Source organism: Euprymna scolopes, chromosome 46, assembly GCF_053919585.1.
Source record: "Euprymna scolopes isolate OS-2025 chromosome 46, ASM5391958v1, whole genome shotgun sequence".
Classification (NCBI taxonomy): Eukaryota; Metazoa; Mollusca; class Cephalopoda; order Sepiida; family Sepiolidae; genus Euprymna; species Euprymna scolopes.
The window spans coordinates 69,102,754-69,174,842 of NC_136527.1; the positions used below are offsets into that span (position 1 = coordinate 69,102,754).

The 72,089-nt window shown below is 29.6% G+C and overlaps 2 long non-coding RNA genes across 2 annotated transcripts; both read left to right on the top strand.

Moving 5' to 3' along the window:
* The first annotated feature begins 23,148 nt into the window (after nucleotides 1–23,148).
* On the top strand, nucleotides 23,149–36,149 carry LOC145270528 (uncharacterized). The gene is made up of 2 exons (XR_013865422.1): nucleotides 23,149–23,233; nucleotides 30,509–36,149. It is a non-coding gene; the product is annotated as an uncharacterized LOC145270528 (long non-coding RNA).
* Nucleotides 36,150–39,062: 2,913 nt separating this feature from the next.
* LOC145270526 (uncharacterized) lies at nucleotides 39,063–45,815 on the top strand. The gene is made up of 2 exons (XR_013865421.1): nucleotides 39,063–40,124; nucleotides 44,689–45,815. It is a non-coding gene; the product is annotated as an uncharacterized LOC145270526 (long non-coding RNA).
* The last annotated feature ends 26,274 nt before the right edge of the window (nucleotides 45,816–72,089 follow it).

Here is a 72,089-nt window from a genome sequence, read left to right on the forward strand (position 1 = left end):
AAAAAAATACATACTTCCAGGGCCACGATAGCTTCCGATTGCAGGAAAGGATCTTACGGTTAAGCACATCCTTCATTTCGAGGACGCAAACTAGGGCTACCACAAATCATGTGGAGAGGATGTGGAAGGAGGCAAAATAATAAAATAAAAGAATGTGGAATCAAACATATAGTAGAAAGTTACCTCCTCCTCATCCTCCTTCTTCTTCATTCTCTAACAACATTTCTCAGCCTTACTTTGCCGTCGTCAGCTGCTTTACTTCAATCGGTTGAAAATACTATCATTAAAGAAATAGACTATTCTCAGAAAACAACGGCACATTGCTGCAAAATGTATACGCGTACCCCGCAATAACTGACAACCGCTATATATATATATATATATATATATATATATATATATATATATATGTATATATACTAGCAAAAGTACCCGTCGTTGACTGGGTTTAAAAACAGTATGATAGGTTATGAAAAGGAAGGGTTGTAAAGAGATAGCTTCGAATTTGGGGGTATCAAAACCAACGAAAAATATGAATAAAGTAAAAATAAAATAGATGAACTCCATAATTTATTATACCATACCTGTTCACACTTAAAGACTGGAACACTTATCATTATATTCTGTGGATCTATATTAAAAATCTTGTTAAACTTTGTGACATATTTCCATTCTATGGAGGTAAGGTGCGAACGAGCACCCCATAATTTTATTATACCATACTAGCAGGACCCGTGGAAATTCCACGGTAGTTAAAATCTTTTAAAACACATCAGTAAGAAATTCCTTATTGTTATATTACAAAAATTAATGTATGGAAGCAAGTAGAACAAACAAAGAACTTTAGTTTAAACTTTTATTGAAGGTCAATGCGATCGTAACTGATGCTGCTGATATTGTCAGGAAGTGCTGGTGATGATTGAGGCGGTGACAGGGACGTCGATCAGCTGCTTGGAGTGAGAATAGTGGTCAGTCAGCAGGTTCTGGGGAGTTAAACTGGGAATTTTAAAAAACTGTGTGACATTGTTGACATCGATTTTGTGAAAGTTCTGATGACCCCAAGTTGTTTAATATTTCAGAACATTTTGGATTACACGTGTGAGTAATGAATAGGTCACAGAAAACTGCCATTGCATCTTGATAAAGCTGTTGTAGATTCCTAGGGCTTCCTGTAAATGTAGATGGTAGAATAACTGGTACACCAGAATAACCATCTTCATTCTTTGCTAAATGATCCATTAAGCCAGAATATTCAGCAGCTCTCAATAAACTTTGATAGCACTATTGTAAGAATCATGCTGAAAGCCATTCTTAATATGGGGAAGGGGGTTAACTATTCTGAAACTACACTTAACAATGTAAAAAAATAAGGGAAAATATATGTATGAACAATAAATATTTCTTCAGTTAAATAAAATATTCTGTAAATTTTTTAATAAGGAATAAATATTTATTTAAACCATAATTATTGAAACAAAGTATTTTACTGCATAAAAAAACGGTTATGGGGAGAAGGGTTAACTATTTTGGGGTGCCCGGAAAACTCGTCCCGGGAAAACTCGTCTCGGGAAAACTCGACCCTGGAAAACTCAACCCCGGAAAACTTGACCCCGGAAAACTCGTCCGCTTTCGCTAGGTAGGAAAACTGGTCCCTTATTGAATAAATATCAATTGAAAACACATTTTATGATCATTCTTGAAGGAGATATTGTTTTTTTAAAATATACTATAGCACCCCATAATATTAAAAAACATATTTTTACTTGTTTAATGTTTTTTTTGTTTTTGTTTTTGTTTTTTTTTTAAATAAAATCGCTTTTCTAAGTGTCCGTTTTCTACCTAACTGGCTAAGTTCTTAGTGGTTTCACTTATTTTAAAGCGTTTATTATGTTCATACAAAGTTAATTACACATTTTTTTTTTGTTCTTATTTTAACGATGTTTTTTGGAGTCATAAAAACAATAATAAAAAGCAAAACCAAAAAATAAAAAAAACGGAGCGATTCGATTCTTCGTTACTTTTTGTTTTGGATTTTAATTATGATAGTTTTTTTTGTTTTTTTTTTAATGTTTTTGTTTTCTCTCCTACCAAATACTTACGTTATTTATTTACGTTATTTAAAATTATGATTTTATCAAGTATCAACATTTATTGTCGTCCTGTCAAATTTTGCAAAAATTAACTAATAAATTAAAAGCGAAATATTTTTTGGCGCGAGAGATGCCATGTGCTAACAATCTCTCGTTAACTCATTTTTAATTTTTTTAATTTTTACTTCAAAATTCTAAAATCAATCATTAAGAGAAAAAGTAATCACTAAATAAATTTATTAATCAATTTTATTGAAAACTCCGCTATCGTTTATCAAGAATCTTTTTAATTTCATTTTTTGTTGGTTGTTTTTCGGAGGGAGATATAGTTTTTATACCCCCCCCCCTAAATTATATTTTTAAAAAATAATAAAGTTTATTATTTTTTTTTTAAAACCAAATCTCCCTCAGTAATTTATTTAATTTTCTATTGTTTAGCGATTACCAAGAAGATGTGATATACCGGACATTATTTCTCGATCTCACGTAACACTCGACATGTTTTTGTTTGTTTTCTGTGGGTTTTTTTTTTCTTTACCGAATAAACGATTCCAAATAAATTAAACAACAAACAACGGTCGCGAGGTAGAAAAATCGATTTTACCCTTTTATAAACAACAGTAAATAAGTAAATTCTTTTTATATTAATATTAAAAAAAAATATGCGGTCTCGTTTATGAACATAATAAACGCTTTAAATAAGTGAAGCCACTAAGAACTTAGCCAGTTAGATAGAAAACGGACGCTTAGAAAAGCGATTTTATTTTTTTAAAAAAAAAAAAACCTTAAACAAGTAAAAATATTTGTAAAAAATATTATGGGGGGTGGGGGCTATAGTCTATTTTAAAAAACAATATCTCCTTCAAGAACGATCATAAAATGTGTTTTCAATCGATATTTATTCAATAAGGGACCAGTTTTCCTAAATTCTTATTTTGGACCTTCACCTAAATAGCGATTTAATGAAAAAAAAATTAATGGTCTTGTATCTTTTTTTAATAATTTGTTTTAAAATAAGGAAAAAAAAATCTTTGATACCGCTATTGTAAGAATCATGCTGAAAGCCATTCTTAATATGGTTTAATATGGTTTTAACTATTCTGAAACTTCACCTAACAATGTAATAAAAATAATGGAAAAATTCTTTAGTCAAATAAAATATACTGAAAATCTTTAAATAGGAAATAAATATTTGGGTTTGTATTACTGTACACATAGATTCGAAAAAGTTGTCAAAAAACAAATATATAACAAATAAATGTTATCAAAGGCAAGATAAGTTACTTTTCTACCAAACTGGATATATTTTTTGTGTTTTTATTCGATGTAACATGTTTATTCAGCTCGAAAAACATACAGTGTTTACCGATGTATTCGAAAATTCAAGATGGCGTCTCCACACCCTCTTTAACACCGTAAGTTTGGAAAAAGGTGTTATAAATAAAAAAAAAACTATGCAAAATACTATTAAAAACCCGCCGAATATATGTCAACCTATATCACAGTAACATGTATTGAGCGAGTTTTTAACAGTATTTTATCCGGTTTTTTATTTATAACATCTTTTCCCAAACTTACCGTGTTAAAGAGAGAATCAGACTCCAGCTTGAATGTTCCAATACATCGGTAAACACTGTATGGTTTTCGAGCTGAATAAACATGTTACATTGAATAAAAACACGAAAGATATATATCCAGTTTAGTAGAAAAGTAATTATCTTGCCTTTGATAACATTTATTTGTTATATATTTGTTTTTTGACAACTTTTTCGAATCTATGTGTACAGTAATACAAACCCAAATATCTATTTAAATAAATTTAATCGTAAGTAATGAAACAAATATTTAAAAAAATTGTTGTGTTCATTTTTTATAGTATTTAAATATGTATGCCCTGTCGGTGGGCATTAGAAGATGATGACTGCCTGTAAAAGAAGCAAAATAAAACGAACAAAAAATAAGTAATAACTATGTAAACAACGTGAAGCTGTATAAATGTTACAAAATTACTCGATTCAGCATTAAATAACACGAAAAAGGATTGATATGCCGTAAAACAAAAACAAAACAGAACAAGACATAAAATATGTTTTGACTCTGTGTTACTCAGTGTATTTGCCAATGGTGACTGGTGATTTATTCTTGACTTTTGTAACATTTATTTCTGAACATATTTTTTGTTTTTATGTAAGGCTCACTCCAAAAGTAAATAAAAATAATAAAAAAGATAAAATGGCACAATATAAAAAAAAACGAACTCGTAGCGTTAAATGTAAAAAATATATTTATTAATGAATAAAAAAAACATAAGCGTTCCAGAAGACATCGTTAAAAATGTAAGTAAAATAATATACTATATTTAAACTGATAAAGATTGAACAATAAAGGTAGATAATTCACATTAATTTATGTTTGCGATGATGATGACGCGTTTCATTAATTAATGTTTGCAATGATGATGACGTGACACCGCACGTACAAGCAAATTAATATATAGATTTCTTCAAACTGAAACATAATTATCAAAGTATACTTACGCAGACAGATATGAAACGTCTTTATTAAAGTTTGTGCCTATTTCCATTCTATGGAGGCCAGGCGCGAACGCAAACCGCACAATTTTATTATACCATCCCTATTTATGTTAAAACATACTTATCAAAGTATTCTTATGTATATCTATATCAAAAACACTTGTAAACGTATTTTTTTTTTAAATTTAACTTGATTTCCATATTTTGTGGACCATGTGCGAACGCAGACCCCACAATTTTAATGAACCCCAATTCTGCCAGATCAAACATACCCATTCCTGTGTCTCGATACATCTACCATTTTATGCAATCAGTTTTTTTTAATTTTTAATCGGCTTTATATTATATATATATATATATATAATGATTTAAAATTATATATATATATATATATATATATATATATATAATGATTTAAAATTATATATATATATAATGATTTAAAATTATATATATATATAATGATTTAAAATTATATATATATAATGATTTAAAATTATATATATATATAATGATTTAAAATTATATATATATATATATAATGATTTAAAATTATATATATATATATAATGATTTAAAATTATATATATATATAATGATTTAAAATTATATATATATATAATGATTTAAAATTATATATATATATAATGATTTAAAATTATATATATATATAATGATTTAAAATTATATATATATATAATGATTTAAAATTATATATATATATAATGATTTAAAATTATATATATATATAATGATTTAAAATTATATATATATATAATGATTTAAAATTATATATATATATAATGATTTAAAATTATATATATATAATGATTTAAAATTATATATATATAATGATTTAAAATTATATATATATAATGATTTAAAATTATATATAATATAATGATTTAAAATTATATATATATATAATATAATGATTTAAAATTATATATATATATAATATAATGATTTAAAATTATATATATATATATAATATAATGATTTAAAATTATATATATATATATAATATAATGATTTAAAATTATATATATATATATAATATAATGATTTAAAATTATATATATATATATAATATAATGATTTAAAATTATATATATATATATAATATAATGATTTAAAATTATATATATATATATAATATAATGATTTAAAATTATATATATATATATAATATAATGATTTAAAATTATATATATATATATATATAATATAATGATTTAAAATTATATATATATATATAATATAATGATTTAAAATTATATATATATATATAATATAATGATTTAAAATTATATATATATATAATATAATGATTTAAAATTATATATATATATAATATAATGATTTAAAATTATATATATATAATATAATGATTTAGAATTATATATATATATATAATATAATGATTTAAAATTATATATATATATATAATATAATGATTTAAAATCAAATATAATATAAAGATATAACATTAGGAATTATGTGCTGCAAAATAAAATGCACAATCAAAAATTGTTTCACATAAGCTGCAATCGTCGGCTGCCGAAATTTTAAAAAAAAAAGTTATTACTCTTCTCCCTCAATAAAAGAAAACAATTGTCTAAAAAGATAATAAAACAGTAAAATGTTTGTAATTTAGGTTTCTGTTTTCCTTTCTGTATTTTGTATCTTTTATTTTTTTAATATACATACGTTCGCTTGTTATAGTACGTCGGTTAGTTTTTCTTTACTCGCTTGTTAAATTCCGGTGTTTTCCGTTTTTTGCCGTGGGCGACTAATGGAAAACGGATGTTAAAGTGCACAAGTACCAGTAATATTGTATACAGACATCTATATAAAGGATCTAAACAAAAATATGGTATACGGAATCTATATAAAGGCTCTAAACAAAACGGATTTTTTTAACATATTACATCAACACAAATAACTATCCAAATGCACACGACAGCATCAAAACCTGTTTCTTTCCGTGTCTACCTCAACGGCATAATCCGCAAGCCATCCCAACCAAAAAATCTTAATCTAATTCAAAGCATAAACATCACAGCCGACGTGTCTCCAGCATACACATGAACACAAATAATTGACCTACGTACTGTAAGAGTACAATCCTCACTCGAATACATTCACGACTTTATCACATTCAATTTGATATGACAAGTGAATATAATCCCCAGTCAGATGACTCTCTGCTCTAGAATATAAAAACAAACACGAATCAGAAACGAAAACGATACATTAACCCAGGGAACTACTCATGTCTACAACTACGTCCGCAGGAATAGTATATACAGCCGGTTTTTCGACAAGCAGATCAGATCAGTTAGCCCATCGAGCAGTGAAGTTACTCCCGTCAGCAGCAGCAGCAGTCAGTCAGCGTCGATTCACGTATTGCTACCGGCGATAGTAGCCAACCTCGGCAGACTCACTAGCAGTTTAAGCTACCAGCGATAGGAGTAATAGAAAGGATTAACGAAATAATAAAAATACACATAAAAGGCTTAATAGAAAAATACTGTTTTGGCGGCAGAGGCAAATTACCAGTCACTCATTATATTATGGTGAATCTGGATGTAAAATCAGTTGACAATCCTGTTGCGGACCAGGGTATAAATATCCTAGCTCGCTACAAAAGAAAATAATGAAACGAATGGAATGAACGAACAAAAACTCAATTGCTGAAAAAAATAAATATGTCATTTATTTTCTGTTGAAAACTGAAGGTTTTAGGTGTAACACGTGTTCATGTCTGCACGTGGAAAGAAGAGTGAGTAATGTGGTGGGAATGGGGATGACAGTCCAGCGTGTAGACAAAGAAAAGGATAGAGGGTTGACATCAGTAAAGCTGCACGCAATGTTGGTATTGTCCAGGTGGAAAGGTCTTCAAGCCGAGAGCGTGGACGCTAACTTGTTGTCTGTTGATGGGCCAAAGCCACAGGGGGGAAAAAAGAAAGTGAATTCAGGCCATAAGGATAGAGAACGTGTAAATCGTACGTACTGTCTGTAAACTCGGGCCTCACCTACAGTAGCAGGTGGCGTGAGGTGCGCGGGCGCGCGCGCCCCGAAAGGGGCGAATCGTTTGTTGACCACTCAGTTGATAAGCACATGCACCAATATAAACAATCAAATAAAAAATATGATAAGCACATGCACCAATATAAACAATCAAATAAAAAATATGATAAGCACATGCACCAATATAAACAATCAAATAAAAAATATGAAAAGCACATGCACCAATATAAACAATCAAATAAAAAATATGATAAGCACATGCACCAATATAAACAATCAAATAAAAATATTATAAGCACATGCACCAATATAAACCATCAAATAAAAAATATGATAAGCACATGCACCAATATAAACAATCAATTAAAAAATATGATAAGCACATGCACCAATATAAACAATCAAATAAAAAATATGATAAGCACATGCACCAATATAAACAATCAAATAAAATATATGATAAGCACATGCACTAAAATAAACAATCAAATTAAAAATATGATAAGCACATGCACCAATATAAACAATCAAATAAAAAATATAAGCACATGCACCAATATAAACAATCAAATAAAAATATGATAAGCACATGCACCAATATAAACAATCAAATAAAAAATATGATAAGCACATGCACCAATATAAACAATCAAATAAAAAATATGATAAGCACATGCACCAATATAAACAATCAAATAAAAAATATGAAAAGCACATGCACCAATATAAACAATCAAATAAAATATATGAAAACCACATGCACTAATATAAACAATCAAATAAAAAATATAAGCACATGCACCAATAAAAACAATCAAAAAAAAATATGATAAGCACATGCACTAATATAAACAATCAAATAAAAAATATAAGCACATGCACCAATATAAACAATCAAAAAAAAATATGATAAGCACATTCACTAATATAAACAATCAAATAAAAAATATAAGCACATGCACCAATATAAACAATCAAATAAAAAATATGATAAGCACATGCACTAATATAAACAATCAAATAAAAAATATAAGCACATGCACCAATATAAACAATAAAATATAAAATATGATAAGCACATGCACCAATATAAACCATCAAATAAAATATGTGATAAGCACATGCACCAATATAAACAATCAAATAAAAAATATGATAAACACATGCACCAATATAAACAATCAAATAAAAAATATGATAAGCACATGCACCAATATAAACAATCAAATAAAAATATGATTAGCACATGCACCAATATAAACAATCAAATAAAAAATATGATAAGCACATGCACCAATAAAAACAATCAAATAAAATATGTGATAAGCACATGCACCAATATAAACAATCAAATAAAAAATATGATAAGCATATGCACCAATATAAACAATCAAATAAACAATATGATAAGCACATGCACCAATATAAACAATCAAAAAAAAATATGATAAGCACATGCACCAATATAAACAATCAAATAAACAATATGATAAGCACATGCACCAATATAAACAATCAAATAAAAAATATGATAAGCACATGCACCAATATAAACAATCAAATAAACAATATGATAAGCACATGCACCAATATAAACAATCAAATAAACAATATGATAAGCACATGCACCAATATAAACAATCAAATAAAAAATATGATAAGCACATGCACCAATATAAACCATCAAATAAAATATGTGATAAGCACATGCACACATATCAACAATCAAATAAAAATATGATAAGCACATGCACCAATATAAACAATCAAATAAAAATATGATAAGCACATGCACCAATATCAACAATCAAATAAAAATATGATAAGCACATGCACCAATATAAACAATCAAATAAAAAAAGCACATGCACTAATATAAACAATAAAATAAAAATATGATAAGCACATGCACCAATATAAACAATCAAATAAAAAATATTAAAAGCACATGCACCAATATAAACAATCAAATAAAAAATATGATAAGCACATGCACCAATATAAACAATCAAATAAAAATATTATAAGCACATGCACCAATATAAACAATCAAATAAAAATATGATAAGCACATGCACCAATATAAACAATCAAATAAAATATATAAGCACATGCACCAATATAAACAATAAAATAAAAATATGATAAGCACATGCACCAATATAAACAATCAAATAAAAAATATGATTATCACATGCACCAATATAAACAATCAAATAAAAAATATGATAAGCACATGCACCAATATAAACAATCAAATAAAAAATATGATAAGCACATGCACCAATATAAACAATCAAATAAAATATATGATAAGCACATGCACTAAAATAAGCAATCAAATAAAAAATATAACCACATGCACCAATAAAAAAAATCAAATAATAAATATGATAAGCACATGCACCAATATAAACATAAAATAAAAATATGATAAGCACATGCACCAATATAAACAATCAAATAAAAAATATGATAAGCACATGCACCAATATAAACAATCAAATAAAAAATATGATAAGCACATGCACCAATATAAACAATCAAATAAAATATATGATAAGCACATGCACTAATATAAACAATCAAATAAAAAATATAAGCACATGCACCAATAAAAACAATCAAAAAAAATATGATAAGCACATGCACTAATATAAACAATCAAATAAAAAATATAAGCACATGCACCAATATAAACAATCAAAAAAAAATATGAGAAGCACATGCACTAATATAAACAATCAAAAAAAAATATAAGCACATGCACCAATATAAACAATCAAATAAAAATATGATAAGCACATGCACCAATACAAACAATCAAATAAAAATATGATAAACACATGCACCAATATAAACAATCAAATAAAATATATGATAAGCACATGCACTAATATAAACAATCAAATAAAAAATATAAGCACATGCACCAATATAAACAATAAAACATAAAATATGATAAGTACATGCACCAATATAAACCATCAAATAAAATATGTGATAAGCACATGCACCAATATAAAAAAACAAATAAAAAATATGATAAACACATGCACCAATATAAACAATCAAATAAAAAATATGATAAGCACATGCACCAATATAAACAATCAAATAAAAATATGATAAGCACATGCACCAATATAAACAATCAAATAAAAAATATGATAAGCACATGCACCAATAAAAACAATCAAATAAAATATGTGATAAGCACATGCACCAATATAAACAATCAAATAAAAAATATGATAAGCATATGCACCAATATAAACAATCAAATAAACAATATGATAAGCACATGTACCAATATAAACAATCAAATAAAAATATGATAAGCACATGCACCAATATAAACAATCAAATAAAAAATATAAGCACATGCACCAATATAAACAATCAAATAAAAAATATAAGCACATGCACCAATATAAACAATCAAATAAAAAATAAGATAAGCACATGCACTAATATAAACAATCAAATAAAAAATATGATAAGCAAGTGCACCAATATAAACAATCAAATAAAAAATATGATAAGCACATGCACCAATATAAAAAATCAAATAAAATATATGATAAGCACATGCACTAAAATAAACAATCAAATAAAATATATAACCACATGCACCAATAAAAATAATCAAATAAAAAATATGATAAGCACATGCACCAATATAAACAATCAAATAAAAATATGATAAGCACATGCACCAATATAAACAATCAAATAAACAATATGATAAGCACATGCACCAATATAAACAATCAAATAAAAAATATGATAAGCACATGCACCAATATAAACAATCAAATAAAAAATATAAGCACATGCACCAATATAAACAATCAAATAAAAAATATGATAAGCACATGCACCAATATAAACAATCAAATAAAAAATATGATAAGCACATGCACCAATATAAACAATCAAATAAAAAATATGATAAGCACATGCACCAATATAAACAATCAAATAAAAAATATGATAAGCACATGCACCAATATAAACAATCAAATAAAAAATATGATGAGCACATGCACCAATATAAACAATCAAATAAAAAATATAATCACATGCACCAATATAAACAATCAAATAATAAATATGATAAGCACATGCACCAATATAAACAATCAAATAAAAATATGATAAGCACATGCACAAAATTAAACAATCTAATAAAAAATATTATAAGCACATGCACCAATATAAACAATCAAATAAAAATATGATAAGCACATGCACCAATATAAACAATCAAATAAAAATATGATAAGCACATGCACCAATATAAATAATCAAATAAAAATATGATAAGCACATGCACCAATATAAACAATCGAATAAAAATATGATAAGCACATGCACCAATATAAACAATCAAATAAAAATATGATAAGCACATGCACTAATATAAACAATCAAATAAAAATATGATAAGCACATGCACCGATATAAACAATAAAATATAAAATATGATAAGCACATGCACCAATATAAACAATCAAATAAAAAATATGATAAGTACATGCACCAATATAAACAATCAAATAAAAGATATGATAAGCACATGCACTAAAATAAACAATCAAATAAATTATATAACCACATGCACCAATAAAAACAATCAAATAAAAAATATGATAAGCACATGCACCAATATAAACAATCAAATAAAATATGTGATAAGCACATGCACCAATATAAACAATCAAATAAAAATATGATAAGCACATGCACCAATATAAACAATCAAATAATATATATAAGCACATGCACCAATATAAACAATCAAATAAAAAATATGATAAGTACATGCACCAATACAAACAATCAAATAAAATATATGATAAGCACATGCACTAATATAAACAATCAAATAAAAAATATAAGCACATGCACCAATATAAACAATCAAATAAAAAATATGATAAGCACATGTACCAATATAAACAATCAATTAAAAATATGATAAGCACATGCACCAATATAAATAATCAAATAAAAATATGATAAGCACATGCACCAATATAAACAATCAAATAACAGATATGATAAGCACATGCACCAATATAAACAATCAAATAAAAGATATGATAAGCACATGCACCAATATAAACAATCAAATTAAAATATAAGATAACCACATGCACCAATATAAACAATCAAATAAAAAATATGATAAGCACATGCACCAATATAAACAATCAAATAAAAAATATGATAAGCACATGCACCAATATAAACAATCAAATAAAAAATATGATAAGCACATGCACCAATATAAACAATCAAATAAAAATATGATAAGCACATGCACAAATATAAACAATCTAATAAAAAATATGATAAGCACATGCACCAATATAAACAATCTAATAAAAAATATGATAAGCACATGCACCAATATAAACAATCAAATAAAAAATATGATAAGCACATGCACCAATATAAACAATCAAATAAAAATATGATAAGCACATGCACCAATATAAACAATCAAATAAATATATGATAAGCACATGCACCAATATAAACAATCTAATAAAAAATATGATAAGCACATGCACCAATATAAACAATCAAATAAAAAATATGATAAGCACATGCACCAATATAAACAATCAAATAAAAATATGATAAGCACATGCACCAATATAAACAATCAAATAAATATATGATAAGCACATGCACCAATATAAACAATCAAATAAAAAATATTATAAGCACATGCACTAATATAAACAATCAAAAAAAATATGATAAGCACATGCACCAATATAAACAATCAAATAAAAAATATGATAAACACATGCACCAATATAAACAATCAAATGAAAAATATGATAAGCACATGCACCAATATAAACAATCAAATAAAAAATATAATAAGCATATGCACTAAAATAAACAATCAAATAAAATATATGATAAGCACATGCACTAAAATAAACAATCAAATAAAATATAGGATAAACATATGCACCAATATAAACAATCAAATAAAATATATAAGCCCATGCACCAATATAAACAATCAAATAAAAAATACGATAAACACATGCACCAATAAAAACAATCAAATAAAAAATATGATAAGTACATGCACCAATATAAACAATCAAATAAAATATGATAAGCACATGCACCAATATAAACAATCAAATAAAAATATGATAAGCACATGCACCAATATAAACAATCAAATAAAAAATATGATAAGCACATGCACTAAAATAAACAATCAAATAAAATATATGATAAGCACATGCACCAATATAAACAATCAAATAAAAAATATGATAAGCACATGCACTAATATAAACAATCAAATAAAAAATATAAGCACATGCACCAATATAAACAATCAAATAAAAATATGATAAGCACATGCACCAATATAAACAATCAATTAAAAAATATGATTAGCACATGCACCAATATAAACAATCAAATAAAAAATATGAAAAGCACATGCACCTATACAAACAATCAAATAAAATATGATAAGCACATGCACCAATATAAACAATCAAATAAAAAATATGATAAGCACATGCACCAATATAAACAATCAAATAAAAAATATGATAAGCACATGCACCAATATAAACAATCAAATAAAAAATATGATAAGCACATGCACCAATATAAACAATCAAATAAAATATATAATAAGCACATGCACTAAAATAAACAATCAAATAAAATATATAACCACATGCACCAATAAAAATAATCAAATAAAAAATATGATAAGCACATGCACCAATATAAACAATCAAATAAAATATGTGATAAGCACATGCACCAATATAAACAATCAAATAAACAATATGATAAGCACATGCACCAATATAAACAATCAAATAAAAAATATGATAAGCACATGCACCAATATAAACAATCAAATAATATATAAAAGCACATGCACCAATATAAACAATCAAATAAAAAATATGATAAGTACATGCACCAATATAAACAATCAAATAAAAAATATGATAAGCACATGCACCAATATAAACAATCAATTAAAAAATATGATAAGCACATTCACCAATATAAACAATCAAATAAAAAATATGATAAGCACATGCACCAATATAAACAATCAAATAAAAAATATGATAAGCACATGCACCAATATAAACAATCAAATAAAAAATATGATAAGCACATGCACCAATATAAACAATCAAATAAAAAATATGATAAGCACATGCACCAATATAAACAATCAAATAAAAAATATGATAAGCACATGCACCAATATAAACAATCAAATTAAAATATAAGATAACCACATGCACCAATATAAACAATCAAATAAAAAATATGATAAGCACATGCACCAATATAAACAATCAAATAAAAAATATGTATAAGCACATGCACCAATATAAACAATGAAATAAAAAATATGATAAGCACATGCACCAATATAAACAATCAAATAAAAATATAATAAGCACATGCACAAATTTAAACAATCTAATAAAAAATATGATAAGCACATGCACCAATATAAACAATCAAATAAAAAATATGATAAGCACATGCACCAATATAAACAATCAAATAAAAATATGATAAGCACATGCACCAATATAAACAATCAAATAAAAATATGATAAGCACATGCACCAATATAAACAATCGAATAAAAATATGATAAGCACATGCACCAATATAAACAATCAAATAAAAATATGATAAGCACATGCACTAATATAAACAATCAAATAAAAATATGATAAGCACATGCACCAATATAAACAATCAAATAAAAAATATGATAAGCACATGCACCAATATAAACAATCAAATAAAAAATATGATAAGCACATGCACCAATATAAACAATCAAATAAAATATATGATAAGCACATGCACTAAAATAAACAATCAAATAAAATATATAACCACATGCACCAATAAAAACAATCAAATAAAAAATATGATAAGCACATGCACCAATATAAACAATCAAATAAAATATGTGATAAGCACATGCACCAATATAAACAATCAAATAAAAATATGATAAGCACATGCACCAATATAAACAATCAAATAAAAAATATGATAAGCACATGCACCAATATAAACAATCAAATAATATATATAAGCAAATGCACCAATATAAACAATCAAATAAAAAATATGATAAGTACATGCACCAATATAAACAATCAAATAAAATATATGATAAGCACATGCACTAATATAAACAATCAAATAAAAAATATAAGCACATGCACCAATATAAACAATCAAATAAAAAATATGATAAGCACATGCACCAATATAAACAATCAATTAAAAAATATGATAAGCACATGCACCAATATAAACAATCAAATAAAAATATGATAAGCACATGCACCAATATAAACAATCAAATAAAAAATATGATAAGCACATGCACCAATATAAACAATCAAATAAAAAATATGATAAGCACATGCACCAATATAAACAATCAAATAAAAAATATGATAAGCACATGCACCAATATAAACAATCAAATTAAAATATAAGATAACCACATGCACCAATATAAACAATCAAATACAAAATATGATAAGCACATGCACCAATATAAACAATCAAATAAAAAATATGATAAGCACATGCACCAATATAAACAATCAAATAAAAAATATGATAAGCACATGCACCAATATAAACAATCAAATAAAAATATGATAAGCACATGCACAAATATAAACAATCTAATAAAAAATATGATAAGCACATGCACCAATATAAACAATCTAATAAAAAATATGATAAGCACATGCACCAATATAAACAATCAAATAAAAAATATGATAAGCACATGCACCAATATAAACAATCAAATAAAAATATGATAAGCACATGCACCAATATAAACAATCAAATAAAAATATGATAAGCACATGCACCAATATAAACAATCGAATAAAAATATGATAAGCACATGCACCAATATAAACAATCAAATAAAAAATATGATAAGCACATGCACTAATATAAACAATCAAATAAAAATATGATAAGCACATGCACCAATATAAACAATCAAATAAAAAATATTATAAGCACATGCACTAATATAAACAATCAAATAAAAATATAATAAGCACATGCACCAATATAAACAATCAAATGAAAAATATGATAAGCACATGCACCAATATAAACAATCAAATAAAAAATATGATAAGCACATGCACTAAAATAAACAATCAAATAAAATATATGATAAGCACATGCACTAAAATAAACAATCAAATAAAATATGATAAACATATGCACCAATATAAACAATCAAATAAAATATATAAGCCCATGCACCAATATAAACAATCAAATAAAAAATACGATAAACACATGCACCAATAAAAACAATCAAATAAAAAATATGATAAGTACATGCACCAATATAAACAATCAAATAAAATATGATAAGCACATGCACCAATATAAACAATCAAATAAAAATATGATAAGCACATGCACCAATATAAACAATCAAATAAAAAATATGATAAGCACATGCACTAAAATAAACAATCAAATAAAATATATGATAAGCACATGCACCAATATAATCAATCAAATAAAAAATATGATAAGCACATGCACTAATATAAACAATCAAATAAAAAATATAAGCACATGCACCAATATAAACAATCAAATAAAAATATGATAAGCACATGCACCAATATAAACAATCAATTAAAAAATATGATTAGCACATGCACCAATATAAACAATCAAATAAAAAATATGATAAGCACATGCACCAATATAAACAATCAAATAAAAAATATGATAAGCACATGCACCAATATAAACAATCAAATTAAAATATAAGATAACCACATGCACCAATATAAACAATCAAATAAAAAATATTATAAGCACATGCACCAATATAAACAATCAAATAAAAAATATGATAAGCACATGCACCAATATAAACAATAAAATAAAAATATGATAAGCACATGCACCAATATAAACAATCAAATAAAAAATATGATAAGCACATGCACCAATATAAATAATCAAATAAAAAATATGATAAGCACATGCACCAATATAAATAATCAAATAAAAAATATTATAAGCACATGCACCAATATAATCAATCAAATAAAAAATATGATAAGCACATGCACCAATATAAACAATCAAATAAAAAATATTATAAGCACATGCACCAATATAAACAATCAAATAAAAAATATTATAAGCACATGCATCAATAATAACAATCTAATAAAAAATATGATAAGCACATGCACATATTTTTAAAGCATAGAAACCAGCAACCATCAGAATCGTTCATACACCCCGAAATATCTGTAACAACATTGACGAAATTTGCGACTGATATGTTTTCTATATATCACTGTACATGTTGTAATCATAGACTATACAACGAGATCTTTCGATATCCATAAACTAGACAACTGTATGTCACACCTAGTGATTAACAAGTTAAAAAATAAAACACTTTTGCCAAGTTTGGTATTCAACAAATAGTGATTAGCGACGATGGACCGGAATACCAATCATTGTAATTTGAACAATTTGCTAAGAAATTGAAATTCAAGCTTATTACAATTTCCCACAAGCAGATGAACTGGAAGAAAGAAACATCTAAACAATAAAAAGGTACTAAAAAGTCTGTCGAAATCCATTTGAACAATATCAGCATAAATATCCATTCTATTAAAAGATACGTCTCCGTCACCCGCCAAACAGTTAATGAAAAGAAATCCATTTGAACAATATCAGCATAAATATCCATTCTATTAAAAGATATGTCTCCGTCACTCGCCAAACAGTTAATGAAAAGAAATCCATTTGAACAATATCAGCATAAATATCCATTCTATTAAAAGATACGTCTCCGTCACCCGCCAAACAGTTAATGAAAAGAAATCTTAGGACAAAGTTTCCGAACATTTTGTACAACAAAATAATGAAAAGGCGTAACACTAGGTCTATCAGAATTTAGGGGGAATTTTCAACACCCCTAACACGAAACTGCAAATAAAATATTTTTTAAAAAAACTCGTAATTTCTCTTTTAAAAGTGGGTTGTTTATTTTCTTTATGGAATATACTTCCAAAATAAACTATTAAAGTTGTTAAAAAATAATAGTAATATTATTTTTTATTTTTTTAAAACAATGTTTACAAAGTGCCGGCGCGCCTTGATGCAACCATTTTTTTACGTGGTGAAATCAATTGAATTTTATGAGTTAAATATGTTTTTCAATTTTTAAACTTTAAAAATCTATAAAAAAAATTTTATTGGGTATATTTTTACGATATTTTCAGAGTCCATGTGAAATTTTATGCTCTTTCTAATCAACCAAATATATTTTAGATAAACATTTTTTTAATTCACCCCTCCATTTTTAAATGTTTATTAAAATTTGGATAATTAATGTACTCACCAAAGTTTTATATATCACAAATTGAAGATAAAATATGAATAAATAATATATTGTAAATTAAAACAAAAAATAAGTGTTTTTGGAAATTTACCTGTAACGTCCAAAGTGTAAAACTTTTTTAAGACCACGTTGATATTTTTTTTTTTAATTGGAAGCCTATGTTCTGCTTATATTGTTCAGTAAGTATTGGATGCTGACGATATTTTTTTATTTCACTCAATGTTTTATTAAATTAACTCGATAAAGAATTATTAAAATATAATAAATCAAAAAATTATGTATTTCTTTTAGAAAAGAAAAAAACCCTCGACTTTATTTTATTTTATAGGCAAAAACTTATAAGTAAAATGTTACTATTTTTAAACTAGGGGAACACATTTCTTCATGCACAAGGCTAGACGCCTAACGCGAACGTGCGGTTTTTACTGTCTTCTGTCCATCCGTAGTTCAAAACAAGGGCAAGTCGGTACTTCCGTTTTTTTTTTCGATAAGAAAGTAAAACTGTGTGAGGCATGGCCTTTTTTTCAAATAATCGTTTAAAAAATTATTTTATTAAAAATGTAAATGAAATTTAAAATATCAATATAGATAAATTCTGAACAATGAAGAATGGAACTACACATTCTATAGTATTTTTATGGATTTATTTTTTTGAATTTATATCGATATTTTATAATCGAAAAAAGTAAAATTTCGATGATTTTCTTCAAATCTTTTTTAAAGAAAACCGATTAAAAAAACAAATGTTGCATGATTTGCTATTAAACCTGTCATATTTTTTTTTAAATTTTGGTCTTTGCTCCTTTAATTGAAAAAAAAGTAAGGTTTGAATTACATTTTTCAAGTAGTTATAAGCTTGCAAAGATAGGAGGTTGAATTATTCAATTTTTTGTTACGCATTAAGATCGGGTTCTGACACTGCTAGCGTAACAGTAACACAGACAAAAATTTAATGACACTATTCGTATACGTTTCAACAGAAGAGAGAATCAGAAAGCAATGATAATCGAAAAATTGGAATAAACTCATTCGTACAAAGGGATAAAAAAAAAAATGATGTTAGCTATACATGAGTTATTTCCCTTTAACCATGTTTACTCATACTGTTCCTCGTATCGCAACCTCCCACCACGTAAGATACAATAGACGTTGGTTGACTACTATATTTCAGTTCAATAAATATTTCGTAATGTTCACACGTGTCCGTTGTTCATCATGCCAATCCACTAGTAATCTAATATTAAAAAATATAACCAGAAAAATAATAATTTCTTAAACTGAGGATATTATCATTGAATTAATTTTTTTAATATTTAAATAAAAAAATAATAATTGTCAAAAAATTGTCCATTGGTTTTTATGATAACAGTTTGTAGAAAAAAAATCAATATATGGAAGTTTTATTTGTTTTTTAAACCAGGTATGTTGGATATACATGAGTTTGTACTCATACTATTCCTCATATCGCAACCTCCCACCACGTAAGAGACAATAGACGTTGGTTGACTACTATATTTCAGTTCAATACATATTTCGTAATGTTCACACGTGTCCGTTGTTCATCATACCAATCAACTACTAATCTAATATCTTTAATTAACGGCGATCTTGTACTGTAGGCCGTCAGCACACGACGACTCGGCCCTTCGGGGAGGGGGGGACACTTAGTTATTTACACCGGTCGAAACGAAACGCAAATTCACGGTTGCCAGATTGGCTTTTTTAAGAAAACCACAAAAAATGGACGAATTATCTGTTTATTTAAGTTTTTATTTATTTATATGTTTATTTAAGTTTTTTTTATGACCTTTTAAGATTTAAAATTTTCAAATGTGTAACAAAACATTATAAAAAATATATTAAAGTTTATTTATGAAAAAAATATATTTATTAAAAGTTTTATTTATGAAATTTAGTTATGAAACAATACTGTTCTCGTATGCATAATAATATATGTTGGAAAACATGTCCTTTTCCACGACGTCTCCATAACTCTTCCATCAGATGCGAATGGAACAAGTTATCAGTCGTTGCTGATCTCCTCAGTCGTTTTTTTTTTATTTCATACCAAAACCCCTCAACAGTTTGGGTGTGGATTGAGGGGTCCGCTGGGTTAACAAAATATTACGGATGGATTACCTTATCGTGAAGGTAAATTGGTGGCAGACTATCATATGCCGCCCATCCGTCGCTTAGAATCCTCGTCCCTGGCAAAATCCAGGATCTTATTGGGATTAGGGTCTGGCTGTCCCTTTTTTCAACCTCTATCAGGTTACACTTATTACTTCCTCGCTCCACGGCCGCAAATACCCATATTCCGTTCTTCACGCGCCCTCTGGTGTATTTTCGGCGGAAGAACAGAGACTCATCAATCTCAACTTCTTTGGGAATCCGTGTTTGGTCGTCTATGCCACCAAGTAGCATTGGATTGTCGTACAGGTTTTTCTCACACACCTCACGGATGAACGACATCCAATCTACAATTGTGTGTTCAGACACCTGGACAGTGGACCTCCTCCATTATTTGGCACTGGGGCATTCCCATGCTCCACAAGAATAACAAATTTAATAATTTTCACAGTGGCTTGTGTTGCCTATAATGCCCAATGCTGCTGCAGCTTCTAATTCATTACTTCCGAGTAACTCCACGAAAGTAGCGAAGGTGGTCCACTGGTCCACCTCCTCTGCTGGATTTCTGGAACTGCCATGACATGGTCGATAATTTCGGTTTTCATGTTTTTTTTTAAGTACAACTTAAAACAAAAAATAACGTAATACTAAATAGTAAAAGTAAAAAAAAAATGTGAAATTTTCAAACAAAAAAAGTAAAAAAAATTGAAATTCTATTTAAATTTAATAAAATTTAATAAAACAAAAAAAAAACTTTCAAATAAAAAACCAAAAAAAACAACTTACGCAAAAACTTTACCGTAATAAAAAAAAAACAAAAAAATTTCAAACAAAAATTATAAACAAAATACGATTTAATTACAAACAAAAATGAGACTGTACACTAAAAAAGTATTTCTTCAGTAAATTTAAACAGCGTGTCACATTTCATTTAAAAATTTTTTTGTGGTTTTCTTAAAAAAGCCAATCTGGCAACCGTGAATTTGCGTTTCGTTTCGACCAGTGTAAATAACTAGGTGCCCCCCCCCCCTACCCGAAGGGCCGAGTCGTTGTGTGCTGACGGCCTACAGTACAAGATCGCCTAATTAACGATATTAATCATTGAATGAAGCATTGGTTTTGGGGGGTTTTTTTTTGTTTTTTTTTAATATTGTCCGTTGGTTTTTATGATAACAGGTTACAAAAAAAAGTTAAATGTAATATTATAAATGGAGGGATGAAGAACATGTAACCGTCAGTGTGAGACATTTTTCACACATTTTTTCAAATATCTATTTTTTTAATTTTCAAGATTGAGATACCGGTTCAACTCCAAAACCATATTTTTTCTACTGACAATTTGAAAATATATGGGTGGACAAAAAATCATATTAATATATAAAAATAGAACGTATAACTATTTAATCATTAATAACGAATTGCTTTAACTTTTTAATGAATAATTAACTGTAGGAATAAATCAATAAAGTAATTGCTAAAATTGACTTTTGATCAACATTTTACAAACGCTTAATTCCAAGTCAAAGTAAAAACATTGGTAAACTGTCATCATAATTTTATAAGGAGGAGGATGGACAAAACACTCATATTAAAATGGTTCGATTTTTTTTTAACATCAAAACTAAGGTGTTTTTTATAATGTAAAAAAAAGGATTATTACATTTTTAAAAAGACATAAAATTACGTTTTTTTTTTCATAATAAAAATAAAAACGAAACTTTAAATTACATTTTTTGATTCAACACAATACATAAACATAAAAAAATAAAATTACATTTTTTATTTCAAGACAATACATAATAACAAAAAATAAAAACTTTAAATTACATTAAATAAAAATAATTTTTTCCATTTTCTGCGAACTTGCTTTTCCGGTCACCATCTTAAAAGACGACTTCCACGCATCAAATTCATCTCGTTTTACTTATAATCGTTTCTTTATCGAAAGCAGATTGCAATACAAAAAAGTAAGTATTAGTTGAGTTTATTTGCTTTTTGTAGTTCTTTTTTATTACTGGGGCGCGTTCAAACCACTGTGTTTCCCTTTTGTTTTAATATAAAAATAAGTCAACATTCAATATTTGCATGTAAACGGAGAATAGTAAGGTTATAGAATTCTTTCCAATCGATTAATATTTTTGGTGATTTTAAAGCCCCCCTCCCCCCGGAGTACTTTGAAAACGACTTTGATATTAAAAACATCGCAAATTCGTGGTTTAGTTATTAATGTAAGTATGACCATAATAAAAAGGATTTTCGATCCCCATGAATAATAACAGTAAAGACTTATAAAATAACATTGGTTCATTGTAATTTTTGCAGTATTCTCAAAAAGACAGCTTCTAAACAAATATTTTTTACTCTCCATAAAACCGGTGAATTTTTTTTTCAACAAATTCCCCAAAAGACGAAAACGGAAAAATTGGAATTGCATGTTATTTCTGCATATTTTGACGTAAACAATGAAAACAACACAATTTTTAAAATTCTCTCAAAAAATAAAATAATTAATAAATTTTGTTAATTTTTTTACAGATTTATTTTAAAAGAAAAAAAAGATGAATTATAATTAAACTAATTATTAAACTAAAGGAAAATTAGATGCAAAAAAAATCTCATATTTTGCCCCCCCCCCTCTAGCGCGATTTTATCAGTATTTTTTTTTGGGGGGGGGAATTAATATCTTAGTTTTTTTACATATTAAAATATACAGAATTATTTTAAAAATTTGAACTATATATGAATTGAAAGAAAATATGCAAAAAAAAAAATCATACCCCCCCCCTTTTACAGTTTGTCTCAGTTAATTGTTTTAGGGATCGTCGGCTTAAAATATGATTCTTTTCTGGATAAAAATACTTAAAGTAATATAATAATATAAAAATAATAAAGTAATTAAAAGGAATTAACAATAAAACATTATATAAAATAAAAAATTATTACTTAAGAATTTAAATGAAAAACGTTATTAGTATTATTAAATTATAACAAAATAAAAATACTTAAAATAATATAATAATATAAAAATAATAAAGTAATTAAAAGGAAATAACTATAAAACATTATATAAAATAAAAAAATATTACTTAAGAATTTAAATGAAAAACGTTTTTAGTATTATTAAATTATAACAAAATAAAAATACTTAAAATATTATATAATAATATAAAAATAATAAATTACTTAATTAAAAGGAAAAATAATAAAAGATTGTATAAAATAAAATTATTACTTAAGAATTTAAATGAAAAATGTTTTTTTAGCGTCTCTGGAAATTTTCAAAAAGATGGAAAAAAAAGTATTCTTGTCTGTTCTTTCTCGAACCTTTTCTAGTTATAACTATAAACAGCGAATTCCGCAAATTGTAATCAGTTATAACCATGTTGGGATGCAAATATAGGCGATCAACCATATAGCTTTGACCAAAGAAAAAAACAAGCAAAATTCGTGTCGTCAAAATAACAGATGAACTGGATAACAAGATAGAGAGAAAAAATCCCTTTCATCAATAACTGGTGAATACAGATTTTTCTGAATTATATTTGACCAAAAGCATCTATATCTAAAAGATAATAAACATTAGTAAAACACATTTACTTCTATCAAAAGGGAAATCACTAGAAAACAAAGTTATGTCCCTTGCACTATCGATTATAAAAGCTTATTAGACATTTGTTTCTATATTTGGATTTGGATTTTCTCTTCTTTCTTTGTAATAAAAATTTGTTTTCTTTTCAAATTATCTTTTTTTTCACTCTTTTATTTTTCAATAATATGCTTATGGCGTTCCATTAACCCATAGACTAGGAACAAACCCGTAATATAATATTAATGCAGATGTGACTCAGGGTCAATATTTGGACAGTTGGTATTCCTGATATTCATAAATCACCTTCCTGATAAAAGTATCTAAGATGGGTATATTTGCTGATGTCACTATGCTCTAGAATAGACATGAGTGAAAAACAAATGCCCATATATCCAAACAATGTAAGAAACCCTAGAAAACGTCAGTGTAGTGGAATTTGGCTGCTAATTGTTGGTAGAGCTATTAAAACTAATCTTCTTTCCTTTAACAATTACAGAAAACATTGAACAAACGAATTTGATGAAATATAACACACCATCTTTTAAACTCAGTCCTAACATTCACAAACAGCATTAGTTTAAATAAATACATTAAGGACATTGCCAAGTCTTCTACAAAGAAGGTTTACTCCGTCTACTATGCTAGAAAAGTAGAACTTCTGATATCTTTACAAAGCTACAATTTGTATATGAATGGATTATTGTTGCCCCATCTGGTCTGATGTATCTATCACTAATTTCTCACATTTAGTCAGGGTTCAATAATAGTTTCAAATCTTATAAATCCTGCACTATCCACCAAGCTCCAACATAACTGTGTTGCATTTCTCTGCTTATTTTAGAAGTATTTTAATGAAAGTTTTCTGATGTAAATATCTATAACATGATGAGCAACAGAATCCCAGTCCTTTACTGCTGAGATCCCCTAGATGCCAAATTAATTTCGACTTTGTTTCTTCCCACAGACTGTAGACTTTTGAATTCTCTTCGTATTTCATGCTTTCCTGACTGATTACTAATCTTCAGAAGTTAAAATGTAATGTGAACAGACATCTCATTGCTCAACTCTCAAACTCTTCTGTTAGACATAATCCCAAATAGTAGTGCCTTCTGTTTTTGCTAAATCTTGCTTCTCTGATATCTGGAAAATTGCCTTTGTGTTACATGTGTACAAGAATTCTGATTTAAAAACCGATTCGTTCAATTATAGCCATATCAGTCTACTCTTTCTTTTCTGCTAACATCTTTAAAGCAATTATCAAACAGGAACTTGTCCGCCACCTCGTAAAGGCTAATCTTCCCTTTGATTGGCAATATGCGTTTAGGCAAGCCCTTTCTATTACAGATATTTAAGGGTCATCTCTAACAGCATATACCATGTAAATAATAAGGTAGAAGAAAGTTGAGTGGTAACCCTTGATATATCCAAAGCCTTAGATAAGGTTTGACATGAAATGCTCTAAATGAAATTTATATTAAACAGTATTATGTGAGGAATGCTCGGTATAATTACATCCTTCCACAAGAAGAGATAAATTCAGGTTGTCTATTAAGAATGTATATCAAAACTGCATAATATTAATGTGGGATTGCTTCAAGCGTTGATGATCGGAGCTTTATTAGTTTTGATATGCATAACTGACCTCTCTGATAATTTTTTGTCTGGGATGGATGTATTTTCTGATGATGCAATGCTCTATAATAGACATGATATCACCCTTCAAGGTGGAGGTTTGTAGGTCATGAAAGCCTTCTACTTTAATAGTTTCTTCCTTTGGATTGCTAGACTTGGGAAATATCTTTCTTTTTCTTGGATTACACCGACATGCAGAAGTTTATCTCGCTCATCTCCTTACATAGTCCTCTGTAAACATAATCCGAAATAGTAGCCTCTTACATTCAAGAGGCAATATGCCTTGCCTAGAGTGAAAAAAATGACAGTCACAAAATATAATGATTTTATTTTGTTTCAAGTCTTGGTGAAAATGTAATTTTTTAGGTAAACCACTTTTACTAAAGTTATATCATCAAGTACTAAAAACGGATTTAGTTTTGCTTGTTTATGCAAATAAAACATTGTTTATGTTAACAAATGTTTGTTTTAAAATATGAAATTTTATGAAAAAGTTCTTAAACTAATTGTTGGATTATTTATGTTGGATTTCTTTTCTGATTGCAAAACAATTAAACTTATGAAGTCTTAAATTATTTTCATATTTTCTTTATTAAATATGAACTTTATGTTTTTCTTAGATAAATCACAAGAAAACAAAAGAACGGCGTAATTAAAATCTTTAACTGATATATTACATTAGGTTTTTATTTTTTTATATTTTAGAAAAACAGTTTTTGTTCTGATGTAATTTATTTTTTACTTCAGCGTAGAATAAATAATTTCACTGCATTATCAAATTATTTTATTTTACGTTCAGATTTAAATTTATTAAAAGCATCATTTTTATTATTTGTGTTATTTAGATTATTTTAACTTTTTATTTCTTCATGAGAGTATTTTCAAACTTGTTCTTAAGGCATATTAATCATTTTATTTCTTAATGAAAGTTATTTTCAAACTTGTTCTTAAGGCATATTAAACATTTTATTTCTTCATGAAAGTTATTTTCAAAATAGTTCTTAAGGCATATTAAACATTTTATTTCTTATATTTATCAAAAAGGAAACCGAAAATTATATCACTATATACAGAATTAACGTCTCTGAAACGTAACGAGGATGAAATGATTACCGACTACGTTATAAGGGCAGAAACAACCGCCAATGCCTTAAAACTCTCAGGTGAAATAATAAGCGATAGCTTGTTGATATCAATGACCCTCAAGGGACTTCCAACCGATTTTAAAGCATTTACAGCTGTTATCACTCAGAAAGACAAACCCATAAATTTCAGCAAATTTAAAGTGTCATTGCGCAGTTACAAAGAGACTAATCATATGCTCATTGACAATAATAACTCCCGCAATATTATGAAGTTCAAAATTGCTTCTTGAAAGCAGACACCACCAAATTACACACCTCACCACAACGTCTCAAAAAGTAATTTTCCCAAGAAAAAGAATAAAATTATCTGCTATAATTGTGGACGACCCAACCACAAAAGTTTCCATGTCGATATAAACGCTTTAAAATGGACTCCGTAAAAAACGTTGAGAACTTTGAGAAAGAACATACATTTCTATTCACAAATATACATTTTTTGTACACACAATATGGTTTCCGTGACACACAATATGATTTCTGTTCTGCTAGATCTACAGCAGATGTGCTTACAGTTATATCTTATAGGATTAATGAATCTCTCGACAGAGGCAACCTTTCTAGGGCAATTTCTCTTGACATATCAAAGGCCTTTGATAGGGTATGGCATAAAGATTTACTTCACAAGATCTCCAGCTATGGTATAGCTGGAAATGTCTTCTCACTTATTAAATCATTTCTCTCTGATAGGTTCATAAGAGTAGTAGTTGATGGGCAAAAATCAGAAGCTCACAGTATTAATGCTGGAGTCCATCCTGGGCCCAACTCTTTTCCTGATCTACGTTAATGATCTTCCTAATCACATCATTACATCATTCGTAGACATTTTTGCTACCATCTATGGTAGCACATCTAAGACAGTACACGACCAAGTTCTCTCCAATTCTCTCTTCTCTGATCTTGATAATGTTGTACAATGGGGAGAGAAGTGGCTGGTTACTTTTAATACATCCAAAACCAATAGAATACTGTTGCCACATCTGGGCAGGAGCTGCCTTGATAGAGTTCAAAATAGACTAAGCCTCATAGGAGATGTCATTTTTTCTTCCCTGCAACCTCTATCTTACAGAAGAGATGTTGTGAGTTTGTCTCTGCTTCATCGTTATTTTCATGGAAAGTGTTTGACTGAGCTCCAATCTATGGTCCTCTTCACCAAACTTTCACAAGAAACACTCGTCTAGCTGAAAACACTATCAATAATTCCCCCCACTCTTTATCTGTGCCTAAACCTAAACGTAGATTCCATGAACAAAGCTTTTTCTTAGAACTGCACACCTGTGGAATTGTCTTCCATTTTCCTGCTTTCCAGCTGTCTATAATATGGTCGTCTTCAAGTCCAACGTAAACAAGTTTCTGTTGAGCTGCTCCACTTAAGTTAACAAATTTACCGATCTTCCATCACTATCGATTACTATATTTCCATTTTGACTGCTGTACACTCTTTAACTCTTATCCTCGAGTGGCCTTTCGGCCTTGATAAGTGGTGACGCCTATGTAAAAAAAGCTAAATTCGAAAACAAACACTTTTTGTTTTTTTTAATGCTTTTTTGCCATTTTTTCTTCTATAATTCATGCAACAGTGCTCTTAATTCATACATATTTACGATATAAGGATTATAGTAATTCGCTAGACCCAAGAATAACTGTAATTTCACTACATTGTACGGTCTAGTCATGTCTCTAATTGCTTCTGTCCTATTTGGGTTAGGTCTTCTACGTTTCCGATCAATTATTTGTCCTAAATATTCAATTTTGTTCATACCAAATTCACATTTTTTGATAGCCACTTTGAATGCGTAGTTTGCTATTCTCTCAAATCCCTCAGGAATATGAATTTTATGTTCATCAACATGCTTGCTTCATATTAAAATGTCGTCTAAGTAAGCCATTTCCAAATCTATGCCTGCTAACATGGTATCCATAATTTGTTGGAATAATTTGGGGCTACTTTCAAACCAAAGGTCAGCCGTTTTAGGGCAAATAATTCTTTATGAGTATTTATCCTCAGGTATTTTGAAAAATCTTCCTGGACTTTGACTTGCAAATATGCCTCGGATAAATCAATTTTTTCTACTTGCTTCATTAATAGTTTGTATTAATTTACTTTGTTTTTATTGTTGTTCTCATAAATATTCCATTTGCTTTTGTTGTGTTTGCAAGACCAATTGCATTGTTTTTGTGAATTCAATTATTTACTTTATATTTAACCTTTAAGCACAGAATAAACAAAATTTAATTTCTTTTTCAGTTGGTTGAATTAATTTACGTTTTTATAACTTAGTGTCCTCGTTCATTCAGACTCCATGGTTTTCTATTCCCATTCAACCATACATATGTGTTCCAAATTCAGTTTAACTTTTTTATTTTAGTTCTCAGAAAGAAATTTTTTTTTCATCTCCAAAATATTATAAGCTCATCTTTCGTTGCCAAATGATATGGCTTTCTTTATATAATCATAACTCAGGACATTCACTTAGGGTTAATACAAAGGTTTATTTAAAAAGAGTATACAAGACGAGAGTCTTACTCTGTCTTTGAACTCTCTGATTCCCGGAGAAGTATTTATACATTGTCTGCATATTATTGTAATGAGAGGAGGGCTAGGTCATTCCATTATAACATTATAAGTTTGCATGTATAATCAGGAGTCATGCTACTTTGACATACATTCTGATATTAAATTCAGGAACTTTTTAATAAAATTGATCATGATAATTCAAATATTTGCTTTTAGAATACTATACTGAAACTTATTTCTAATTTATGTTTTATGAATAACTGTGTCTATACCTTAACGTAATAAAAATACTTCTGTTTGTAAAAAACGTATAAAATTAATATATTTTCATGAAATTTATCTTTTATTTTAAATTTTGCAGAATATCAAGTACCCCGCACAAGAAAACAAATGAAAAAAAGTTAAAAGCCGGAAATAAGAGAAGCCTAGCTTGAATAATTTCTTAACTTCATATGATTAATGTAGTTAAGGGGATCATATGACTTGCATAATTATTAGTTAATATGATTAGTCTTTACACGTGTGCATATGACTAATACAGTTATGCAGCATTTAATGAATACAAAATATGAGGCATCCAAATATTTGAAAAAACACACAACTTATTAAAAATAAAATTTAGCTTTATTCGTTACAAAAGCAGTAGTGCATAATCATCTTTGAAATATTTCGACTTTTGAAATGAACTATGAATCTGATATTGAAATGAAACCGTACACTTGTATATGCGGTTAATCTTTTACAAGGAAATCACATACAATGCAACAGATGCAAACGAAATCTGAAGTAAAATCAAATTCCTGATAATCTTTATGTGGATCTTTATTTACACAGAAGCAAAATATGTTGCATCATATGCGATTATATACTGGACAGAAACTGTATTGTTGTGAATTATGTGGCTCTTGTTTTGCCAAGGAATCGGACATGATGGCACATAAGCGAACACATACTGAAGAGAAACCATATTCTTGTGAAGTATGTAGCTCTTCTTTTGCAAGGAAATCATACCTGGTGAGACATGTGCGATTACATACTGGAGAGAAACCATATTCTTGTGAAGTATGTGGCTCTTCCTTTGCCCAGAAGCCACATATGTTGCAACATATGCGAAAACATACTGGAGAGAAACCATATTCTTGTGAAGTATGTGGCTCTTCTTTTGCAAAGAAATCAAACATGGTACAACATATGCGAATACATACTGGGGAAAAACCATATTCTTGTGAAATATGTGGTTCTTCTTTTACTCAGAAGCAACAACTGTTGCCACATATGCGAACACATACCGGAGAGAAACCATATTCTTGTGAAGTATGTGGCTCTTTCTTTACACAGAAGCAACATCTGGTGCAACATATGCGAAAACATAATAGATAGAAACTATATTCTTTTTAAGTATGTGGATCTTCTTTTGCAAAGAAATATGACATGGTTAAACCTATGCGAATACATACTGGAGATAGTTGCAACCTTGGTTGAAGTGAGTGTCCCTTATTATGGAGGTCTGAACAGAGCTGAAACGGAGGAGCCGGCCAAATATCATGTATGATATGAAAAAAACTGGAATCTAAGGGAGAGATCAATCACACAAGTTTTTATAGGTACCAAACGGCTTAGGAATCTGAAGTCCTACCTAACTAATATTCCTGGTGAACCAAATGCAAAAGAGATCCAAACAATTGCACTTAAGGAAACAATGAGGATACTAAAAAGAACTCTCGGTTTGTTTCAATAAAAAGCAGGGCAATGTTGTCAACTGGTTAGGCTGCTCAATACCCAACGTTACAATTTTAACACGAAGAAAATTTAAAAGAAAGAGAAACAACATTCTTGTGAAGGATGTGGCTCTTATTTTACAGGGAAACAATATGATGCTACGTATGTGAACACATATGCGAGAGAAGCCATATTTTTATGAAGTATGAGGCTCTTGTTTAATAAAATCAGACAGAATAACATATGCGACCACATACTGGAAAGAAGCCATATTCTTATGAAGTATGAGGCTCTTGTTTAATAAAATCAGACAGAATAACATATGCGACCACATACTGGAAAGAAGCCATATTCTTATGAAGTATGAGGCTCTTGTTTAATAAAATCAGACAGAATAACATATGCGACCACATACTGGAAAGAAGCCATATTCTTATGAAGTATGAGGCTCTTTTTCAATAAAATCATACAGAATAACATATGCGATCACATACTGGAGAAAAGGAAACAGTATTCTTGTGATGAAAGGAAAGACTATATTTAAGAAATGTATAAAAGAAAAAAGAACAAATTATTTTACAAATACAGAAAATAAAAGTAGAATATATCTTCTATGCAATATGGAGAAATAATTTTAGTTTTGTGGTCAAGAAGTAAAATTCTGCAATGTAAGTAAAATTTTGTAGTCAAAAAGTACAATTCTGAAATGTGCTCGATAGAAACTAAAATGTTATAAAGTATGCTGTTATTGCAATAAAAAAAGCTTATATCTTTCATGTTGGTTTTAATGTCTGGAAACACACTGAATTGCAATTCCATAATCATGAAAGATAGCTTTAAAAATTACCTGACGTTTATAAATTGTGAACTAATACAGGAGAGATTAAAATTTTGCATAAAGGAACAATTGCAATTCTAAAATAATTCCTTAAGGTTGAATAGTTGTAAATTTTCCACAAATCAAAATTGCAGAGGGTAAAACATATTTAAGAGAAAAAGATTGCAGTTTACATACAAGGCCAGTAAAAATTTTACGATATTAATAAAAACTTGAATAATTTTTAAATAAAATACAAATGGAAAATATTAACGTATTTTCATGACAGGAAATTAACGTTTTAAAACCTTTTTGATATATCATCAGATCAATATTTACTAATAGGAAAAAATTCTAAAATTATAGAAATGAATTTTACTTCTTGACTACAAAACTAAAATTATTTCTCCCTATTGCACAGAAGACATTCTACTTTTATTTTCTGTATTTGTAAAATAATTTTCTTTGTTCTTTCATAAATTTCTATTGTTACTGAAATGAAATGCGTGCAATATTTTATTTAGTAATATTTTGGGGTCAAATTTACCCTGAAAATTTGATATTTGTCAACAAATTGCATATTTTGTCTACAGGATTGAAGAGAATAATTTATTACTATTTCAGTTTCCTTTTTTAGGAAACTATTCTGAGAGGAAATCGATTTGAAACACTGTGTAACAATATAGACAGAGCAAAAGAAAACCAAGAAAAAATGTTGCTCTTTTGCATATCGATATTCAGACGGCAAAGAGAAAAGACGAAAAAAAGGAAGAGAACGAGTTAATCATGGAACACCCATATAGAGGAGATTGGTGAAAGATTGATACGAAATTCCTCCAGTTTTGAGTTTTGCTCTGATCGGTGGATCTTAAGTGAATGTTTTTCTACAAAAGTATCAATTGTCCGTAATTGAGCACCTTCTCGTCTCACCTCGGCTCTCCACCCAAAGTGCACATTGTTGAGAGTCTGACCACTAAATTTTAGTTTGATAACTTGTAAACCGTTCAGACTGATTGGCACCTCCTCACTGAACTGTACGTTGGTGAAAGTCTGTATCCCACACTAAATTCCTAACGATTTGCCATCCTAATATTTCATATGTAGGAAGAAGTGGTAATTCAACTGACAGGACTCTTCAACATCCTGGTCCTTTGCTTGAGTGACCGCTGAGCATCAAGACCCCAACTAAGACCCAAAACAATGTAGTAGAATATTTTTAATGTTATTACAAGAGTAAATTCAGATACACTTAAAACGTACAAAAATATGCAAAATATTAACTTAACATGGGAACAAACAAAAAACAATTTATTTGATAAATTTAAATACCATTTAAAAAGGTACAAAAATATGCAAAATATTCCCATGTGGATATGAAAGTGAGACAAACCTTAGCTCTCGACGTAAGAGGGTTTGTGTCTGGGGTGCAGGGCAGTAATTGATCCGAAAGAAGAAACACTGCCATTATTGTGTGTTGATTTTATGGGAAACATGATCTCTTAGCAGAATTAGCGAAAGGTGAACTTGGCTGTGTGCAAACTTGCACTTCCCACTTTTGGGAAAAGAGAAATGCAGGTTAATCAGATCCTACTGATGAAAACATCGTCTTGATATAAAAAGAATGTCTGCTTCCCAAACCGGACTTTCTGTTTTAATTTAAAAACAAGCAAATATGTGAAACTTGTGTCTACATTTTTAATATATTAAATATATTTTACAGAAATAAGTAATACTTGATTATATTTTACATTAATCTTTTTTAATGGTTTGAAACCTTTTTCGGCTTGTAAAAATATATTACTTTAATAAATATTTCTTGATTTTTTTTGTTCACATTTTGTAGAAAAATAGGACATGTTAAAAATTTCTCCGGCAATATTTTACATTTATATTATATTTGTTAAAACTTTTTGTTTTTAAATTAAATATTATTATTATTATTTTGTTGTTGTTGTTAATAATAATAATAATAATAATAATAATAATAATATGCTGTGAATGGGACGACACCATGCAATTACAGGCCAATAACATGCTTACCAACAATGTCGAAAATTTTAACAGCACAACTGAGTGAACAGATATACTCCTCTCTATGCACTTGTGAACTACTGTCAGAAGAATAAAAAGAATGCCGAAAAGAAAAACAGGGACAAACGACATAGACCAAAATATCTTGAAAGATGTTAAAAGCAGGAAAAGAACATAACCATGGCATGGATCGATTACAAGAAATCTTTTGACAGAATCCCACAAACATGGATAATCGAATGCCTAAAAATCTACAAAATATCTGACAAAATTATGAATGTTCTTAAGAAAGCAATGAAAACATAGAGACTAGAATTGACAGCTGAAGAACAACGCGTGACTGAAATCAGAATACAGACAGGCATTTTCCAAGGAGATTCGCTATCATCATGACTGTCATGGTCATGATACCACTCAACTATGTAATAAGAAAATGTAATGCTGGTTACAAGTTTACATGCACAGAACAAAGAATAAGCCACCTCATGTATATGGATGACCTGAAGCTGTTTGTAAAATAAAAAAAAGGATCTAGAAAAGCTGATAAACACAACCAGAATATTTAGCCAGGATATTGGAATGAAATTAGGGAGGAAATATGTGCACTACTGGAGATGAAAAAGGGAAAACTAAAGACACCAGAGGTATTAAATTGCCTGACTAAAAGGAAGCAGCGGTGCTTGGAGAAGATGACACAAACATTTGGGTATCCTCGAAGCAGACACCATCAAATCTACAGAAATGAAAGAATACTTTAGAATAACAAGAAAACTGTTAGAAACAAAACTATATACTAGAAATCTAATAAAAAAAACACCTGGGTAGTATCCCTAGTAAAATACTCGGACCATTTATAGGCTGGACCAAAGAGGAACTTGGGCATCTTGATCAGAAAACTAAGAAACTTATGACGATGCACAATGCATTACGCCCAAAAGATGATACCGACCGACTCAACATAAAAGGAACTAATGGTAAGAGGACTAATAAATGTAGAAGATTGTGTAGAAAGCGCACGCACACACACATACACACACACACATACACACACTTGGAAAATTACTTGAGTCAGAACTCAGAAATACTGTGGAAAGAAGTGAGAATTACTGGACATCTGATTAGACTTGTTGCCCCCTAGGTTCCAGGGAACACCACCATTTTTTTGTCAGTGAGCAATCTCTGATGATAACCTGAATTATATTATTATTATTATTATTATTATTATCATATTATTATTATCATCATCATCATATTATTATTATTATTATTATTATTTATTATTCTATGTTTTAAATTAAAACAAGAAGTCCAGTTTGGTAAGCGGAACATTTTTACATCCAAGCAAGAATTCCGCCGTACATTGGGTCGAGTCATTTACTCTTCTGCCTCATTTTTAACTTCCTGATGTAAAAAATAAAAAAAAACATTAATTTCATTGTTTTTTTTTTAATTCAATTTTCACCCTCAAACAAGGCACAGTGCCAATTAAAAATTGGGGGCTATTATCGGGGACATACGTTGCAGGGGTATTATGAAGGGGGATGAGTAGCAAGATGTCTGTTTACATTACAATTGAACTTCGTCATGCCAATACAGTTTGGAAAGCAGAATCACGGAAGGGATTTCCAAAGTCTAGCATTTCTGGGGAAGAAACTATTGTAGTAGAATGCGTTCTCACATCTAGGGATCTCTACTGTAAAGGGGTGGGATTTGGCTGCTTGTCGGGTTTGTCAAGGGTATTCACGTCAAGAGTGTACAAGTGCTTATAGTTGACCAGAACATTCTCCATTAAAGTACTTGTAGAACAGAAACATTTCGTCGATGAGGCAGAGGCTGAAGCTTAGATGACAGTTCAGGACCTGTCAGGTTGGAGATTCTCTTTTGAACTCTGTCAAGGAGTAAGAGACAAGTAGCAGATGCACCAGCCCAAATGTGACAACAGTACTCCATATATGGGCGAATGATGGCCTTATAGAGGTACATGATACGTTAAGGCGTAAGTAGCTTTCTAGAACGGTAGAGAGCCCACCTTCTTCACAGCAGCCTTGGCAATGCTCTCAATGTATCAATTCCAGTTCATGTTCCTGTAAACGTTAGGCCGAGGAGTTTAAAGGAAGTACTTTCGGGTCATGTGTTCTTGCCCACTGCTATCGGTGATAGTGAAGGTTTCTTGTAATTATTGAAAAAACAAGCTTAATCTTGGCAGCAGTGAATGTGACCAATTTTGTCCCCATTTAACTACAGATGGGAGGTCATCCTCTAGTGTTTCTGCCATTTCCTTACATATGTGCTCATTTGTTTTCCCCTCGTACCTGTTATAGAATGTGGTTTCATCAACAAATATACCCATCGCAGAAGAAATTTTATCGGGGAGGTCATTTGTGAATATCAAGAATAATAAAGATCCGAGGATAGATACGTAAGGTACTCCTGCATTTATCTCATATTGTTTAGATGTACAACCGTCGAGGACAACATGGAATTTTCTCCTACTTAATTACATTTAATTACATTATGTATTCTTCCAGTGAAACCATATGATGTATTTTTCCTTAGAAGACCATCGTGCCATATCCTGTCAAAAACCTTAGATATATCTAGAGCTACCACTCTACCTGTTGTTAATTTATGTTTGTTGTTATAAGTAATTGACAACCAAGTTGTGGTTTTATTTAATATAGAACTTTATTGACATATTTACATAAGAAGAGAGATTGAATGTACGTGTGTAGAGGTTTACGCCATGCTGTCGAATACATATGTGTTAGGCGGTTGACATCAATATTCATACGCCATGATTTACTTGCTATGCATATGAAAGTAGTTCTATGATAACACTACACCCCCCTTACAAGAAGGAAGAAAAGTAGTACACATTGTTCAGATATTTATTGTTTAAATCTTTTTGACCTATTGATTTCACGGCCATGTCTTGTTATGTTTGGTGTGGGTTTCTTAGTGTTTATTTGGTTTGAGATGCTTGTGTTAGGGAGTCCAGATTGAGAGTGGGTTTGGTTATGATAGTAGTTCTATGATAACACTACACTACCCTCCCCCATTGTTTTGTCCAGTGAACGTCATATATGTTCAGCGATTACAGTTACAATATCTGATGTGGAACGAGCTTGCCTAAATCCATATTGATTGTTGGTCAGGAGTTTAGCAGCTAAAAGGTGATGAACTAGAGCTTGATTAATTGAGGACTCAAATATTTTCGCGAAAATCGGGAGAGGCCTAATGGGGTTATAATTTAATGGGTCAGTTCTTTCACCATAATTCTTGAAAACTGGTACCACAGAAGAGGTTTTCCAGCAGTTAGGAAAGCTAGATTCGTTAAGGCATTTGTTGTAAAGTTTTGAGAGAACTGGAGCCACCTCAGCAGAGCATTTTCTTTTTAGTAGCACAGCCGGTATGCTTTTGAGGTGTCTAGGTTTTTATGATACCATGCACCTGGGAAGGGGTGATTTTCAAGTAATTTAATGTGGCGTCTGTCCGCAAAGGAAAGTCAGGGAGGGAGTGTTATGTTAGGAGTGTCAGAATTCGCCATTAAAAGAAAGAGTGATTATGTAGACTCGCTATCTTTCGAAGCTTATAACAAAACCCTAATTTATTTTTTCAATAAAAGGAGCAAAGACCAACCTTTAACATAATAAAAGGTTTTATCGAAAAATATACAATATTTTTAAATCAGTTTTTTAAAAAAGATTTCACGAAATCCAACTTTATCTAGATATATTAAATATATATAAATTCAAAAAATCACTTACCTATATAAAATACTAATCAATGGATGCTTCCATTCTTCATTTATGAAAATTTTTCCTTATTTATATTTTATATTCCATTTATTTTTTTAGTAAAAGAATTTTTAACAACTATTTGAAAAGACCGCCATTACAAAGCATTAATGGTGTTAGCTAGCCGGTGTTTCTTCCTGTTTGGAAATACGGATGGACAAAAGGATGTAGAAATGACACATACACATAAGCCGTGAAACCTTGTGCATGAAGAAATATGTGTCACCGTAGGTAAAAACTAATCACATTTTACTTATCAGGTTTTGCCTTTATAAAAAAAAAACACCCAACAAAATTTTAATTTTTTTTTTCTTCTCTCAAAGAAATACATGAGTTTTTGATTTAATATATTTGATTCCTTCTTTATGAGTGATTTTTTTTTAATTATCTAAAAAAAAAACATTGAATGAAATAGGAAAAAATGTTGTAATTCTACGAAATTTTCTGGAAAATATAACAAAATTATAAGGTTTCACTTAAAAAAAATCAATATGGCTTAAAAAAAAAGTTTTAAACTTTGGACTTTACCGGTAAATTTTCAAATAACTGTTGTTTTTGTTTGTTTTAAATAAGCTTACTTTATTTATTGATCTTTTATCTTCAATTTGCGATATATAAATTTCAGATTAGAAAATTAATTATTTTCATTTGAATAGACATTTCAAAATGGGGTGGGATGGATTAAAAAAACCCGCTTGTCTAGAATATTATGTTGGGTTTATTAAAAAGAGCATAAAATTTCACATTGAACCTGAAAATATCGTAAAAATTGAACTATTAGAAAAATTTTGAGAGATTTTAAAATTTTTAAAATTGAAATAATTAACTCGTAAAATTCAATTGATTTCATTACGTAAAAAGTTTTGTGTTAGGGGTGTCAAAAATTCCAAAAAAAATCTGACACACATGTCACTGTGTCGGTGGTGTGCCGGGTCCAATGTGGAGTTTGAGGCAAACCGACTGGCGAGCAGGTTAGCCTTCTCGGTAGCCGTGCAAACAACCTCGTGATCGTTTGATAGTGGGGGAATCCTTGACTGCCCATTATTTACTAAACTGTTGTAGATTTTCCAAAAACCACGAATGTTTTGTTCACATTAGCATTTCCAACACAATTGATTCCTTTTTTTTTAAATTATCATTCATTGATGTTTTTTACATTAAAAACAATACTTAACATGAATTGATGCAATTTTACCTTCTGGAATGTTTTCTTTTTTTTGTTGATTTTGGGGGGTTTTTTTTGGGGGGGGGTCAATTTGACTTTCGGATAAATTGTCTTCTCACCCAAGCTCACCGCAAATCTGTTTTTTCTTTATCCTCACTCATATTAAAAGAGTTTTTTTTTACATTAAAAAAATTAGGTGCTTCTTTGTTATTGTTAAAAAATATATATAAATTTTAACAATGAAAAGTAATTTTTTTTTATTTAACAAATGAGTTAATAACAAAAAATAAAACTTGAAATAATAATAAATGAAAATAGTTTACTTTTCTGCGAACTTGCTTTTCCAGTCATCATTTGAAATATCAACTTCCATCCGTCAAACTCGTCTCGTTTAAATTAACACATCTTATAATCATTTCTTTGTTGAAATCAGATTACCAAACAGAAAGTAAGTATTACTTTAAGTTAATTGCTTTTTAGACTTCTTTTTTACAACAGTGGTGCGACGCTGCGTCAAAAGTATTATGTTTCCCTTTGGTTTTGATAATATATATATGTTGGCATGTAAACAAAGACTGATAATATTATAGATAGATGTGGACAAAATGGACAAAGAAAACGAACCCTAAGCTTCTATATATATATTTTTTAGTTTCCGTCTATATTTTTATAAATTTTAAAAAGTTAAAGACCAAAGTAAAAAAACTTGAATTTAAATTGGAAATAATATTTTAAAAAATAGCACGCAAAAATAAAGCGAATAAGGACCATCTTTTTAAACAACAAATTCCATTATAAACAAAACACAAAAAAAGATTCCATTATAAACACAACACAAACAAATTCCATTATAAACAAAATACAAACAAATTCCATTATAAACAAAACACAAAAAAAAAATTCCATTATAAACAAAACACAAAAAAATTCCATTATAAACAAAACACAAAAAAAAGATCAGTTCGTTTAAAAAAAAGAAAAATTAAAAAGAAAAAAAAAACAACCATATGTAAACAGAGTTTACTAAAACAAGTATAGAGCTGGATTTCATCAAAGTACGGATCACGGGAAGTGTAATAATTACATTTAATTGATTTAATTTTGTTGTAATAAAACCGGAAATGTTTCTTTAATTAAAATATTTTTGAATGTACACCAGAAAAAATTTCTTTATTTTTCTCTAAAAACGTTTCATATTTTACTCGGTATAAAAAGTATTGATGACGTTTACCAATGTTTCTTTTTTTTAAATAAAACGTTTGTAAAAATATTCAAAAGTTAATTTTAATGTTTCAGGCGTGTCGCTACAAATTTACACTAGTAAATATTTTTTGGGGTTTGTATTACTGTACACATAGATTCGAAAAATTTGTCAAAAAACAAATATATAACAAATAAATGTTATCAAAGGCAAGATAAGTTACTTTTCTACCTAACTGGATTTTGTGTTTTTATTCAATGTAATATGTTTATTCAGCTCGAAAAACATGCAGTGTTTACGATGTATTGGACAATTCAAAATGGCACCCAACACTCTCTTTAACATGGTAAGTTTGAGAAAAGGTGTTATAAATAATAAACTAGACAAAATATTATTTTAAAAAACACCGAATATATGTCAACTTATGTCACGGTAAAATATAATGAGCAAATTTCTAGCAGTATTTTGTCGAGTTTATTATTTATAACATCTTTTCCTGAATACTTGATTGTTAATAAATACTTGATAGTAAATAAATACTTGATAGTTAATAAATACTTGATTGTTAATAAATACTTGATAGTTAATAAATACTTGTTTGTTAATAAATACTTGATTGTTAATAAATACTTGATTGTTAATAAATACTTGATTGTTAATAAATACTTGATAGTAAATAAATACTTGATTGTTGATAAATACTTGTTTGTTAATAAATACTTGATAGTTAATAAATACTTGATTGTTAATAAATGCTTGTTTGTTAATAAATACTTGATAGTTAATAAATGCTTGATTGTTAATAAATACTTGCTAGTTAATAAATACTTGATTGTTAATAAATACTTGATTGTTAATAAATACTTGATAGTTAATAAATACTTGATAATTTATTAATACTTGCTAGTTAATAAATACTTGATAGTTAATAAATACTTGATTGTTTATTAATACTTGATAGTTAATAAATACTTTATTGTTAATAAAAAATTGATTGTTAATAAATACTTGACAGTTAATAAATACTTGATAGTTAATAAATACTTGATTGTTAATAAATACTTGATAGTTAATAAATACTTGATAGTTAATAAATACTTGATTGTTTATAAATACTTGATAGTTAATAAATACTTGATTGTTAATAAATACTTGATAGTTAATAAATACTTGATAGTTAATAAATACTTGATAGTTAATAAATACTTGATTGTTAATAAAAAATTGATTGTTAATAAATACTTGATAGTTAATAAATACTTGATAATTAATAAATACTTGATTGTTAATAAATACTTGATAGTTAATAAATACTTGATAATTTATTAATACTTGCTAGTTAATAAATACTTGATTGTTAATAAAAAATTGATTGTTAATAAATACTTGACAGTTAATAAATACTTGATAGTTAATAAATACTTGATTGTTAATAAATACTTGATAGTTAATAAATACTTGATAGTTAATAAATACTTGATTGTTAATAAATACTTGATAGTTAATAAATACTTGATTGTTAATAAATACTTGATTGTTAATAAATACTTGATAGTTAATAAATACTTGATTGTTAATAAATACTTGATTGTTAATAAATACTTGTTTGTTAATAAATACTTGATAGTAAATAAATACTTGATTGTTGATAAATACTTGTTTGTTAATAAATACTTGATTGTTAATAAATACTTGATTGTTAATAAATACGTGATTGTTAATAAATACTTGATAGTAAATAAATACTTGATTGTTAATAAATACTTGATTGTTAATAAATACTTGATAGTTAATAAATACTTGATTGTTAATAAATACTTGATTGTTAAATACTTGATTGTTAATAAATACTTGATAGTTAATAAATACTTGATTATTAATAAATACTTGATTGTTAATAAATACTTGATTGTTAATAAATACTTGATAGTAAATAAATACTTGATTGTTAATAAATACTTGATTGTTAAATACTTGATTGTTAATAAATACTTGATAGTTAATAAATACTTGATTATTAATAAATACTTGATAGTTAATAAATACTGTAAATTCCATTCAAATCCGTTGATTTTTTTTTAATTTGGGTGCATTTTTTTTTACTGAAGAGAGGGCTGAAAATGTTGATACATTTAAGGATATCGGCCATCCATTTTACATGCCCCCAATTATAGAATCCTTTCTAATCGGGTATTTTTATTTGCTTTAAAATTTCTTTGCAAGTGATTTGAAAACGTCGCAAATTGTTTGTTCAGTAAAAAAAAAGTAAAGGCGCATAAATACATAAAAAGGACAGAAAATTGTTTTGACATGATAGTGATTCAGTTAAAAAACCTATGAATGAAGATAAGACATTCGACTCACTTCATCAAGTATGACTAACACAGGAATTCATATATCTCAAACAAGAAGAGAATGACTGGAGTTTGCATTACAAATCTACTTTTTAAAGTTTGGTTGCTTTACATCTTCATGCAACCGTAATTGTTTTCCAATCTTCATTCAATCCTCGTTATTCTTAATTTATTGTAATTAACTGCTCGTTTTTATTTCATTTGGCGTAAATGTTATGTATGGTACATTTGATCATATTTTGGTTACTGCAGTGGGGTAGGTTCTGCCTATTAGAATTTGCTGTAGTTGAGACTATATTCGTCATCCAACATCTGAGTCAGTTGTACTAAGAATAACTTTCTACACATAAAATATAATTAGTCATGTTTTATTCGAAAAAAGAGTCTAATTTTATTACTGAATATTTTTTCACGTACAAACTCATTTTAATGAGAAGTTTTAGTTATTAAATTAAAATATTGTTTTATGATTTTTTTTAAATAATTCATAAAACTACTACGCTAAAATGTTTATTTCTGTATAAAAGGACGGTTCATTTATAAAACATTTAATTTTTGTTCAGTACTCAATATGCAGACGTCGAAGCGTTGGTTTAACTCCTTTCATATTGCTATTTTTCTGACAGTATTTAATTATGGTTACGTTTTTCAACATTTCAATAAATGTTGTTTGTGAACAAGAATATAACTGTTACCTATTTCGACTTTAATTTGTGGTATCTTTATTATTTCTAAAAATAACCTTGTATTTTAATTTAAGTCAAACTCATATTTAAAATATAATTTTGCTCGATACAATGAAATATAGTAAATAATATAACATGTGAAAAAGATGAATTAATTTCCTTTGTATTTTCTTGAATACCAACTATTGGTAGGTAATTTTGGAAAATTTAATATGTTCTCCAATTTCAGAAATCGTTAACTAATTGATTTGTTGAAGTAGACCGTGTTAGAAAATTGCCAGATTTGTTACATGCACTGAAAAGGATTAGTCAATATGTTGCAAATGTAACGAGATTATTGTAATAGGTTTTAGAAGATGATCAATAAAGTATTTGTGCTTCCAAAATATTAGAAATAATTTATTTTGTTTATGAACAAAATAATATCTGTAAATCATATTAAAAACATTAAATTTTGATTTCATTGAATATTCTATAAAAATATAGTTAAATATTATATATACAAGATGAATAAACTCATATAATTGATAAGTATCGTAAAATTTCTTTATTTAATAACTAAATAAAAACCACTGAATTTGTGGACTTCTTATAAATTTTAACATGATAATTTTAATTTTATCTTTTAACAAACTATACAGAAACTTACTTATAATTTATCTTTTATAAATAACTGCATATACGCTAAAGTCTTAAAAAGTTTTGTTTGTGAAAACATGTATAAAATTGGTATATTATCTTTAAATTTATCTTTTGTTTTTAATTTTTCAGAATATCAAACAAAAAATACAAATGGATTAAAGTTAAAAGCCAGAAACGGGAGAAATGTAAACTATACATGTTTTTCTCACATTTAATCGTATATTTTGATAATATATTTAAAAAAAAAACAATTTGCTATTAACTGGGAAAGTATTTCTACATCTTCTTATTCAATTGCAACCTAGCTAGAATACTTTTTCAACTTCATATGATTAATTTCGTTATAGGTGACTATGATTCACATACTTTAAGTTTATATGATTAGTCTTTGCACGTGTGCATATGACTAATACACTTATGCACTCTTTAAAAAATACAAAACGTGATGTATCCTAAATAGTTAATAAAAACATACTGCTTATTGTCAAAATTGAACTTTTAGTTTGATTAAGCTTTACAAAACAGTAGTATATAATCACCTCTGAAATATTTCGCCTTTGAAAATGAACACCAAATCGAATATTGAAGAGAAACCATATTCTTGTAAAGTATGTGGGTCTTTTTTTACACTGAAAAAAAGTATGCTGCGACATATGAACATACATACTCACGAGAAACCATATTCTTGTGAAATATGTGGATCTTCTTTTACACAAAAGCAACATATGTTACAACACATGCCAACGCATACAGGAGACAAACCATATTCTTGTGAAATATGTGGCTCGTTTTTTACAAGAAAACACAGTATGCTGCAACATATGCGAATACATACTGGAGAGAAACCATATTCTTGTGAAGTATGTGGCTCTTCTTTCACAAGAAAATCCCACATGTTGCAGCATATGCGAATGCATACTGGAGAGAAGCCATATTCTTGTGAAGTTTGTGGCTCTTCCTTCACAATCAAACAACATATGTTTGAACATATGCGAACACATACTGGAGAGAAACCATATTCTTGTGAAATTTGTGGATCGTCATTTTCAATGAAACATAGTATGTTGCAACATATGCGACTGCATACTGGAGAAAAACCATATTCTTGTGAAGTATGTGGGTCTTCTTTTACAAGGAAACTCTATATGTTGCGACACATGCAAAGACATACTGGAGAGAAACCATATTCTTGTGAAATATGTGGGTCTTCATTCACAGAGAAAAAGAATATGTCGCAACATATGTTAACACACACTGGAGAAAAACCACATTCTTGTGAAATATGTGGCTCCTCGTTTACACAGAAACAGCATATGTTGCGACATATGCGAACACATACTGGAGAAAAACCATATTTCTGTGAAATATGTGGTTCTTCATTTTCAATGAAACATAATAGGTTACAACATATGCGAACACATACTGGTGAGAAACCATATTCTTGTGAAGTGTGTAACTCCTCATTTTCAATGAAACAACATATGTTAGAACATATGCGAACACATACTGGGGAGAAACCATATTCTTGTGAAGTATGTGGCTCTTCTTTTAGACAGAAACAACACATGTTACAACATATACGAACACATACAGGAGGTAAACAGTGAATACATAAACTGAGTTAGGAAGATATATAAAACCGAACTTACAGCCCAGAGACTAAGCACAGAAAAGGTTTACAATGTATAAAGTAACATACAGAAACACGTGTCAATCTAGAATTTATCTGCCCAGATGGACAGTAGGTATAGATATTGACTATCAACCACATTTGTGAGTACCGGACAATACCTGAGCAGCTCCAATGACCCAACTCTGAACATCATGAAACAAGAGGAAGTAGAAAACCTAACTCACGAAACTGAGTAAACATTTTGGGTAATACTCTCTTACAAATGGGACAGAAACTTAAAGTAAATCTGCTACAGAAATATCCCAAAAGAGTAGCAAGAAATACATAAAACCCTTCATGACAGAATAACAAATAATGAGCCAATCAACAAGGTGTCAAGAAGGTTATATTAACTACCCAAAATCAAAGCTTGATGGCCAATGCTTTGAAAGAGATGAGTGGTCTCAGCAATAAAAATAAATGCAGGTTCTACCACACATAAGTAGAGATTAGGAGCCACCTGATATCCGACTGTAAGGTTCTGCTAAGGGACGGCTACTATACAACGTGACACAATAAAATGTGTAAATATCTCCACTGAACGATCTGGAAGAAGTTGAATGTTGAATGGAGCAGCAAGTCTGTAGAAGTTAGTATATCTAATGATGGGTTAAACAGAGCTGAGAGGGAAAAGATTACGAAATAAAAGGGTCTTATGCATGACATGAAAAGTCTGTGGAAGACGTACCTTTAAGAACAGTCGGAAACAAGTCACATACCATCCAGTATGTTTATGCAATTTGTACAGTTTCTCACTTAGAAAACGGAGCTATAAAACCTGACATAGTAATATCTCTAATGATGGCTAAACAGAGATGAGAGGGAAAAGATTACGAAATAAAAGGGTCTTATGCCTGATATGAAAAGAAACAAGAAGCTTAGAAATATCTCTCATCTTAGTAATTATAGGAGCAACCAAACTTTTGTAAAAGAATTTTATAACCTATGTGACAGATATACACGGTGAACCAAGTGCAAGCAATTTAAACAATTGCAGTTAAAGTGACAGTAAAAAAATTTAAAAGACCTCTCGGTTGGAATGTATAAAAAAGCAGGTGAATGTTTGGCATCTGGTAGATTGCTTCATCTCTGGCTTAAACAAAATGACGAAATATTTAATAATTAGAGAAACCATATTCCTATGACATGTGATGATCTTTTGCAAGAAAAAAACTTGCAACACATGAGGATCTGTCTCAAGAGAGGAGACCTCCAGCACGATCAAAAAGGGTTATAATGGCTGTACAAGACCATGGATTGATGCCCAATGCATTCAAGAAGATAGCAGGTCTCAGTAATGACAACAAATGCAGATTCTGCCAAACGGAATTGGAAAGTGTGAGTCGTCTGGTATAAAGCTGCAAGGTTCTTTTGGGGATGGCTACTACAAAGCGAGACATGATGCAGTATGTAAGTACCTCCACTGGACCATCTGTAAAAAAATAAACATCCAGTGTAGCAGCAAGTTCTAGGAATATCCACCTGAACGAACAGATGGAAATGACTTATATACCACACATTACATGTAATACCTACAGCCACTTATATTGAAAATGCTGCTGTCGAACCTGACATAGTTATATGGAATAAGTAAGAGGGAGTTGCAACCTTGGTTGAAGTGAGTGTCCCTGGTGATGGAGGTCTGAATAGAGCTGAAAGGGAGAAACAGACCAAATATCAAGATCTCATGTATGATATGAAAAGAAACTGAAATCTTAGAGATATATCAATCATACCAGTTATAGGTGCCACAGAGCTTAGGAAAAAGAACCTGAAATTCTACCTAATTAATATTCCTGGTGAACCAAGTGCAAACGAGATCCAGACAATTGCACTTAAGGGAACAACGAGGATAATAACAAACCTCGGCTAGTTTTAATAAAAAGAAGCAAGAAAATACAAAAAAAATCGTATTCTTCTAATTTTTGTTATTTTAACGATATCAATTACGTTGCATGCAAACACGTAATGTAAATGAAATAATTTTTGTAACGTATATCTCGCTTATTTTTACAATCTAAAACTTTATTCCCATAAAATATTTGGTTTATTTACAATTTCAACAGCAAATGTTGCAACACGTGTGAACATGTAGAAATAAATGAATTTGCATCACATGAAACCCAATTTATTTTTGTGTCTTTTACAAAAAATCCAATAGTAATATTAAGATTTATTTCAATTACATTGTAGTATAGTATGTTGTAACTCATGAAAATGTGCTGGATAGAAACTTAAATGTCATGACATATGCATAGTGGCCTAGCAAGGACGGGGCAGGGGGTCAGTCCGCCCCGCGCAGCGGCATTTTGAGAGGGTAACAGAAATAAATGAAAGCTAACAAAATATCTGAAATTTTATGCCTAAAAGGTTGTAAAACATCCGGACTTCTAGAAATATGTGTCCCTATGCTACGAGCATCCCAGGCGGTAAAAATAGAAAATAGAAAAAATAAAAATAAATTAATAAAAATTAACAAAACATCTTGCATTTTATACCGAAAAATTTGTCCCTGATGTACTAGCGGTACATGTCAGGGGCTGCATTTTAAGAAGTTAAAAATAGAAAATAGAAAAAAATAAAAATACAAAGCTAACAAAAAATGTGAAATTTTTTACTGTAAAGGTTGTAAATTTCGGAACTGTTGGAGGTATCGGAATCAGAAAAATGTGTCCTTATTTTACGAGCGGCCCATGTCAGAGGGCGATATTTTGAGGGGTTAAAATAGAAAATGAATAAAAGCTAACAGAAAGTTTGTGGTGTCAGAATAAGATAAATGTATCCCTATTTTACGAGCTACCCATGTTATAGGCGGCATTTTGAGATGGTGAAAATAGAAAAAATATATAAAAATAAATTAAAGATGACAAAATATCTTAAATTTTATACCGAAAAGTTTTTAAAAAAGCGAAACTTTTATTGATATCGAAATCGGAAAAAGGTGTACCTATTTTACGACCGGCACATACTAGGGGGGCATTTTGTGAGGATAAAAATAAATAAAAGCTAAAAACAAGTTGAAATTTTGTACCGAAAAGGTTGTAAAAAATCGGGACTTTTAGAGGTATCGGAATCGGAAAAATATGTCCCTAATTTACGATTCCAAAACCGATTGTTTTACATTTTTAATTTAATTTTTCATTATTGGTACAAATGATAAATATTTATTGTTTTTAAATTATCACAAAAACTAAAATGATAACATCAAAATATGATGTAAATTTATTTTATTCGTAAAACAAAGTTTTTAAAAAGTTGCATAAATTCTCTAGGTAGCCTTTTAAAGAAAGCAGTTTATTTACATGCCTCACAAAAATGTTGAAAAATTAAACAAACTTTTTGTCAAGGAAAATACTTTCAATCATCACTGATAATCAAATGATACAACGGAAAATAAGCAACAGAAAATTACGTAATTTTGGGAGTGAAGAAACATTAAACAAGTACGGAATACAAATCGACTGTAAACAAATTTTATGCTGGTCATATCAGGGAATATAATTTTTAATGGGAAGTAAGCGCTACACTTCAAATAAGATTTAAGTGGCTTTCTATTTGATAGTTTAAATACTGCCGAATTTATGTCGAGTTTCGAACAATTACAGAGTAATTTATTTTTTCAAACTATTAACAACATTTTATAATCACTAACGTATTTATGATTAAACCGAAATTTATTATGATGAATCAATTATGGTAATAGAATTTTAATTTTTTACTTTTTTATTAATATGATAATTGTCAAAGATAATACAAAGAAAATTTCCGTAGAACGAGTACCTAACTTAGGAAAATCGACTTACTTGCTTTCAAACAAGTGTGAATATTTAAAAATATGTATATTTATGTGAGAGGCACTTGAATCCTATTTAAAACTATATCGTCTTTAAGAATGGTCTTAAACTCTGTCTTCAACTGACATTTATTTCGTAGATGCTTAATTTTCATCCCTTGCCAAAATTAGTTCCCGCTGTCTGATTTTTCTAAATTTAATTAAATAAAAATAAAAATATAAAAATTGATTTTTAATGTTTTTGATTCATTTGGGATTTTATCTATTTTTGCTTTAATTTAGCTGGTGGGTTTTTTCCAGTATCTTTTTGTCAGATTCCCTAGGTGTATATATCTATATCTATATATATATATATATATATATATATATATATATATATATATATATATGCATGTATGTGTGTCTATACATGTATGTATATATGTGTATATACTAGTGCTGTGATGACTCCAAATTCTTCCCCGATACCGATTCATTTACCGATTCTGTCTTAAATTCTTGATCCGATACGATTCCCGATTCCGATTCTAAAATATTTAAATTATTGATTTGTTTTTGTCTTTTTGTTCGAATTATTCTAAAACCTTCTCATGACTGCATATATTTTCGCAAACAAAAAAAGCACTTTGTGTGTGTGGGGACATATATTAAATATATGATGGGGAATCTAAATATTTTTCTTGAATGTTTTCCTTTTAAATTATTGAAAATAACGAAACAGTTAAAGATGCATTTCCCTTTTAAAACAAACCCGATTTGCATTTGTCATTGGTTTGCAAAATGCTAGTTGAATATTTAATAAAAATTGAAAATGAATAAGGATTGTTATGCAAAATAAAACGATATAGGAACAGTATAGTTAACAAAGCCCCTCTTCATTTAAAATGTCGTACATGATTTTAATGTAAAATGATGAATAATCATTTCAACAGTATAGTTAACAAAGCCCCTCTTTATTTTTAACATGAGTTTCTAAATAACATAGTTACTATGTATAAAACGATTCTTAACTTAACAACGGATGTGAATGTATTCTTAACTATTCTATATGTTTTCTCTACGAAAGAATGTTCATGTGTTTACCCTAATCATCAATATTTGCCCTGTTATTACTACTGACAATGTCATAGATATATAGTAGATTGATTTGTGTTAATGCCAAAAAACGAAACAAAAAAAAAACAAGATACAGATAATTATAATAGAACAACTTTTTTACTAAAATTGTGAGAATTTTACACAAACACCTTTGGCTAAAAATGATATTTTCCTTTTGTTTTATTCGACTTTCATTTTGTTTTATGCGATTGCATATAGACACCCTGAAATCTTGCTGGAAAAAAGCACAAGTATTTTTCATTTAAAATGTCGTACATGATTTTAACGTAAGATGATGAATAATCATCATTTCAAGGCTACTCTAGTATTGAAGAAATGTTCACTAAGTCAAAGTCTGGCAAGGTTGTAAAACTATGCGTAATCGCTTAGACCCCCACCCACAAAAGCTTACAGAATTTATTTCCATGAGAAAAATAACTTTTTGAAAGTGTTCTAAAATGCTACAATGTCTTTGAAATGAAAAATCATTTTACCTCCAATTAATATTGCTCAAGTTGAAGGATCTAGAGATCCGACTTGCTGAAGGAAACATAGCTGACAAAGAAACTAGGAAGTGGCGGGAAATTCTTGCTAGATTGCTGGACATCATCAGGTTTCTCGCCAAGCAGAATCTGGCACTACGGGGTCACCGGGAAGACATCCATAACGATGAAAGAGATCAAGAAAACAAAGGGAATTTTTTTAGAATTTATAAATTTATTGGCCAAGTGTGAGTATGTGCTCCGTGAACATTTGGGGAAAGTTAACCTGGGAAAGAAAATCGCTACTTCTTACCTGTCACCAGAAATTCAAAATGAATTTGGGATCATTTTGGCAAATCAGGTGAGAAAGAAAATCATCGATCAGATCAAAGAAAGCAAATATTTTTGCATAATGTTTTATAGCACTACTGATGTATCTCACAAGGACCAGATGAGTGAGGTGTTAGGCTATGTAAAGATTGACGAAAAAAGTAACAGTGGGTGAGTCGTTTCTCCGCTCCATCCAGCCAAAAATAAAAGCGCAGAGGACATTTCTAAATTGATTTTGAGAGAACTGGAGAATGATAGGATTCAGATTGATGACTGTATTAGCCAGGTATTTGACAATGCTGATATTATGGCACGCCACCGATCGGGTGTGCAGAAACGAATCTTCGAAATCATTCCAAAAGCTTTATTTGTGCCATGCACTAACAATTCATTAAATCTGGCTTGTGTACATGCCACTTCTGTAGCGGTTAACTCTGTTACATTTTTTTGCATACTGGGCCGGTTATTCTCGTTCTTTGTTGCATCTACACATCGCTGGGATGTCTTTTGGCCGGTCTAAGTATCAAGTGGAGTATGGAAACTAGATGGAGTAGTCGTGCAGATGCTGTAAATAATGTGGTAAAAAAATATTGGAAGTCGTCATTGCCCTGGAACAGCTCAGCTCAATGATACCCAGAAGTATTTGCAAGAAGAGGGGTTGGATCTGCAACAAAGTTCTGTCAGGCTGACGGCGTTGAGAGATTGCCTTCTTCAGAATAGAGAAAAGATGGTAGACACTGCAATAGACGAGTAAAACCTCTGCTCTTAAATCATGGAAAATCGTATCCGCAAAAAGAAACGAATGGGTCGGGAACGATTGACTTATGCAGCACTGGGGGTTGATCCTGAGTTGAGACGGGAAATACTGAAGAAATATCTTACAGATTTCAACAAGTTTACAATCTTGCAAGTAAATACGCTTTTCTTATATATATATATATATATATATATATATATATATATATATATATATATATATATATATATATATATATATATATTTTCTTATATATTATCGAAGTGACTATTCGCAGCCGGCTGCGGCTATTCTAAAATGCTATTCGCAGCCGGCCGGCGGCGAAACCGGAAGTTGTCGAGAAATACGCGCTTAGACATTTTGTAAACATTGTTTTTAAAAAATAAAAAAATAATACTTCTATTATGTTTTAAACGACTGCAATAGTTTATTTTGGAAGTATATTTCATAAGGAAAATAAACAACCCACTTTAAAAACAGAAATTACGAGTTTTATATATTTTATTCGCAGTTTTTTGTTGGGGGTGTCAAAAATTCCTCCTAAAATTCTGATACACCTAGCGGGCGGGCAACGAAGCCTGTAAAATGGCGACAGGTAGAGGGGTTAATACCATCTAAACGGTAAATTTGCTGTGGGGTGTATTATCAGATTCGTTGTCAGCGACCCGAAAACCTGTGTAAGAAGGCAGGACTAAAGTGATCGGTGTTATGAAAGAATGGTAATATCGCGGTTCAAAAATATCAGTAAATACGCTAATTTTATTAAAAATAAACTTTGCCAAAAAACGCAAATTATTTACTAAAAACAAAAGTATTTCGCAACTGAGCAAGTGATAAGCCACGCCCATGCCGTTCTCTGCATGAGTACCCCAAATTCTCCGCTGTGTTAGTAATGAAAAACTAAAACAAATAATTAAAATGAAAAGACATGTTAAATTCTCCGCTCAAAATAAAAAATGGGAGAGAGAAAAATTAAATTCGCCACTGTGTTGGTAATTAAAAATTAAAACAACTTATTTTTTACTTGTAAACTGGTTTATTAATTGTAGAAAACAAAAATAAACGGGAGAAAAAAGCAGCTCAAAATGAAAGAAATTGTTAAATTCTATTACAAAAGAAAACAAATTATTTTTACAATTCTAGCCAAGAATTTACTTAAGATTTGTCTGACGTCACTTCCGGTCAGCTGATGCGACCGGCTGCGAATAGCATTTTAGAATAGCCGCAGCCGGCTGCGAATATCAACGGCCTATATTATAATATCTTGCAAGTAAATACGCTTTTCTTCTACCGTCAAATCTGCTTGATGATAATTATGATTGCCAGCTTGGTGAAGTTGACGAAAGTATAGAAAATGAAAAATTCTTTGCCAAAAGGAAGAGATTACAGTATTTTGTGAAAGCTTCAGGAAAAGAAAAAGTCAATGGACTTCTTGAACATTTGAACTTTATACAAAGATACCACCTTCGGGATTCCGTCCATAATATGTGATCTTGCTGCGCATTTTCCTTACTATTAGTGTTGCATCTGTTAGCGCTTTTTCTCGAAACTGAAAATCATAAAAAACTATTTTCGATCAAAAACTAGACCAGGCTTGCAGACTTAGCAATCCTCGCCAGAGGGAACTATTTTTAAAAGGATTGAAACATTATAAACAACAACAAATTTCTTAAATTTCGCGTTTACACGCGAATTTCAAAAAGCACGGATACAAGACATTTTTTCTTTTCGGGAGGCTCGACCTTTTAATAATAACATTATGAAGGAAAAAGAGAAGAAAACTACTTGGGACCATATTTTCCTTGATACAACCATGTTTTTTTTTTGTGTGTGAAAATTCAGAAATAACAAAAAAAAGTAAATAAAAATAATTTTATCATTTCTTAACTTTCCATGTTTTCAAATGTTAACATTTAAAATATCCTCATTTAAATTTATCAAAAAATATTTACTAAAATGTGTGACCTCCCATTTCCTAAATTTTGCACTTAAACCAAGCGATTGCGTACAATGTTCTCATTCAAATTGATTATTATATTTACTTTAATTTAACATTTTTTATCATTTGAATTATACGTTTTTGTTTTGAAAAAAATATTTGTTTTCTTTTGTTTCATATTTTCGTTTACATAATTCCTTTCAAATTAATTTTTCCATATTATTATTCAAATTATTGAAAAGAAACATTGTACATTTAAATTTAATAATTTCAGAATATTTTCACTTGTCCAAATGTTCTCATTTAAATTTATTATTATAATTGCTAGTGTAGCCTGATTATTATTCAAATTATTGAAAAGAAATTATTAAATTAAATTAAAATTAAAAACGATAATTGTGTAAACAGTGATCTGAAGGGAATTGTGTAAACATTAGTTCAATGAAAATAAATCATAATGCCAGCGAGGGGGGGGGGCAGGTAATTATATTCCAGCGGGTGTGTGTGTGTAGGGGAGGGGCAAAGCAGGTAATTATATGCCAGCGGGGGGAAGGCAATTTTTCGACTGCCTCAGGCGGCAAAAACTGGTGCTACGACGCCACTGGGCTGACAAATAATCGGTGGATTTTTAACAGTATTTTAGGCAGACTTGCCTTTTAGTTGTACAAATACCCTCGGGTCTGCCAAACGATTGTGAAACATGGACCGCATGTTTCGGTGACGTCAGATTTGTGTTAACTATACGAACTATGGAAAAGCAGAAGCGACTTAATGTTTTTTTTTTAAACCGTTGTTTATCTTCTTCAAAATGCAATTAATAATTAATCTTTGTTGTAATTTTGTTAGGTTTTAAGATTTCACAGTTTAACGATTAATAAAATTATAAACCTTTGTATATTAAATATGAAATACTGTTTTACTGAATGTTCATTTGTTTACCTACGGGGTTCCATATTTTGTTCGGTAAAATGATTGGGGGGGGGGGCTACAAAATGTTAAAATATGTGTGCAATAATATTTTCAATTGGTTTTAATCAGGCGATAAAATAGCTGACAAGAGTCATGTTTATATTAAAATTTAATATTTAAAAAAACTTTAAACAATTAATTTAAAATCTATGTTGTAACGGAACATTTTGAAATAATGGAATTTTAATCGTTTTAATCGTTTAAAACTTAATTAATTTTTAGGAAGTTTCTTTTTCTTGTAAATTCATTAATCTGATTATCTGATTATAGTATATATAAATTCGAAAAAAACGCTATTTAAAAATATATTATATAAAAATTAATTAATATTAATAAAAATTAATTAATATTAAAATATATTTATATTAAATTTATATCATTTTTTAATTGCAACTTCAAGGTAATTTTTTGTTCAATATGTGTATTTAAATTTTTTAAAAATAAATATGTTTTACTTATTTAAACTTTTACATGTTATAATAAATAGAAATGTCGATAGATTTAAATATATTTCGTTCAAATTTCGAAAAAATAAATATGGGGGAGGGGCACGCACTAAAAAATATTTCCCTTGAATATTTTACGAAAACTGCATTTAATATGTAATTTCATTCTAAAGTGGATAAGTATCGAAAATTTCACGAAAATCTGACCATTAGTTGATTTTTGCTAGATTTATTAAATATGAGTATGTTTTCACGTTCGAAATTTACATGGGAACGTTATTTTAAAGCGCCAATTATTTAAACAAGATTTTCGCCTCGTAATTTCATTATTTTCGTGTGATGAAAAAAAATGTTAACATTATTACTAGTTTATTTTGCCCTTCTTTTTTTTACAAATATTATACTGATAATATTAATTTAAAGTTACATCGTTTTACATAAAGGGGGAGGGGTAATCCTGTGGTGACGTTTAGAGGTGCCTAAATAACCCTGTAATCATACAAAGGCACTCTTTACGTTCGATACCGTTATCGCGTAACGATGTGATTTAAATTTAATTTGAATTAATCATGTTAAAAAATTTAAAAAATAAAGTAATTAAAATAATGCCAGATGAAGTTTTAAAATGATTAAATGTGTTTTATTTTATAATTTATGATTAAAAACATTGAACAAAGTAAAATTATAGGCACTTATGTATTTTTGATACTGTGTCGAAATTATGATGTTATTATTTTGAAAGCCATTCTAAACATGGGAAGTGGTGTGTTTTTAATTATAAAATAAACCATATTTAATCATTGCATTTTTTTGAAACAATATGGTTAATTTTAATTATAATAACTTTTAATCACAAGGTTAATTGAAACGAAATTATAATCACATCCTCACATGTGAAATAATAGCGTGATTAAGTTTTACGCATTTAAAGTTTGTGAAACATTTCTAACTCAAAAACAAACGTAAGCGTTGCCAGTGTCGTTCGAGGGTATTAGAACAACTAAACGGAAAATCGTCCATTGTTTTATCTTCTAATTTAGGACGCTCGATTCAGGATTCACTGATATTTTTTTTTAAATCAAAACATTAAATAAGCAAATCTGCAACAAATTTTAAAAAAATGTAACAAAGTTGATCACATATTTTTATATAATTATTAATAATTTTGGAATATTATTTTTTTTATAAAATGTCGAATCGTGACCTACTTTACAAAGGTCACGGGCAGATACGTATTCTATCATCTTTTGTTTTGTTTTCATTAAACTATAAAAAAAAATTGATGAATAAAATTATCATAATTTTACACATAATATTTACCAAACATATCGAACCTGTTTAGAAATGGTTACTTTAAGTTAATTCCGGTTTTAATTTTCTGCGAACTTGCTTTTCAGATCGCCATCTTAAATTTAGAATCGCACTCGTCAAATTCGTCAAACTCGTCTCCTATTAATTAACACATTTTATAATCGTTTCTTTGTTGCAAACAAGTTGTTGAACCAAAAAAAAAGTAAGTATTGCATGAATTTAATTGCTATTTTGGAGTTTTCTTTTTTTTATTATTTTTTGTTGTTATTATTATTCCCTTGTGTGTGTGTGTGTGTGTGTCTGTGTCTGTGTGTGTCTGTGTCTGTGTCTGTGTGTGTTTTGTTTCGTCCTCACCATAAAGTTTCCCTTTGTTTTGAAATAGAAATGAGTCAACATTCTAAGTTTGCATATTAAACGAAGAATGATAGTTTTATAGAATTCTCTCAAATCGAGTAATTAATTATATTGTGAAGTGGATAATATCAGTAAGTAAAGAATTGCCTTTTAGAAAGGTTTTATTAACTGTAAAATACACGTACGCTCTTGAAAGGATCGAGCGGGAAAATGAAACAGAGGGCGCTTTTATTATGAATGTCAATCCCAAGGGGGATAACTCTTAACAACAAATTAAATCATAACATTTTCCCCGTCCTAAAGTACTCAAGTAAGGGGTAATTAATTATAGACAAATTTTTTTTTTTTTTTTTTTTTTTACAATCACTCACATAAGAATCATTTTATTTACAAATAACATATGAACCCAAACTGCAGTTTTTTCAGTATTTAGTCACAAAATCCTTATATTTACTAGGGAATTGTCGAACTCGGGACGACCTCCGCACAGATTGGCAGGAATGCTGATTTTCAGTATTATTTTTTAGTGAAATCTGATTTTCTTCAAGATCAGACGATTGATTTTTGTCTTCCTCATGACCAATGTTTTCATTAGTAGAAGGTTCAAATAAAGTCTCTGAAGTAGTAGGATTATTATTAGAGTTTTCTTCATTTGATGAGTTTGGAGCTAAGTCTCGAACGTTGATAGTGGTTTCATTACCAGAAGGTAGTTGAACATAAGCGTAGTGGGGGTTGACATCTATTAGGGTGGCAGGCGTTACAGGAGGGTCATGTTTACTTGTTTTAGTGTGGTTTCTAATATATATTGGGCCTGGTTTAACCCAAGAAGAAATTGAAATTCCGGAAGCAGATTTACGACTATATTTAAATAGTCTATCATGGGGAGTCATATTAGTGGCAGTACAAAGTAATGATCTAATTGAATGAAGTGCGTCCGGTAGTATGTCTTCCCAATAAGGTAGTTTCATTTGATTAGAATGTAATGTTGTTTGAATGGCCTTCCATAAGGTACCGTTGAGTTTTTCAATCTGTCCATTACCTTCAGGATGATATCTACTTGTTTTAGAAGTAGCAATTCCTTTTTTGTGTAAAAAATCCTTTATTTCTCTTGCTAAGAAATCAGAAGCACGGTCAGTATGTATCATGTCAGGCAAACCAAAAATTGAAAAGAGTTTGTTTAGACAGTGGCTAATGGTTTTGCTTGTCATATCTCTGCAAGGAAAAGCGAAAGGAAAACGGGAATACTCATCAATTAGAGTAAGTAGATATTTGTTGCCATGTATAGAAGTAGGTAGAGGGCCTTTAAAATCGAGATTTAATCGTTGAAAAGGTAATATGGCTTGAATGAGAGTCCCTCCATTGGTATTGGCGAATTTGGGTTTCAGTAATTGACAGGATGAGCAAGAGTCAGTAATATTCTTAATTTGATCCAAAGTAAAAGGGAGGTTCCTCGTTCTTATAAAATGGCTTAATCTTGAAACACCAGGATGACATAATTGTTTATGTAAATCACGAAGATCTTGTAGATTGTAAGTAAGAGCAGAGATGCGAGAGAATGTGTCAGCAGCAATATTTTCAGGTCCAGGTCGATAAACTATAGTGAAATTGTATTGGGATAATTCTATACGCCAACGACATATTTTGTCATTCTTAATTTTTGATTTTCTTTTATTGTCGAATATGAAGCTGATGCTCTTCTGATCTGTGATGACTTTAAAGTGCCTGCCGAGTAGAAAATGTCGCCACTTACGGAGAGCTTCTACAATAGCGGCTGCCTCTTTTTCTACTGCATGGTGCTTAATTTCGTTAGTATTGAGAGTTCTTGAAAAAAATGCAATAGGACGACCTTCTTGATTTAGAGTTGCAGCAATGCAATAGTTACTAGCGTCCGTTTCTACTTCAAATTCTTTATTTGGATCTACCGTTATTAAAGTGGCGTCTTTTAGATCATTTTTCAATGTTTGAAAAGATTTTAATACAGATGGAGGTAGTGGAAATTCTTTGTTTTGATTTAGTAATAAAATTTTATCAGAAAATTTTTTAATGAATTTGCAGTAATAGGAAAACATTCCAACTATTCTTTTTTGAGATTTAAGATTCAGCGGAGGTGGCATTTCGAGTAATGGTTTTAGTCTTTGATAATCGGGAGCTATTTGATTATTTTCTATGGTGTAGCCGAGTAGAGTAATAGAACTAGAAGAAATTATGCTTTTATTTTCATTTAAAGTGATGTTATATTGTTTAGCAATTTTGTAGAATTTTTGAAGATTGTAATCGTGTTCTTCTTGATTTTTCCCACATATAGTTACGTTATCAACATACACAAAGGTATCGGTTAGATTTTCTTTTTCTATAATATAGTCTATGCTCCTCTGGAAAGCACTTACTCCATTGGTGACGCCAAAAGGAAGACGAGTAAATTGAAAAAGTTTGCCACTTACTTCAAACGCAGTGAATTTACGATCAGCATGATTTATAGGTATTTGGTGATAAGCAGATTTTAGGTCGAGAGTAGAGAAGATGTTATATTGAGCGATGTCGTCTACCATCTTATTGATATTAGGCATTGGGTAAGCGTCTAGTTCCGTGAATCTATTGATGGTATCGCTGTAGTCGACTACCATTCTTTTCTTATGATTCTCATTCGAAGTTACAAGAACTTGCGCTCGCCACGGAGATATCGAAGGTTCAATTATGCCTTCTTTCAACATTCTAGCAGTCTCTTCTTTTATGAATTTGTTGGCGGCAAAAGTGTAACGTCGGGATTTTGTCGCAATAGGAGTAGTATGAGGAGAAAGATTAGAAAAGAGAGGAGGGGGTGGAACGTTTATGATAGGAAAAAAATTATTCGTGTTTATAGCTCCAATTATAAGTTTGTCTCTAGGACCGTCGAATTTAAGTGTTACTTTTTTATATTTTTTTAAAATATCTTTTCCGATTATTAAATCAATGAAAAGGTTTTCAATGATTTCAATTGTTATTCCAGAATGGGTTTTATCTTTCAGTATTAAATCCACGACAGCTTCGCCAGTTATTTTAGCATGTTGATCGGAAGCAGCCAGAGCTATAGTTTTGTTTTTAGGTATTGTGAAGAGTTTAAGTTTTTTAGCAGTATTTTCATTAATGAATGTTTTTACACTGCCGGAGTCCACCATAGCGTTCACGAAGTGCCCGTTAATTTGGCATTGAGTGAATGTGACATCTTTGGAGTTAGTTCCTAGTCAGGATAAAGAAGGTGAGGGGTAGTCAGAGTCGTCATAAAGAACAGCAGTATGAGTGTTAGAAATAGAAGATTTACACACTTTAGCCCAATGACCATTTTTTTTGCATTTTTTACATTCGGCGTTTCGTGCAGGACATAAATATCGAGGATGACGTGATTTTCCACAGAAAAAACAAACCCCTTTTGGATGCATATTTTCTTTAGTCACAGCTATACGATTGTAGCCCGAAGGATTATTTGTAGCTGCTACAGTAAAGTTATTTGCGTAGCTTATCGAATGCTTTTCTGCTTGTTCAAGAGATCTGGCCGTGGCATATGTGTCTTGTAAAGTCAAGATGGGTTTTCTAACAGTCGTTGTCGGATGGACGAAGAAGAAATTCCGCCGATGAAAGCTTCCCGAATGTATTGATTTTTGTTTTCTTCAGCAGAAACCGCTTCGAAGTTACATGTTTTGGCAAGCATTTCCAATTGTAGTATGAAGGCATCTATATTTTGTGTTGTTTGTTGCTTCGTCGTCATCAATCGATATCTATTATAAACAATATTTTCAGGTTTTAAATAAGCGGCGTCCAATGTTCTTAATGCACTATCGTAGTCGGTTTTATCGCTTATTAAATCGAAAACAGAGGCTGAAATACAATTGATCAAGGCAAAGAAATTATCTGAAGTGTTTTCGATTAATCCGTTATTATGTGAGCGGATATAATTCTGGAGGGTTAATTTCCAATGCCTATAGGATTTTTCGGAATTAGGGCATGTAGGTTCCACCTCGAATCTGTCGGGACGTAAGATTCGATCCATTATTTTTTTTTTTTACAGTTAATAAAATTGAAGTGGATAGTATCAGTAAGTAAAGAATTGCCTTTTAGAAAGGTTTTATTAACTGTAAAATACACGTACGCTCTTGAAAGGATCGAGCGGGAAAATGAAACAGAGGGCGCTTTTATTATGAATGTCAATCCCAAGGGGGATAACTCTTAACAACAAGTTAAATCATAACATATTGTATTTTTTGAAAATCAGTTTTGGTGTAGTTTTGTTTTATCTTGAATTTAAAAATGAGACATTTTAAAACATTGAGAAGGGGATGATTTTTTAATAGAAAATATTTTAAAAGGTTCATTGGCTTTAGAAAATATTTTTAAAACTTGAAAAAAGGCATATAATTGAAGAAAATGTGAGAATTACTCGTTTAAAAACAATGAAAACATTGTATAACAAAATAATATTTCACTCGAAAATTAAAAAAACATATAAGCTTATTTTCCTATTGAAATTCAATACAAAACAAAACTCATATAGATACAATTATTTTGTGTTTGTAAGTAAATGAACATTCACATTGTAAGTGACATGCTTTTTAGATTCGAGGATATATGCGACATTTAATAAGTAACATTTTATAAGTTACAAACGATGAATTGGAAGGAACAGCGAGTCGAGTCTTTCATAGCTGAGAGAACACATTGTTCATGTATAAAGGGCAAGTCGTATCTGGTCGTGTAGAAAGGGCTACATATGTCTGGCCGTGTATGAATGAGTAGAGAGGTAAATGCCGATTTGGGTTTGGCACTGATGTGAACTGATCGTAGTTTAATATTGGTGTAAATTATGGCATCAATGAAAAGGAATGTTGTTAATTGTATTCATATTACATAACACTTGTAATGTATATTAAAAAAAGGTTAAAATTGTTTGAATTTTACTTTTTCTGTTTATGTAATCCTTTGCTAGTGCTAGGTTGCAACGTCACTAATAGAATCAAGTGTTTCAAATGTATAAAATTTGTATACTATTTTGATGGCTTTCTACATATCCAAAATATTGGCAGGTGTGAGAAGTTTTCAAGCTCAGTAAAAGGAGCCGTGATTGCCTTGGAAGTGTATTTTATTTGTTTCAATTCATGTTAAATGTGATTGTAAGACCGAGCAGTTGCAATGGTGAACTCTCACGTAAAGTGCTATTAACCATAGTAATAGTAGGTTGGAAAAGTTTCCTATAACTTTTAAAGAAAAGTAAATTTCTTTTAATGACAACAACTTTTTCATCGATTTGTGGTTTCATGAAAAGTAGTGAAATCTAACTAGAGTAATTAAATATTGCAAGATTTAGGGCCTCGCGTTTGTTGGTCATGTCTTCCTTTAAAATTCTTCATCACTAGTAACACAAAGCCAATTATTCAAATATAAGGGGGGACAATATCCCACAAGTCATTTGTTGTATAGTCCGGAGAGGAAAAGGGTCATCTACTGGTGATAATTATGTTAGTATTTTTCAAGTAATATTTTTAAAGGAACAAATAAAATTGTTATTTTTTTCAACCAACATCGGTATTTTAAATTTCTAATTAGAAAATGCAAATCTTATGTTTTTAGTCAGAGTTTATTCTTTGAAATTATATAAGTAAATCACCATATTTTATTCCTTAATACAAACTCGGTAAATCTGTTTATTCTATAATATTAAATCAATAATTTTGCATTGTTTTTCTATTATATATAATCAGGGAATCTCAAATGTTTATTTCATGAAAAGAAAATTGAAAAACAACCAGAATTTTATGTTATTTTATATCTTCACATTTACTTTATAACAAAATTGTGAATGTGTTTTAAGTTTCGAAATTTTTTTAATTACTTAATATTACATTATTACTTTATATTTTCGTTTGTCAAAAATAATGTATGTAAAGAAAAACGAACTGCAGTCACTTGAGATGCATTCGCTCGTGCTGTCACACTGTATGTTATTAATTGATTAGTGAATCACTACACAATACCTTTCTTGACAGTTCTTATGTACACTGGAAATTCAGTAAGGCACTTCAGCTCTCATTGATATATCTGAAGCTCCTGTTGTTAATGCTGGTTCTGTTGTCAGTCAGAATTATTTGGATCGGTGACTCTTCAGGATAATAAAATTTAGACATGTTAAAGCCAGAAACATCTTTTAATTTTTTAAGGCATGACATTTCAAACCTTCTTGGCAGACAATCGATAAGTGTGAATCAGTAAAAAGCTTTATAGTGCGAGACATGAAAACTAAATTTTACCACAAAACTAAGGATTCTATTTTTTCTCTTTTCAATCGATTTTGCACCAGATAAATGGATAAACTATTAATTCCAGACGTTAAAGCCATTTCTATTAGAAACTGCGATTTTTTTTACCATTTAATTTCAGAATAGCTGTTGTTCCAATGTATTTATCATATTTGTTTTTATTGTACCGTCAGGGACATGGATCATATCTACTAAAAATGTTCAATATTCCTCTTAATTGCTTCCATATCCAATTGCATAGATTGACTTATATCCTATTGTTGATGGTCTTTGATATGATCCCGAGAAAGTGATACCATTTGAAGTAGCTGCGATGTTTTGTTTCAATTTGAGTAATAAATCTTAAAATTTGACCACTGCTGACTTAAGTTTCCCCAAAAAATTATTATTGCGCTTATTTCCATTAGAGACTCACGCCTAAGTAGGTCTTTCACCATTATAAGGCCTAAACTACAACCGTGCATTCACATATCAACTCTATATGTCTGTATTGCAATACAAGACTAATATGCTGAATAGTTTTTTTTGTTAAGTCCAGCATTTTGTCTTGCTCATTAGAGTTTGGGTGCAAATAGAATTTACTAGTGTGTTCAAGACTTTCATGTTGGATCAATTTTAAATTCAAATCATCTGTCACCATGTATGAACTGAGTTTGGTTTGCAAAAAAACTTTCAAATTTGTTTACATTTTTTTCAATTCTTTTTAAAAAAATTTTATTCAAAAGTGAAATGAATATCATCATTTGTATACGTGTATAATTAAATCAAATTTTTAAAACGTTTATAAAAAATTTGTCGATCTCCAAAAGTTAAAGCATTCATATATAATTTTACTAGATTAAACATTAACAAAGCAAATCTTTTAAAAATTATGAAATATTTTGCCAGAGAAAAACAAATTTTTACTAAAGTAGTTTCATCATAAATTTTAAAACCTATTTATTTCTCATCAAAAGTGCATTTATAAAACAAACTGTTAAATGTGTTTTTTTCATTGCTCCTTTTTTAGTTTGAAGATGCAATATATAACTATCAGAGTTTTATGTTGTGAGTGAAAGAGTCAAGTTTCTCAGCGATTTTTTCAAGTGCCGACTAAAAATAATGAAAGGCTTGTCTTATTTTGTTTTACATTGACAATTTTTGAAAGCTAATTAATCAGTAAAAATGTATTTTCTATCTTTTATTTTTTGATAAAATAAGCGAAGTCAATTAATTAAAACAATGAAAGGATTACTAGAAAAAACTCCTTTTATCGAAGGTTGTTTAAAAACATGTGAAAAATTTCAGATGTTTATACCTTCAAGTCTTAAAATAAAATTCCGTGAGTTTAGAATTACATTTTTTTTTAAATACTTTAAACATTTTATGATGTGTCGATTTGTCATGGGATGAATATGTTATATTTTAAAACCATGTTGTTTTGCTAGAAATTTTCTATCTGGCTAGTAAATGAAAATATTTAGTTGTCAAAGGTCAACTAAAGATAAATGTTTGCATAGAGCCCTGTTTACATCCCCATTATCCTTTGATAAATATGATACATATATTTTATATATTCAGCTGAATGTTGTTTTGTGAACAAACATATAACTGTTACAGCCGTAAAATGTAAATATTAAAGAAATTATCATATTTGTTACAATTAAATAACGGAATAATGAAATATTTTATGAATATGCAAAAAATATGAATGATTTTATGTTTTATGGCATATAAACTATTTTTGGTTACATTAGTAAATTTTAATATATCCACATTTTTTTTAGTATCTTAAATGCTTGTAAACGTACATCAAACAATGTTACAAATAAAATGTGAGTAAGTTTTTTTAATGCAGTCATTAAAGTGTTAATGCTTCACAAATATTATTAAACGTGCATATAATAACTTCAGTCAGCATTTATTGCACATGCTTAAACCAATTCTTTTCTTGAAATGTAACTTTTACTTTTTTAATATTGCAGAATATCCAGCAATCAATACAAGCAAACAAATGCAAGCTGATTACAGTTAAGTCAGAAACAATAGAAATCATACTGTTGTCCACGATACGAGTTTTTTTTTCAATTTACAGTTTTGATAATATATTGAAAAAAGCATTTTCCCATCAACTTTGAATGTGTTTCTAAGTCCTATTCGCAAGCAACCTTCCTGGAATACTTTTTGCAATGATTACATATGGCTAATGAATGTATGGTCTCTTTAATAAATGCAGAATTTTAGGCATCGAAATAATAAAAAGAAATATCAACTGTATTGTTAAAACTGAAATTATATCTTGCTTATGTGTTGAAAAAACAGTTTTGCAGAATAATCTCTTAAAATATATCGTAAGTTATCTATATTAAACTGGATTTTGATAATGTTTATCGGTTGTTTTAAATATCAATATAAGAGGTAAAAAATCTATTCAAAATATAATTTGTGTTAAGTTTTCACTAATCAGTTCCATTTGCTTTCAAATTTAGATATGTAAAAATTAATTACCACATAGAGGCACCCACTTAATTTATAAATATTTTATGAATTATAGTAAAAAGTAAATAATGCTTTTTATTAAATTTGAGAAAATATGGCTAATGACTTTTTATCGATGATTCATCAAATTTTAAATCTATAAAAATTTAAAGATAAATGTATAAGTCTCTTAATATCTTACACAAGAGCAATATCAGAAACGTCTAATATGTTCACTTCGGAAATGAACTATAATCTGATACCAAAAAGGCAGCCTATTCTTGTAAAGTATGTGGGCTTTAATTTCCAAGAAACAGAGTATTTACGAACATATTAAAACATCCTTGCGAAGTATGTGGTCTTTATTCTACAAATGAATCAAATATGTTAAAACACATGCGAACACACACTGGAGAAAAGCCATATTCATGTGAAGTATGCGGCTCTTCCTTTACAAGAAAAAAAGAAATGTTAACACATATGCGAACACATACTGGAGAGAAGCCATATTCTTGCAAAGTATGTGGCTCTTCTTTTTCACACAGAATAAGAATTTTGCAACATATGCGAATACACACTGGAGAGAAACCATATTTTTGTGAAGTATGTGGCTCTTCTTTTACAAGAAAGCAATATCTGTTACAACATATCCGAACACATACTGGAGAAAAACCATTTTCTTGTGAAGTATGTGGATCTTCTTTTACAAGGAAAGCACATATGCTAACACATATGCTAACACATAATGGAGAGAAACCATATTCTTGTAAAGTATGTGGCCTTTCTTTTTCAAGGAAGCAATATATATTGGAACATATGCGTACACATACTGGAGATAAACCATATTCTTGTGAAGTATGTAGCTCTTCTTTTGCAAATAAATCAAATATGCTAAAACACATGCGAACCCATACTGGGGAGAAACCATATTCTTGTGAGGTATGTGGCTACTCTTTTAGAAGTAAACAAGTTATGATACGACATATGCGAACACATACTGGAGAGAAACCATATTCTTGTGAAATATGTTGCTCTTCTTTTACACAGAAGGCACATCTGTTGCGACATATGAAAACACATACTGGAGAGAAACCATATTCTTGCGAAGTATGTGGCACCTGTTTTACAAGTAAACAAGATATGATACGACATATGAGAAAACATACTGGAGAGAAACCATATTCTTGTGAAATATGTGGATTCTCATTTACACAACAATCTAGTTTGTTGCTGCATGTGCAAACACATACTGGAGAGCGACCACATTCTTGTGAGATATGTGGCTCTTCATTTACAAGGAAGCTACATATGGTGCAACATTTCCGAATTCATACAGGAGAAAAACCATACTCTTGTGAAGTATGTGGCTCTTCATTTACAGTTAAACAATCTATGTTGCGACATATGAAAAAGCACACTTGAGAATAATAGTGGTCTACACATGTTGTTTCTATTGTGCCTAGATTCATATAAGCACGTATTTTTCGCCCCTCTGTATATGAGAGGAAGCGAAGCCCCCTTCTCTCATCATGAGTTAGCTCTGTTAGTTTTAAGGAACTAATTGAGTTCAGTCTATTGTATGAAAACATTTGGAGTATAAAATAGTTAAGATCTTATATATACAATTGTGCCATGTGTTGTTTGTGCCTGTAGAAAGGTTATCCACTCCACTCTTCTGCTTGGCGATAGATCCAGTAAGCAAACTATTGAATAAAAATGTGTTTCCAATATGAGCCAGGGTCTCCAACAAAACTCAAACAAAAGAACCAACAAGTTGCTTTTTAATGACCTCAAACAAAAGAACCAACAAGTTGCTTTTTATGATGACCAGCTCAGATACCAACTTAAGTGAACTCTTGCAGTCATGCATAACCTCTCCAGGGATATTGGCATTAAATTTGGACTGAACAGCTGTGCTATGTGCTCCATCAACCCAAGTAGAAGATCCAAGCTGAAAATATATAGCTGGATAAATACACACACACCAAGGATATAAAAGAGCAATAAAAATGAAAAAATATCTTGCCATAGAACAGAACATTACCACTCAGCATGCCAACATGAGATTAAAAATAATGGAAGTGAATGCATACACTGAATCAGGAAGATATGTAAAATGGAACATACAGGCAAAACCAATACAAAATATGACATTAACCAACTAGCCATGCCTGTTATAACATTGGCATTGTTGACTTGCCACAAAATACATAAAAAAATTTGACATTAAGGCATGAAAAATGTTGACAATATCTTTAAATTGTCTTCTGGTTGGAATGTATAAAACAGCAGGCGAATGTTTTGCATCTGGTAGGATTCTCCATCTCTGACTTGAACAAAATAATAAAAAAAAAATTAAAAAATGAGAGAGAAAAATCGTACTCTTGTAGAATATGTGTCTCTTTTACAAAGAAACAACATGTTGGAACATGAAGAGAAATAATATACAAAAACCAGTTTCTGCCTAAAAAGTATCTGCTTAGATGTACAAGAGATTGACCATCAACACTATGTAACTATTGTGAGTATCGGACAATATCTGATGAGCTCCTAAAATCCAACTCTCAGGATGGTATATCACATCATGAAACAAAAGCCATTTAACAACCTCCATCACGAAACTGGCCAAACATTTTGGGCAAGAACGTCTTACAAATGAGATAGAAACAGAAAGTAAATCTGCTACGGAAATAGCCCGAAAGAGACATCAGAAGTACAGTAAAATCTTCCATGACAAAAACATTGAAGAATGGGCCAATATCCAACGTGCCAAGTAGTTTTTGGAAGAAGTAAACCAAGATTATACACATAAGGGAGGCTCTATAAACTGGCTAAAAGATCAGGAGAAATTACAATAGCTGCCTATGATGAAAGCTTGATGAGCAATGCTTTTAAAAAGATGAAGAGTCTAAGTAATGATCAAAATGGCGGTTCTGCCACACATAAGTAAGGAGTGTGAGCCGTTTTACATCCAGCTGCAATGTTATGCAAGATGACGGCTACTATACAATGCCACACAATGAAATGTGTAAATATTTCCACTGGACGACCAGTAAGAAGTTGAATATTGAATGCAGCAGCAAGTCTTGGCATATATACCTGTGAGAATAAGCGGAAAAAATTATCTACAATCCTTTATGACCATGCAATCCCTACAGCGACGTACATAGAAAAAGAATCTTAAAAACTTCCAGACAAATATACCCGATAAAGCAAGTGAAAAGGAGATTCAAACAATTGCACTCAACAATTAAAATCTATTATTATGAATGTACAGTCGGAAATTTATTTTTAAACAAAGTATGGTTAATTTGATTGAATCTTGAAAAATAATTATTCAACACTATGAAATATACAACTCTTACTTACTTTTTAAAGTCGTGTGTCTTCCAGTATAAAATCTACAGTTTTAAATCTATTTTAAAATGATGCGTTTTATTTTATTGATGATTGGTTATAATAATTATCAAATTATGGTTATGGGCACAGAACTCAACTCGATGATCACTTAAAAGATATTGGATATTTAATAGTAACGTGGGCTAACAAATAAGCGGTGAGAAGAAAATTATAAGACCTTAAATAAAACATTCAAACGGTTATTTAAATCGTTGATGTGTTGGTAGTCATTTAAGATTTAATTGATAAATAGGACAGAGTTGTGCATCATCTAAACTTGCAGATTCTTATAACATGTTAAGGACATTACTCGAACTAATAATATATGAAGCAACTAGGATTCAAATTAAAATTAATAATAGTTAATTGAAAGCATAACATAAAAAACTTCTACAAAATTGGACCCAAATGTTATCCCTGGGGAAAAATCGACAAATTATATTTGACTCTAGATTGTTTGGTAAAAATAGGAAAAAGTTAACAACAGAATGATACAGACAAGAAAAACCTTTTCACTACCAAAAAATAGTATACTTTTTTAAAATGTTTTTCTTTTTATTACATTTTCACCCCAAACAAGGCAAATTGCCACTTTGGTGTAGGGGGCTACTATCAGGGGCAACAACTACTGGGTACTATGTAGGGATTTTGGCAGCAAGATATCGGTTCACGTTACACTTGAACTTCTGCACATCAGTACTGTTGGGGAAGCAGGGACCTGGGATAGAATTCCAGAGTCTAGCGGTTCTGAGGAAGAAACTATTGGAGTAAAAAGACTTTTTACATCTAGGGATCTCTACAGTGTGCGGATGGGATTTAGCAGCCTGTCGGGTTTGTCGAGGGTGCTCACGTCGTGGGGGCACAAGTGATTGCAGTTCGTCAGAGCATTCACCACTAAAATAATTGTAGGAAAGGCAGACAGATGCAACATTTCGTCGATGGGACAGAGGCTGAAGCTTAGATGCCAGTTCAGGGCCTATCAGGTTTGCGACTCACTTTTGAACCTTGTCAAGGTGCGAGAGACTAGTAGCAGATGCACCAGCCCAGATGTGACAGCAATACTCCATACATGGGCGAATGGTGGCCTTATAGAGATACAGGATACTTTCGGGTGTTAGTAGTTTTCTAGCACGGTAGAGAGAGCCCACCTTTCTTGCAGCGGCCCTGGCAATGCCTTCAAAGTAGTTGTTCGAACTCATGTTTCCTGTGAACGTTAGGCCAAGGAGTTTGAAAGATGGACTCTCAGATAAAGAGTCGTTGGCCATTGCTATGGGTGGTAGAGAGGGTTTCTTGTAATTATTGAATGAAACTAGTTTAGTCTTGGCAGCATTGAACGCAACTAACCACTTTTGTCCCCATTCCACCACAGATTGGAGGTCCTCTTCTAGTGTTTCCGCCATTTCTTTAGAAATGTGTTCATTCGTCTTCCTGTCCTGCCTGCCCTAGAGTGTAGTGTCATCAGCATATATACCCATCTCAGAGGCAATTTTGTCGGGGAGGTAATTTATGAATATCAGGAACAATAGAGGTCCAAGGATAGAACCCTGGGGCACCCCCGCATTTATATCATATTGTTTAGATGTACGACCGTCGAGGACAACCTGGATTTTTCTCTTATCTAAGAAGGATTTAATTATGTTAAGTATTCTACCAGTAATACCGTATGATCTGATTTTCCTGAGGAGACCCTCATGCCATACCCTGTCAAAAGCCTTAGATATATCTAGAGCTACCGCTCTGCCCTCCCCCGCTTTGTTCAGTGAATGTTATATACGTTCAGAGATCACAGTTAGGATGTCTCCTGTGGAACGGGCTTGTCTAAATCCATATTGTTTGTCAGTCAGAAGTTTAGCATCTGTAAGATGATGGACAAGAGCATGGTTAATTATGGTCTCAAATATTTTGGCAGAAAGTGGGAGGAGGCTAATGGGGCGATAATTTTATGGGTCAGTCCTTTCGCCAGAATTCTTGAATACTGGTACAACAGAAGCGGTTTTCCAACAGCCCGGAAAGCAAGCTTCATTACGGCATTTGTTGTAGAGTTTGGAGAGAACTGGAGCTACTTCGGCTGAGCACTTTTTTAATAGCACAGCTGGGATAAGATACAAAATCCGGGGAAAGGAAGTGAAGCCCCCACCTACCCTCACACTAAGAACATGGTTACGCTCGCTGACAGACGCGACAAATTGTAGATGGGCAAAGAAAATAAGCTAAGTGAAAATACAAATCCTAATCTTCA